Source organism: Pongo abelii, chromosome 13, assembly GCF_028885655.2.
Source record: "Pongo abelii isolate AG06213 chromosome 13, NHGRI_mPonAbe1-v2.0_pri, whole genome shotgun sequence".
Lineage (NCBI taxonomy): Eukaryota > Metazoa > Chordata > Mammalia > Primates > Hominidae > Pongo > Pongo abelii.
In genome coordinates this window covers 107,070,123-107,142,211 of record NC_071998.2, presented here as the reverse complement: position 1 = coordinate 107,142,211, position 72,089 = coordinate 107,070,123, and the positions used below count along the sequence as shown (strand labels likewise).

Here is a 72,089-nt window from a genome sequence, read left to right as displayed (position 1 = left end):
GGAAACAAGTAACGAGGCTAGTGAGGCTATGTTGGTGATGGGGGAGTGAAACAGGGTGAGGGACTGGAGTGATGGACTAGGGGGAAGTGAAACTGGGTGATGGACTAGAGTGATGGACAAAGGAGAAATGGACAAAAGAAAGGCTCACTAGGGGAGGTGGACTAGGATGATAGTCTGGGGGAGGTAGACTAGGGGAAAATGAAACAGGGTGAGGGACTAGGGTGATGATGAAGTGGAAATGGACTAAAGAAAAGTGGGCTAGGAAAGATGGGCTGGGATGATAGACTTGGGTGATAGACAATGGTGAAATGGACCATAGGAAGTGGACCAGAGAGAGGTGGACTAGGAGATGGTGGACTAGTGAGAGGAGTGGATTGGGAGGAGTGGGCTAGGGTAGTGAATGTGGGTGATGGAGTAAGGGGAGATGCAGTGGGGTAGTGAAGGGGAAAATAATGAGTGGTACTGGGATTTGGGATACACTATTTATTTTTTATTTTTTTATTTTTTAAAATTGTTTTATTTTATTTATTTATTTTTTTGAGACGGAGTCTTGCTCTGTCGCCCACTCTGGAGTGCAGTGGCGTGATCTCAGCTCACTGCAAGCTCCACCTCCCAGGTTCACGCCATTCTCCTGCCTCAGCCTCCCAAGTACCTGGGACTAAAGTTGCCCGCCACCACGCCAGGCTAATTTTTTGTATTTTTAGTTGAGACAGGGTTTCACCATGTTAGCCATGATGGTCTCGATCTCCTGACTTCGTGATCCACCTGTCTCGGCCTCCCAAAGTGCTGGGATTACAGGCGTGAACCACCATGCCTGGCCTAGGATACACTTTTTAAATGAAGGTGGCAAAAATTGCCAAATGATTGGCTGTGGGGTTGTATGGCACTGATTCCACTTCTAAAAATTTATTCTAAGTTGATAATCATGAATCTCCTTCAACGTATAAGAATGTTTATGGTTTAAAACAGCACAATGTTAGAAATGTTTTATTAAAAAAAATAGAAGCTAGTTAAGTATGTTGTGGAAAATTCTGGAATGATACAATCCAAAATTGAGCAGACGTCTTGTCTGGATTGTGAGTTTTTCCGCAGCTTGCTTGCTTGCTTGCTTCCTTCCTTCCTTCCATCCTTCCTTTTCTTTCTCGCTCTCTTTCTTTTGATCTTTCCTTTTTTTGTTGATCTGAAACTTTAAAAATGTTTAAAATCAGATTATTTTATTCTGTTAAAAAAAGTCAGTTATGTTTGAAAAGTAAACCTATCCTTATTTGACTGCACTTCTGCACAGCAGGATCAACCGATTTTCCATATAAAATGTATCCCCTAAACACAGTTCAGTTGGCCATCCTGTGAAGGACTTCACGAATACTCCTGATAGATTTACTATGTAGTAATATGAGCCGATACTGTGGCTAACACTGGGATTCATACATGTTTGAAAACTGTCTGGGTACATGTTTATTTATATGCGTAGTTTTACACTGGTTGGAGGTGATGGAATGGGGAAGGTTTTACAGAAGGAGGAAAGCGGAATGGTGAGAACAACCACATGCCTATGATATGTCTGGCATGACCCAGAGACTGAGGTTATAGGTAATTACACAGGGTCTCTGTGGGGCACAGAAGTACAAAGATGGCATCTTTGGTATTCAGGAAGAGAAACATGGCACTGAATGGATGCAAATAAACTTCTGCTCACTGTTGGGGAGCACGCAGTCAAATTTTGGCATTTTGAGGGTGCCTGGAAATGCGGAACATCTAGAAATACCAGTTCTGGGAGCATCCTGACAAGTTCATGTCCTTGGAAGTCCTGAGGCTTCCTCTCCAAATGGATTCATCATCTAACATGAAAGAGGGGGAAATGGGGAAGTAAATGTAAATGTAAAACACAGTGACTGTCATAAAGTACCTGGAGTGAATGGGCTTCATTTGAACCTATGTATGGCATCTATAGTCTTCAAAGAGTTAACAAATTGAGGTTTGGAGTTAAAATCCTTTGTTATGCAAAAGAAAATATAGATTATCATTTTTAATGTAACCCTATTTATATACAAAGTGTAGTATAATGTGGTGGGTTTGAGGCTACAATAGAATATAGAGTCTTAGTTCTCAAATCCTAGAGATGAGAAGACACTAGAAGTTCTCTAATGCCTTCAGTCAATTCCAGTCACCCAAATAGACGGTTCTTAGTTTCTGAATGGCTCCTTTGATGGTACCTATTAACTCCCCTTTTGGTGTATCAGATAGTCTAATTTCTCTCTTCTCCCAATAATGCTGCTTGAAACCATGGACAGGGAGGGGCTGTCATGGCTGAGAGGATGAGTAGGGGCTCAAAACCAATCTGTGCTGTATTCACCAACCTATGTGCCCAGGCTTGGTGAAATGATGGCTTTATTATTATTATTATTATTATTATTATTATTATCTGAGGAATAAATTTAAACAACTAATACTCCCCAAAAGGTGCCTTTTTCTTTTTTTAAAGAATTATTCACTCAAAGTCACCGCACGTGCTCAAGGGCAATGTAGAACATGAGCCAGATCCAGTAACTCTGGCCACAACAAAGGCTCATGATGTTCACTAGGAATTCCCATAATTCTATACTCCCTAGGCTGAAAGGACCCAAGTGCAGAAAACAAACTGAAATTATCAGCAAGCTGTCTCAACCAGGACCTATGTGACACATGTTTTGTTTAGCATCTTGTTCAACCCATACCACACCCCTTAAGAACAAATTCTATTCTACTTTTATAACTTAGAATTCTGGAGCTCATAAAACTGGAGTTCTTGTACCTAGAAGGCAACAGAATCAGGACACCAACTTGTATTCATTCCATATGACTTCATGAATTTGCTACCGACAGTTCTTTCAGTCTTTACAATCATTGGCTTCTTCTTGTTGGATTTTCCTTTGGTCACTTCACTGGGGTCCAATCTCTGTTTACTGATTCTTCATCAATTAAGTAGAACATTACCACTCATCTCTGTCTGATTTGGGCACACAATATGCTGCCAAACACTTTCAGCTCTAACAGTATTGGAAAAGATATTATCTCTGAATCACAGCCATCTTTCTCATTGTATCCAATTCATCCTTGTGGCATCTGGCTCTGGCTCCAGCTTTAAGTTTTTGACTCCTTCGCTCAATCTCTTCACCTATTCTTTTTTTTTGTTTTCTGATGGAGTCTCACTTTTTCACCCAGACTGGAGTTCAGTGGCCTGATCTCAGCTCACTGCAACCTTCACCTCCTGGGTTCGAGTGATTCTCCTGCCTCAGCCTCCCAAGTAGCTGCGATCACAGGCACTCACCACCAGACTTGGGTAATTTTTGTATTTTTAGTAAAGACGGCAGGGCTTCACCATGTTGGCCAGGCTGGTCTCGAACTCCTGACCTCAGGTGATCTGCCCACCTTGGCCTCCCAAATTGCTGGGATTACAGGTGTAAGCCACCGCGGCCGGCCTCTTCACATATTCTAAGCCATTTTATCAATTGCCCAACATAATTATTATTTTTTTAAATGTTTTATTTAATAATTCTATTTTTTTTAAACTCTCTTTTATTCCCTCTATTAGGACATGGCCTTAGATCGAAGCAATATTAATTTACAGTCTCATTTCTCTCCAGAAGTGGAATCCTACAAGCATTTTTATTCTACATCTCTTTGGCAGACATGCAAACAAACCATTCTACATGACTACACAGAAATTTTGCTTGTTTCTCTCTCTACAGCTGGTCTCCAATTGTTTCATGTGCATTTGTTTTCTTCCCCTGACTTGACTCTTTGATGGCAATGTTGTGTACACAGAAGTTACGTCATACATGTGAGTTAGTTGATCTAATTCTTTATTTACTCAATGCTCCTAGCTCACTCTTTGCCCTTCCGCTTCCTGGTCACCTGATTAAATAGGCTCTGATAAATACTTACTGAATGAAATAATGAACCAGCACCAACTAAATATAAGGTGCTATTGTAATAATTGGCTGGGTCAGTCAGATACTTGGGCACCATGTGGAATTCTGTGGCAGCATTGGAATCCCACTGGATATATGGAGGTCTGGCAGAGAGCAAACTGTGGTTGAATTTGGGCACAAGAGGGTGAGGGTGGAAATGGGAAAAATTGAGCAGGAGTCATTATGTCTGGGGATGAAATGGAAGGTCTGAACAGGAAAAATAGCGGCTGAATAGCAGACTGGCTGTTAGGATTGAAAAATCAGGTGTGAAAATCAACTACAATAGTAATAATAATGATAATATTAATGAAGTTACAATATTAAAAGTAGACTGTCCCATGGTTTGTTGTTAATTTACCAATTTCTGAGTATTTTCTTACTAAGAAATACTAATTTCTTAGTATTTTCTGAGATTTACAAATCCTCATTGCAGATATGAAACTTAAAATTCATTTTGGAAAAGAACAAAATGGTTCATAAAGTAGATTAAATTCTAATTAATGACATTCATACTGGAGAATTGGGTGAAACATAGTGATGCCTTCCAACTTAGTTTTAAATATGTCACAAATAAGATGGATTGATGGAGAGAGATGGGGGAGATCTAGAGAGAGATATGTGATAAGACAATTATATTAATAGTGAAATGTTAGTTACAGAATCTGAGTGGTAGGTATATGTATGTTTACTATACAAATACTTCAACTATACTGTTTATTTGAAAATTTTTATAATAGAATCCTGAGAAAAAATAAATTATAGAGAAATTGATTCAGATCTCTTAAAAATAACCATATTGGAGCCTACAATGATTAGATCAAAATACTAGTTTTTTAGGTAGAATTTTCCAGCACAGTAATAAATCTTCATATTTATGCAAGGTTTTATTGTCCACCAAGTACAAAGTGTGATGATTGAGGGAAAAGACTCTGGAGCCAGACTAGCTGATTTCTGATTACTATCTATGAATAAACCATTTAACTTCTTGGTCTCTTAATTCCTTTGTTAGTCGAATCTGTGCAATAATTCTCCTAGGGTAGTTGTGAAGAGTAAATAAATCAGTAAATGTAAAATGCTTAGAAAGTGCTAAGAAACAAATAAGCTCTATATTAATGCCATCTATTATAATTGTAATAATAATAATTATTATGCCTTCCTCATTGGTTCTTAGGACAGAAATGGTTACTCTGCTTTTCAGCTGAAGTAACTGAGGTCTAGAGAAATATCTCTTGCCCAAAGCCATATGGTTTCGATACTGGGTCTAAAGTCAAGTCTTCATTGCCTCTTTCAAATATGCTTCTCCTTGTGTTCCAACTCCCACTGCAATGTCCAATCAAATCGAGGTGCAAAGAAATGCTAAGTGCCTGGCTGGGTGCCTGGTACATGGTAGGCACTTAAAAAGTAGGTGAATGATAAAAGTTCATTTATAGCACTTACTGTGTCTGTTACCCTGCTAATCACTATACATTATCTCAAAGAATCCTTGTAAAAGCTCTAAGAGTTTAGTTTTACTGCCCTGACTTTCCAGATGAGAGCAGAGGCTTTAGAAAGGGTATGTTGCCCAAGATCCCACAGCTAGCAAGTCTGAACCACAGATCCATCTGGTTCCAAAGCCCATGCATTTTTAACAACCCTGCAACACTTTCATGAATGAAGGGAGGCTGCTTCAAAGCTTAGCCGAATGGTAGAAATTAGGGGACATGAACCATTTTACCCTTAATCCACAGTGCTTTCCCCTAAGTCCTTCTCATCATAGATGCATTGTATTACTAGCAAATGTGAATGTTTTGATGAATTAGGCAAAACACTCCAACTGCCTGTACATTGCAACATCTTCCCTTCAAAGGCCAGGGAATGTAGACTGTACGTTCTTTGTCCAGCTTGTCTGAATGCGTCAACGCTGTCTGGGAGGCACAGAGGTGGATGCTTTCCTAGCAGGGGTGAGGCCCCTCCTGAATGTCCAGCTCCCGTATTTGTAACATTGCCATGTGCTGCCCCTGGGCCAAGGAATGAAGGGGCCTATGGTCCCAGTCTCCTCAGATTACGCAAGCCAAGAAAAATGTGCAAATCGCATGAGAAAAGCAGGCAGTCCCCAAACATCTTTATTTGTTCATTTCTGTGCCTTGATGCTTTGATTGCAGCCCTGCACTTAGAAATTTCAAGATAAGTATCAGCAGCTGGACACCGGGTAAATCAGAGGCACAGATTCCGTGTAAATACTGAAATTTCGAAAGCACAAACTTATGTCCAACAGCTTGGAGCACAGGACCCAGTGGAAAGGGGGGAGTGGTGTTCTGGCTTTGGCAGAGTCAACCTTCTGAGAAACTCATGGACATGTCTGTACATGCCTGAACTTGTCTGACAAAGCCAAGCAGAGATTTCAGGATCGGCCAGATTCAGACACAAGCGGCCTGCTTGCTCGGAACCAAAATGGAACAGTCAGAGGAAGTGCAGGATTAGAAAGGAGAAACAAAAGATTACAGTCTGAAATCTGTTAACAGCAGAGGTTGCATGGTGAATGACCATGCTGGTGACAATAAACTAAGCTGTCATCTGTTGAATGGCTATCACTGACAAGATCCCATATTAGGCTTTTTGTGTCCATTCACATAGTTAATTCTCCTAACAATCCTCAAGTTTTGATGGACTTTACCAGATTTTATAAATTAAAGAAAAAAGAATAAAAAAGGAAAGAAAGAAAGTGAGATGGAATGGTAAAACCACTATCTCAAAGTCAGGAACTAGCCAGTAAGAGGAAACAGGTTAGCAACACATGCTTGTCAGAGCCAAGGACCAATTTGTATCTTAAACTGCCCCCATGATCAATGAACATGAATTTAGACAAATGATAATCCCAGAACCTAAATCTACCTCCCTGCAGTTAGAATAAATAATAACCAATGTGTGCCATTTTACAGTTCTCAAAGGGGTTATGTAATCTACATATACTGGATACAGAAAAGAGAAAAGTGTCCAATTGGGTTTTGCTCCTAGGACAATAACAGTTCATATACTAGTTGTAAATAGTAAACACACCATTTTTTTTTCTTCCTGACAGAAGGGGGATTTTGTCTGAGAAAAAAAAATGAGAGAGAGACAGCAACTTTCTATTCGGAGACTAAATTAATGGGTAGGGCTGATCTCTTGGCATAATATGAGCTGTGAGGAGAGAGTTTGCTGATGAGATCTGTCAAGAACATAACAAGAAGATAGGCTGGAAGAGTCTGGACCACACTGGGTGTGACAGCAGCCTCATCAGCTCAGCTAAGAGTAGATATATTGGTGAGAAAAATTAGAACAATTGGTAAAGCAAGATAACTAATGCTGTAGTTATGCTGTGAAGCTTATTTTGTTATTTAGGATTGATTCTTTGGTTGCAAGCAACAGAATCCAACTCAAGGCAGCATAAGCAAAAATATGTGAGATCTAATATAAGCACATGGAGATTTCTATCAGGACAGCAAATACTAAAGATAAGGTAAATATGAAAATGAAAATTCAAGGTGGCTGGCAGAGTACAAAAACATGATCCTGGAGAGCATGACAGAATCCAAATATTGAAGTTCTTTGTAGATTTCATGAAAGCACTTTAATTCCCTTGTAAATGTAGCAAGTGGCCAAGAAATGGGAAGTAATGTTATCAAAATGCAGGAAAATGGGATTATCAGATACAATACCACTTGAGCTGCTGTATGGGATAGAGAAAGGAAGTATGAAGGGTTGCTGTTGGTTGATTTTTTTGACTATGTATATAATAGTGCCATTAATTGTGATAAGGAACATCAAAATGCAGATATGGGGTCAGAGGAAAAAGTTTGTGATGCATTTAGTTTTGAACAGATTGGATTTAAGATGCCTGTGAGTCTTTCAAGAGATATCTACAGATACTTAGATAAAACAGTGTGGAGTTCAGAAGAAGCACATGTGCTGGAATTACAAATGAGAAGTCACCTTCACAAAGATGCTACCAGAAGCCATAGCAGTGAATCAGGATATCCAAGGACTTGATTAAAGGTGAGAGAGCAGGGGAGAGCCTCGAACATAGAACTCTAACAACAACAACAAAAACCAGTTATGGGCCATAAGCATTAAGAAGAAAATCCTTTAAACCTTCCAAGAGTAGCCAGAGAGAGATAATTAGGAGAAGGAACACTTTCTGAAAGCTAGAATAAAGACTTCTGAAAATCTACTTCATAACAGCAAAAAGAACACTAAAAACATTGACAAAATAAACTTTTACAGAGCTGTAAAACTTAATCAAAAGCTTGTAACAATCTGAAGAATGTTTGTTGAAGAAAAATAGCTGAATTTCTGTAAGAATAGCAAAGAGCTTTGTAGCATTTTAACACACACTATTCCTATTTCTGTTTTCCTGCACAGTAGCAGTGAAAACCAACAGCCTCACAAGCATGGTAATTGTGAAAACCAGCAATCTTACAGCTACTGGATGGGATAGAAAGTGTTTAGAGATCTCCCAAAAGTCCATTCCTAGAGAACTATCACTATTTGACCTGCCTGACAACTCCCTGGAAAGCCTCATTCATGGAGACTGGCTTTATTTTAACTGACTCAGAGCTCATTCACTGGGGAAATGCTGTATCCCCAGGGCGTTTGTGAAAAATGAACAGTGTCCATCATTTAAATTGAAGCTGCCTGAGATAGTGATACCAGTTGTATCAATTAGGGCAAATAAGAGGCTAGCTAAGACTCTTAAAGGAAAAAGCTGAAAAATGAAACATTTACAGGGGGCTTTAAAAGACTCCAACATATTCAAGGGTATCTAGAAAATGATGTACATGTGCAGGGCTGTGAGAATGCACAGGAAAGACTTGAGAAGATCCCAATATCTTATGCTGGCTGACACTGAGGATCTGCATAAGCAGGAACTGGAAGCTAAGGCAGAGTTGAAAACTGGCAGAGTGTTGAAATGGTGCCTCAACATATCCACTCAGGGCTCCATGGTAAAGTGTGAGAGACCTATGGGTTCAAGTCATTCATGGAAATTTTTATCCAATCATTCCCTGACCACTAAGCTAACTCAGCAGGGACTTCAGTGGCCACACACAACACAGTCCAGACTTTAAATAATAAGTAGAGAAAAGTCACCAAACAAACTTCAAACAGCAGGAACAACAAACAGTAACAATAGAAAACCCTGGGAAGTGAGGAATCTTATTTCCAGAGTTGCCATATTAGATTATGAAAGATGTCCAGTTTTCAACACGAAGCTGTGAAACACACTAAGAAACAGGAAGGTATGGCCCAAACACATAATTATAAACTAAATAATATTGTACATGGATTAAAAGAGTTTCCTATGTTAAAGAAATAAAATAAAAACAAAGAAAGATTCTTCATTGGGAGTATATTCAGGTAACTTATTATAATTATTAGGTAGTTTAAATTCTGCTGTACCAAAGTTTGTTAATTAATTTTTTAAAAATACATAGTCCACGAGGCTTAGAAATGCAAGCTGTGTACACTGAAACTACAAGACATTGCTGAAGGAAATTAAAGAAGACCTAAATAAATTGAAATTTAACCACATTTACAGATTGAAAAATGTAATATTGTTAAGATAGCAGTACTTCCCAAATTGAACTATAAATTCAATGCAGTCCCTATCAAAATCCTAGTGCCACTTTCTGCAGAAATTGACAAACTGATTTTAAAACTTATAGGAAAATGTAAGGGACCAAGAAGGACCAAAATGATTTTTAAAAAGGAAAATAAAGTTAAAAATTCACACTTTTTAATTTCATAACTTAAACAAAAGTATGGTATTTAAGAAAATGTTGTACTTGCATAAAGATAGGCTACAAACTAATGCAGTGGAAATGAAAATTCAGAAATAAATCCTTACAATATAGTTGATTGACTTTTGACAAGGTTGCCTAGACAAATCGATATGAAAAGAATAGTCTTTTCAACAAGTGGTGCTGAAACAACTGGCTATCTACCTGGAAAAAAATGAAGGTGGACCCTTCCTTACACTGTACAGAAAAGCTAACATAAAATGGATCATAGATCTAAATATCAGACATAAAAGTACGAAACTCTTGTAAGTAAATGTATATAGTAGTATATATTCATGACTTTGGGTTAGGCAAAAGTTTCTTAGATATGATACTGGAAGCATAAGTGAAGACAGAATAAGTAGGCAAACTGGATAAGATCAAGTTTAAAAAGTTTTTGCTTCAAAGGTCACCACCAAGAAAGTGAAAAGGCAACCCAGATAATGAGAGAAAATGTTTGCAAGCCATATATTTCATAAGAGTCTCTGTAAGAGTTTCGTACTTTTATCTCTGTGATCATTCCTTATATATTCTAAATGCTAAATATATAAGGAATGATCACAACTCAACAATAAAGAGAAATAATGCAATTAAAAATGAGCACATATCTGAGTAGACATTCCTCTTCAAACAAAGATATAGAAATGGCCAATAAACCCATGAAAAGATGTTCAAGATAATATGACATGAGGAAAATTCAAAACAGAACTACAGTGAGACACTACTTCACACTGACTAGGATGGCTAAAATTTTAACAGATAGTAAAAAGTTTGACAAGGATGAAAATGGTGGAGAAAATGATACCCTCACATATTGCTGGCAGAAAAGTTAAATGGTGCACCTCCTTTGGAAATAAACTTGACAGTTCTTCAAAATGTTAAACACAGAGTTACCATGTGACCTAGCAATTCCAGTCCTAGGTATATAACTAAGAAAAATAAAAATGCACTTTCATACAAAAACTTGTACACACATTTCCGTAACAGCATTATTCATAGTAACAAATTAGAAGCAACCCAATTGTTCATCAACAGGTGAATGGATAAACAAAATGTGATATATATATGCAATGGAATATTACTCAGCCATTTAAAAATGACATACTGATACATGCTACAACATGAATAAATCTTGAAAATATTATGCTAAGTGAAGTAAGCCAATCACAAAAGACCACACTTTAAATGACTTCACTTACATAAAATGTCCTGAGTAGTTAAATCCAAAGAGACGGAAAGTAGATTAGTGGTTGCCAGGGAATGGGTGGAAGAAGAGAATTGGGAGTGACTGCTATAGGGTATGGGGTTTCTTTGGAGTGATGTAAATGTTCTGGAATTAGATAGTGGTTAAGATTGCGCAACTCTGTGAATATACTACAAATCACTCAATTGTACATTTCAAAAAAGGTGAATTTTAAGGCATGTGAATTATAGCTTGATAGAGCTGTTATAGGAAAAAAAAAGAGGAATCCAGGAGACATGATGACAGCAGTGTCATATGCTGTGAATAAGCCCATTTGATAAGAAATGAGCAACATTTATTGGATATAGCAACAGTAAGGTCTTTGATAAACTTGGCTAAAGATAGTGGAGAGGTGGGGCAAAACAAGTTTGATTCATTCACCAAATATTTATGAATTACATATTGCACAATGGCATGTGCCATTGGGATGAGATATGAATGAAGGGAAGAAAGCCAGATGATAATGGGTTGATTTGAAAACAGGGGATGAGAAATGAGAGACTAGGAGTATGCACAATTCTTATAGAAGTTAGGTCACAAAGGGCTGAAAACAAAAATGTTAGTAACTGGAAGAGGACACATACTCAGCTTGTTTTGTGGTTTGTTATCTGGGAGAAACTTCAGCATCTTAACATGGGTGAACATATTCTCTGTGTAGTGCTGATGGAAAGGATTCATAGGAGAAAGAAGGATGAGGTTGATGACACACAATGGCATGGGGATAGCTCAAAGGGACAAGTTCTGGAGAAGTTCACCAGAGCACAGATGGAGGGATTGTCCTTAGATAGCAAGGGACACAGCCATATATTGTGATAGAAGGAAGAGAGGAAAATGGATGGAAATGAAGCTTATCTTGAAGACCTGTGGGAGAACACTGAAGAAATTTCCTGTCCTGGATTCTATTACTAATAAAGGGAGGTTTTATCTGTGGAGAGCCAAGAATTGGTAGAGCTTCCAGACCCACTTGGGATCAGTGAAATAGTGGCCAGGGAGGAAGCTTGAGAGGAATGTGTAGGAGAAGCATGAATGATTGCTCTGTGTTGAATAGACAAATCCATAGAGTGTTGAGAGCTCAAGTAAGGTCTGAGACTATCAATTTGTTGTATCCCCAATTCACAGGGTTGGACATTTTTTTAAATTCTCCCAGTTTTCAGCATCAGTGTTCAGATTGTAACATTAATAAAGCAAATCAGTGAATATTGCATAGTAGAGGAAGTAAAAATACTTTATTGATAAAGGAATTCTTTAAAGTGGGCACTGGAAGTTCTGGCCAGGGCAATTAGGCAGGAGAAGGAAATAAAGGGTATTCAATTAGGAAAAGAGGAAGTCAAATTGTCCCTGTTTGCAGATGACATGATTGTATATCTAGAAAACCCCACTGTCTCAGCCCAAAATCTCCTTAAGCTGATAAGCAACTTCAGCAAAGTCTCAGGATACAAAATCAATGTACAAAAATGACAAGCATTCTTATACATCAATAACAGACAAACAGAGAGCCAAATCATGAGTGAACTCCCATTCACAATTGCTTCAAAGAGAATAAAATACCTAGGAATCCAACTTACAAGGGATGTGAAGGACCTCTTCAAGGAGAACTACAAACCACTGCTCAATGAAATAAAAGAGGATACAAACAAATGGAAGAACATTCCATGCTCATGGGTAGGAAGAATCAATATCGTGAAAATGGCCATCCTTCCCAAGGTACTTTACAGATTCAATGCCATCCCCATCAAGCTACCAATGACTTTCTTCACAGAATTGGAAAAAAACTACTTTAAAGTTCATATGGAACCAAAAAAGAGCCCGCATCGCCAAGTCAATCCTAAGCCAAAAGAACAAAGCTGGAGGCATCACGCTACCTGACTTCAAACTATACTACAAGGCTACAGTAACCAAAACAGCATGGTACTGGTACCAAAACAGAGATATAGATCAATGGAACAGAACAGAGCCGTCAGAAATAATGCCACATATCTACAACTATCTGATCTTTGACAAACCTGAGAAAAACAAGAAATGGGGAAAGGATTCCCTATTTAATAAATGGTGCTGGGAAAACTGGCTAGCCATATGTAGAAAGCTGAAACTGGATCCCTTCCTTACACCTTATACAAAAATCAATTCAAGATGGATTAAAGACTTAAACGTTAGACCTAAAACTATAAAAACCCTAGAAGAAAACCTAGGCATTACCATTCAGGACATAGGCATGGGCAAGGACTTCATGTCTAAAACACCAAAAGCAATGGCAACAAAAGCCAAAATTGACAAATGGGATCTAATTAAACTCAAGAGCTTCTGCACAGCAAAAGAAACTACCATCAGAGTGAACAGGCAACCTACAAAATGGGAGAAAATTTTCGCAACCTACTCATCTGACAAAGGGCTAATATCCAGAATCTACAAGGAACTCAGACAAATTTACAAGAAAAAATCAAACAACCCCATTAAAAACTGGGTGAAGGATATGAACAGACACTTCTCAAAAGAAGACATTTATGCAGCCAAAAAACACATGAAAAAAATGCTCATCATCACTGGCCATCAGAGAAATGCAAATCAAAACCACAGTGAGATACCATCTCACACCAGTTAGAATGGCGATCATTAAAAAGTCAGGAATCAACAGGTTCTGGAGAGGATGTGGAGAAATAGGAACACTTTTACACTGTTGGTGGGACTGTAAACTAGTTCAACCCTTGTGGAAGTCAGTGTGGCTATTCCTCAGGGATCTAGAACTAGAAATTCCATTCAACCCAGCCATCCCATTACTGGGTATATACCCAAAGGACTATAAATCATGCTGCTATAAAGACACATGCACACGTATATTTATTGTGGCATTATTCACAATAGCAAAGACTTGGAACCAACCCAAATGTCCAACAATGATAGACTGGATTAAGAAAATGTGGCACATATACACCATGGAATACTATGCAGCCATAAAAAATGATGAGTTCATGTCCTTTGTAGAGACATGGATGAAATTGGAAATCATCATTCTCGGTAAACTATTGCAAGAACAAAAAACCAAACACCGCATATTCTCACTCATAGGTGGGAATTGAACAATGAGAACACATGGACACAGGAAGGGGAACATCACACTTCGGGGACTGATGTGGGGTGGGTGGAGGGGGGAGGGATAGCATTGGGAGATATACCTAATTCTAGATGACGAGTTAGTGGGTGCAGTGCACCAGCATGGCACATGTACACATATGTAACTTACCTGCACATTGTGCACATGTACCATAAAACTTAAAGTATAATAATAATAATAATTAAAAAAAAAGAAAACAACAACAACAACAAAAATAAAATAAAGTGGGCACCCAGGATCTAAGCTGTGGAAAGAAAGGGAAGTCTAGGCATGACTGGTAGGGAGAAATTAGAGGGGTCAAATGATTGAAGGTATTTTTTCTCTTCTCTCTAATCTGTTTTGGATATCCCTTCCTCCTTTCCATCATCTTTCTTCTTCTATTTCTTCTTCTTTTTAAAGAAGCTGCTCATTTAAGATTACTTTTCTGCCTAGTTGGTATGTTCTTGATGATGAGCTCATCAGTTCTTGGAGAACTGTTGACTGGCAGGTGCCTGTGTGAAGGTTAGGCAGGTTTAGGATGCTATTTACCCCATGGTTCAGTTTTCACAGAGGGGTTTTTATTTGAATTTCACAGCAATCCTGCCCTCTAAGTGAAGTGAAGAAACAGAATCCACTTCAATGGGCTAGGGGCTATTTGAACAATGTTCCAAGAGGTTTAGGGACAACTCTATGAAGTCCAGTACAGGGTTGAAATTCAGATTTGTTTCACTTTTTTCCATTCCATGCTGACAGATCATTTAATTTATACATGGAAATGCATGCATTTCATTCAGTGAAGGGAGTCCTATTTATTTGGAGGGATGTTATTAATAACAGAGAACCCTTTAAAAATAATAATCCACCACACATTTTAAATATAATTATTACTCCATCAATGTAATCCTTCCTTGGTTTTCTAGATGATCTTTTCAATATATTTATGCTTTGCCCTCCTCCCCTCCCCAAACATTTTCTTTAAATTAGGAACCAAATATGAGCCAAGCACCATCTTAATCATGGTATGAGAAAGAGTCACTATTTACAAGGGACTTAAAATCCATTTGGGAATATAACACATATTTGTATATATGTATGTTGGAGTACATAACATATGTTATGTTGGAAAGAGTTCATTATTTATGTTAACTTTTTAATTAAATTTCATGTGATTACTCAGTTTTCCTAGAACATTTATTTGAACACCTGTTCACCCTAGTAATTTAGAAATCAACTTTTCCTTAACATCATTATATTCATGCAATATTCAGATTAGAAATTTATCCTAGTCTCTGAAAATTTGATGGCAGGAATTGTGTCATTAGGTATGACAAACTTAGTGTTAATACCTAACTAATTCTTGCGGATTTTAACTGAAATGTTGAATCAAAACAAATACTAAATCTCAGCATCAATGCCCATTTGCATCAGCTTCTATATAGCTATTAAATTCTGATGTCCAGACACATACAAAAAATCCTTCACTACTTAATAGCTTTGTGACTTCAGTCAAGTCATGCGGCCTCTGGACATTGATTTTCTTACTTGTTAAATGGGGGTAATACTTTCTGCTCTATTTACCTTACAGGGGTGCTCTGTTTCATAGGTAAAAGCAGAAAGCACTCAAAGAACATGTTGAACACACATACACATGTATGTGTTCACACAGAAACACATTCTTTTGAAAGGCCATTAGATCAAAGAATCATAATATCTTCTCCCATGATATGGGTGAATCTGAAAAAACCAGGATTATCCATTCTGTCATAAATGGCAGGATTTCTTTTTTAAAGGCTGAATGATATTCTATTGTGTATACATACCACATTTTCTTTATCTATTCATTCACACATGGATATTTTGGTAGAAAATATCTTGTCAATTGCAAATAATGCTGTAATGAACATAGGACTGTTGATACCTCAACATATTTATTTTGTTTCTTCTAGATATATACCCAGGAGTAGGATTGCTGGATTGTATGGGAATTTTAGTTTTAATGTTTTGAGGAACGTACATACTGTTTTCCATAATGGTTATACCAATTTACCTTCCCACCAACAATGTGCAGAGGACCTCTCTTCTAGATATTGTCACCAACACTTAGGTTTTTTTTTTTTTTTTTAATAATAGCATTCTAACAGCTATGAAGTAATATCTCATTGTAGTTTCAATTTGCATTTCTCTGATGATTAGTGATGTATACAATTCTTTTATATTCCTGTTGACCATTTGTATGTCCTCTTTGGTAATTGTCTAGTCAGGTCCTTTGCCCATTTTTAAATTGGGTTATTTGTTTTCTTCCTATTGAGTTATTTGGGTTCCTTATGCATTTTGGATATTAACACCTTACATGATGTACAGTTTGGAAATACTTTCTCTCATTCCATAGGCTGTATTTTCACTCTATTGATTATTTCCTTTGCTGTTCAGAAGCTTTTTAGTTTCTTGCAATACCATTTGTCTGTTTTTCTTTTGTTGCCTGTTTTTTGGGGTGTTATCATTGCCCTGGCTAATATGAAAACAATTTTTCCTATATTTTTCTGCAGTGATTTTTACAGTTTCAAATCTTATGTTTAAGTCTAATCCCTTTTGAGTTAATTTTTGTATATGATGTGAGATAAAAATCTAATTTCTTTCAACATGTGGATATCCAGTTTTCCCATTACTATTTAATAGAGAGACTATAATTTCATTGTTGTGTGTTTTTTAACCTAAAAATATCAAATTCAGAGAAGCAAAGAGTAGAATGGTGGTTGCCAGGAGCTGTGTGGGGGTGGGGAAAATGGGAAGATGTTGATCAAAGAGTACAAACTTCCAGTTACTCAGGATGAAATATGTTCTAGAGATCTAGTGTACAGTATGGTGACTATAGTTAAAATACTGTATTGAATACTGGAAATTTGCTGAAAGTAGATCTTAAATGTTCTCAACACACACACAAGGTAACTATGTGAGTTGATGGATATTTTAATTAGTTTGATGATTGTATTAGTCCGTTCTCACACTGCTAATAAAGACATACCTAAGACTGGGGTAATTTATAAAGAAAAGAGGTTTAATTGACTCATAGCTCAGCATGGCTGGGAGGCATCAGGAAATGTACAATCATGGCAGAAGGGGAAGCAGACATGTCCTTCTTCACATGGCAGCAGGAAAGAGAAGTGCAGAGTGAAGAGTGAAGTGCAGAGTGAAGCGCAGCAGCAAGAAGTGCCAAGAAAAAAGGGGAAAACTCCCTTATAAAACGATTAGATCTCGTGAAAACTCACTATTATGAGAATAGCATGAGGGTAACTTCCTCCACGATTAAATTACCTCCTCCCCACTGGGTTCTACCAATGACATATGGGGAATTATGGGAACTACAATTCAAGATGAGATTTGGGTGGGAGCACAGCCAAATCATATGAATGATGTTAATCATTTCACAATATACGAGTATATCAAAACAATGTTGAACACCTAACATACATATTACTTGTATTTGTCTATGATACTCCAATAAAGCTGGAGAAGAAAAAATACACCATGAGATGCTGATCATGCTGGCTCTCATTAATTGGTCATTTAAGAAATAAACAAATGTTCTTGAATGTTGTTATTAAGAGATCACCTTTAAATTTTCACTATATCAACATTTAAATCAGGGTTTCTCAACTCCATACTACTGAAATTTGGGGCCAGATTATTCTTTGCTGAGGAGTGAAAAGAGACTGCCCTGTGCATTGCAGGATGTTGAGCAGCATCCCTGGCCTCTACCTCCTAGGTGCCAGTAGCACTCCCCTTTCCTACAGTGTAAAAACATGCCCCCTAGACATTGCCAAATATCCCTAGGGGGTGTTTGTGTAAAATTTCCCCCAGTTGAGAACCCCTGCTTTAAATAATATGAACCAAGGCTTTCATGCAGTATTTTGCAAAACCCACTGAAATACATTATATATTAAATTCCCATAACACTAAGGCTTTGAGAAAGTGGATGATTTGCCTGAGGTTACACAGAAGGGAATTCAGGGAAACCAGGATTGAAGTTCAGTCTTCTGGTGTCTCAAATCCATGCTAATTCCCCTCCTCATCCTGCCTCCTGCCTCCATGTACTATGTAATCTCAGGCAGGGAATATATATATAATATATATTATATATTATATATTATATATATTATATATAATATATAATTATAATTAATTATAAATAATATATATATTATATATATAGAGAGAGAGAGACAGAGAGAGAGAGAGAAAATGAGTGAGAGAAAGAGAGAATGGGTGAGAGTGAGAGAGAGAGTAGTGAGTTTACCACACCACTCGTAAGGCAATTCTGGAGACTAATAAGTCCAAATACATTGACATGGCAATATATTGCATGACTTGTATGGATTGATAAGCAATTTCTTTAATATATATTCTAATTTAGAGTTAAAACACACATATGTTTTACTCTCACAATAAACTTAAAATCTCCAAAAAACAAGTATCAATATTTCCAGTTTAAAGACAAGCAAATCGAGGCTCATTTGAGTAAGCTGTCTGAGGATGCACAGCTATGTAATGGTACGGTTGGGATTTGAACTGACCTCTGTTTAATTGTAACCTGTCTTTCTCCTCTCACCTCTTTCCCCTTCTCTCCATGGCTGATGCCTAGAAATTTCCATTATCTTAGGGCAATAAGCAGGTGTTACAGCTCCTTAAATTTTTCTGAGGATAAAATTGAGTCATTCATAGGTGTTCTGCTTAATTCAATTCACATTCAATTCAATTAATATTTATTGAGAGTCTTCAGAGGACTTGAAACTGTACAGTATTTTTAATGAGGTAGAGTTTGCGAATTTCAATCTCTTTGTTATAAGAAACTTTGAGGATTATTTTTCCCCTTGCTTTTGAGAGATTCTTACCACCTCAGTGAACATCAAAGTGCATTCAAGGGCGAAAAGCCTTCTTTTCTGTTATCTAAACTACTTATGGTATTTTACAGAGGGGCTATTGATGAAGCATTAATTCATCCGGCTTCACTGTCTTTGGGAAGCAAATGTCCAATAAGGAAAAGTACTAATAATATTAGTGACTTCAACACAAGTTGTAATCCCCTCTGTGTGTTTGCCGCTTTTATATTTTGAATTGTCAAGAACCTTTGGAGCACAAAGGAAACAATGGTACGGGGTTTTAATTTTCATGATTTCCAACTTAAATTTCTCTCATCTATTCCTTTGTTTATTACTTTACTTATTCATCAAATGCAATGAAGGCAGGGACAGGGGACACGGTGATAAAAAAGAGACAGTCCTTCCTGTAATGGAGCAGACAAGTGGGTGAAGCACACAAAGGGATGTAAATATGGATGCAGGAGAGATGGTATGACAAAGGCCTGTGTGGTATGAAGTGGAAGCACATGGAAAGGGCATCTAACCTGGATATGGAGCACACAGGGATGCCCTCCATGAACACCAATTCACAGCTGAAGGATAAGAAAGAATTATCAGAGGTGGGTGGAATTGGGACCAGCATATGCTCAATTAAAGAGTCAAGAAAAAATTATGACACTTAATGGAGGCAAGAGAAACTTATTGTGAGTGGAGAATAAAGTGTAAAACACACACACAGAGAAAGAGATAGAGAGACTAGCAATAAGTAAGGCTGAAGGGGTACACAAATTGGAATGTGAAAGCCTTGTTTTACATGTTAAAGGGGCCATGTCTAATAGAGCCATTGAAGAGTTAAAGTAAGGGTCAGACCTATGGCCGATGTTGGTTTTGGGAAAGATCCCATATGCTACATGATGGAAGGTGAATCGGCAAGAGACAGGCCCAGAGTGTCCAGTTCAGATGAGAGGTGAAAATGCCTTGAACCAGGGTGATGTCAAGGAAGTGGAGATAAGGGGCAGACGTAAGTGGGATGAAAGTGGTAATGCCCTGGACCAGAGAAATGTCAGTATGATGGCGATAAGAAGGCAGATAGAAAAGGAAAAGAGCCAATTTTCAGGCAAGGAAACAGGAGAAAAATCGTCCTGTCATACACGGATCTTGTAGAAGGGATGCCATAGTAGACGTTTTGGAGACAGACAAATATTCCGTCCCAGCTTGGTGACCTTGGGCAAGTTACTACAATACTGTGTGCCTCAGTTTCCTCATGTATAAGATTATGACAATAATAGAACTACCTCATAATATTACAATAACTTAATGGGACAATATATAAAGCACTTAGCCCAGTACCTGGCACATAGAATCTATTCAATAAAGAGTAGTTATCATCATCATAGTATTTTTTTGTTCTCTTACATTAATGTGGCCTCTGATATGAGGGGTGGGAATGAGAGTGAGTGTCATTTATTTCTATTTTGCATTTACTGGGGAGAGGGGTTGGCTGGATTCCCTGATGTCTTAGCACTGAGCTCTTAGGATACTGAACTAAATAGTTCCTCTCTTTTGAATCCAGTTTTTGCTCCCTTCATCCCATCGTTTTCCCCCTCTCCCACTGAAACATATGGAACTGCAAACCTCACCCCAAGTGGGACTTCTTCTGTCTGTTTTGGAAAGCCTTTGCTTGTAGACAAATGGAGCTAAAATTTGGTGTTGCCCCATTATGGTTTATGTAGGCAAGACCAGGGACAGATCTTGTTACCTTTGAAACTGGTTTCAGTTTTGGCTAAAGACAAAGTGCAGACAGTACTCAGGAGGATGGGAGTGGTGGCATGTCTTCAGGAAGGTGCATGAATCTCTTTGGGTGACGCCTTGGGGGAAAATGAAATTCTGCAGAGGTAGGGTGGGCCCTGGGAGTCAGGGATCTTCCTCACCCTGCCTCCTGGTCCCAACAAGGAACCTTAAACCTGCATTTCTGATTTCTGTCTTTACAATACCCTGAGCTATAGAAGAGAATGGAGCAGAGCATGTCAGCCCAGGGAAGATCTTAATAGACCATGCCATTCAATAGCCTTCCTCTATTTTCAGATGCAGAACCAGAGGCCTAAAAAAGGGTTGAAGCTTATTCATATCAATTTCATGATAAAAATAAAATAAAATAAAACAAATTGCTTCCTCACTGAATAAAAACAGTAGTACCTGCTATGTGCTAACCTTCATAGCAGTTCATCTGACTCTTTCTTGTATTGTATTTCTTTTCTACCTCTTTGTATAAACATGTATACATTTTTCTTTTTCTCATCTCTAGCCTGATAAATTCCGAGAAGTGAGGTTGACTCCGTTTTCTTTTTATTTTAATTTTTTTACCTCTACATTGTACACAGTCTGATATACAGAACCTTGTACCAGACAAATATTAATAATTAGTTATTAACTGTTAATAATGGGAAGCAGGTGCATCAATTAGAATGACACATAAAATTTACATTAGAAGGAAGAGAATCTGAAAGTATGCCTCCAAATAGCACCAGGAGCATTGTATTAATCACTTGATCTACAACTTGTTGGGATTTTAGGGAGCTTCTCAAGTTCTGAATTTGTATAACCAAGTTACACAAATGAGTTGAGTGGATAGAAAGCCAAATGTTGACTTTATTACTGAAAGAGCTGTACAAAATGTGCAGTGGATTTCTTCTGGAATTAGTCAGACGTGCCCACTTGGTCACAGCAATCATGGATGTCCCCAGGTCTCTCTGGCATGGCAGGGCCTTTACTGCCTGGTTCATTGCATGGCAGAGGGCACACCCAGGCAAAGGTTCTGTGAAGACAGAAAGATTCCAAGGAAGAAAGGGATGATGCTTAGCTATGAATATAGCTCCTTGTTCCAATAAGTTATGTGAGAGGTGGAGAGGACCTAGAAGTGTTTGTTTATAGGCATCTTCCACATGAAAACACAGCCCCCCACCCTTGCTGGCAATAGTACTCTCAATTACCATAGGAAACAGTGCAATTAATTTTCCCTTATTACAAAGAAGAAAACAAAAACAAAAACCCAAGACTCATCCAGTAAGGGACTTGCTCTAGGTCATAGGGCTGGTAAAGAGCAGGGCCCTGATTTGAAGCTGGGCTGTCCTCAGGTCTAAACAATCTGCTATATTTTATCACTTCCTCTTCCTCTAAGGTGGTCATTCCAATTCCCTGTGTCAGTTAAAAGAAAATTCTTTAAAAGGATGCTGATTTATTAAGTCCCCACCTTTATTCATAGGGTCATGTTGCTGGCATTTAAATGAAGATTGATGAGGGTGGAGTATTTGGCAGAGCTCTGCTGTTTGAAGTGCAGGGGGGATTTTCTTTGTAGCCAAAGAGAGACAGAGAATATAAATTGCGAGAGCTAAGGGAAAATGATTCAAGACAGCAATGGCTGGTGTTGCTCCCCTGGAGAGAAAGTGCCGTTATTTTGTGTTGCTGAACCGGATGGGCTGGGTGAAGACTCCTCCACTCAGTCTTCTCTCATTGGCCATTGACTCATCTTAAAAGTAAAACTGGGCCGGGCACGTTGGCTCACACCTGTAATCCCAGCACTTTGGGAAGCTGAGGCCAGCAGATCACAAAGTCAAGATATCAAGACCATCCTGGCCAACATGCTGAAACCCATCTCTACCAAAAATACAAAAATTAGTTGGGTGCAGTGGCGCATGCCTGTAGTACCAAATTCTGGGGAAGCTAAGGCAGGAGAATTGCTTGAACTCGGGAGGCAGAGGTTGCAGTGAGCAGAAACTGTGCCACTCCACTCCAGCCTGGCAACAGGGTGAGACTCTGTCTCAAAAAAAAAAAAAAAAAAAAAAAAGTAAAACTAGGACTTTGTTCAGAAAGAAAACTAGAAAGTAGTATCTTTTTTTTTTTTTGATAGCATAGGGGTCAGGAGTTACGACTAAATCATCTGCTTGACATTTTCCATACTTTTCTGAACATATCCTCTGTCCATAAGAAGGCTGGAACATAAGAACCTATGTTCTGTGTTCATGTCAACCAACATTATATCTGACAGGGCAGAATGCAATAAAATGGCAGCTGGAAGGGGCTCAGCATATGGTACCCGCTGTCAAAAAACTCATGGGATCCTAGAGCTTCCAACCTCTCAGAGCCTCTTTTTCCTTATCAGTAAAATCAGTAGATTTCTGCCTCAACCACTCTCATTAAAAACAATATTTACAAGGCTTGGCGTGGTGGCTCTAGCCTGTAATCCCAGCACTTTGGGAGGCCGAGGCAGGTGGATCTTAAGGTCAGGAGGTCCAGGAGGAGATCAGCCTGACCAACGTGGTGAAACCCCATCTCTACTAAAGAAAAAAAATTAGCCAGACGTGGTGGCATGCACCTGTAATCTCAGCTACTCGGGAGGCTGAGGCAGGATAATCGCTTGAACCTGGGAGGCAGAGGTTGCAGTGAGCCAAGATCACACCACTGCACTCCAGCCTGGGTGACAGGGTGAGACTCCTTCTCAAAAAACAAACAAACAAACAAAAAAAACCATGTTTACAAAACAGTAGGTTAAATGTTACAGCAGAGCAGCATCAAAAGCACAGGCCCTGAAGGTGAGTAGATTTGGTTTTAAATCTTGGCCATACTACTTACTGGTGGTTTAAGCTTGAGCAGTCATTTAGTCTCATGGAACCTCAGATTTTCCATATGGAAAACATGGATAACACTTGCTCTCTCTCTTCTTCTGGTAGTGCATAAGAACAATGTAAATAAGATACTTTGCACAGTGTTTGACACATAATAAATGCTCGCTAAATGGTAGCTTATTTCATCATTATGGTATTATTAAACAATATTATCATTTGGTCCCTAGTAAATATGCATTTATGGGGTAGCGTTAAACAGAGAGACTTTATGAGTAGCAGCCTCATAAAGATCATTTTTAAAAGCTTTTAAGAGATAGTGAAGAGGGTATGCGCCATTATATTGCACATTTTTCCTTCAATTAGGACCTAGGAACAAAACTGATTTCCAGCTTCAAAACAGGCAAATAACTGTTTCTTCTTGGGAAGTAGTATTTTAATCATGTAACTAATTGCATTTCCCTCTTTGTTTTCTGTGCTAGGAAGCTCATATTTAAAGTTGAACTATAAATTAATACTTATCTAAATACCCCTTAATTCAAGGGATCATAATACCAAAGGTATACCAAGTCCCAAAATTATTTATTTTGTATATTTAACATGAAAGATCATTCCCCCAAGTCTCAAACTCTTATTCCTTGACAACTACTTTTCTGAAAATTGTTTCCCTTTCTTCTCATCTGGCTTCTTGCACTCTGGATGCCTCATATTTTTAATGTTTTTTTACCTGCCTCATCACATTTAATTACCACACAAATGCTGTAAAACATGATACTATTATCTTCACTCTATAGCAAAGACACCTGAGGCTTAGAACAATTAGAACTAACTGATATACTAGTCTTTCACCTTCTCATCTCACTATACCCTTTCCCTGAATGATATATTTATGTGATTTAAACAATATCACTGAACTACACTGATTTTGTACCTCTAGCATTGAACTCCCTTTTGAGCACCAAGTATTATTTCCAAACAACTACTAGATATCCTATAGACACTGTAAAATCAACATGTTGAGAACCAAACTTAATATCACTCATCTGAAAAACACTTTTTTCTGTAGACTTGTTCTTGCCTACCATAATTAAATAATTTATACAATAAAAATTTTGAGCACTCATGTTTCTGGCACCATGCTATGTGTTTTATGTGCATTATCTCATTTAATCCTCACAGTAATTCTATACAGTGAGTTTACTATTATTTCTAGGCAAGAAGTATGTCATTTGCCCAAGGCTACCATCAAGCACCTGTTGTAGCCACTCTGATTCCGGAGACAAGACCTTAAACCAATACCATTTCCCCAGATCATCTGAGCTAGAAAATCTATCTTTATGCCCTCCTTCCTTCCCAGTCATAGCCAACTAGTCAACCAGACCCGGTAATTCATAAACCAGTGATTCTAAAACTTAGCTACACATTAGAATTACCTGTGGGGCCTTACAAGCTATTGATACTCAGCCCCATGCCCAAAATTTCTGATGTAATTGGTTTGGGCTGTGTGCGAGGTCCCAGAGTTGTTTAAAGCTCCCTAGGTCATTCAATGGACATCCAAATTTGAGAATAACTGATTAATTCTCTAAGCATGGATATCTGAGTCATCATTCTCACTTCTTCTGACTTAGCACTTCTATTAGTCCATTTTCACACTGCTATAAAGAACTGCTGAGACTGGGTAATTTATAAAGGAAAGAGGTCTAATTGACTCACGGTTCTGCATGGCTGAGAAGGCCTCAGGAAACTTACAGTCATAGTGGAAGGCAAAGGGAAAGCAAGGCACCTTCCTCACAAGGTGGCAGGAAGGAGAATGAATGCAGGAAGAACTATCAAACACTTATAAAACCATCAGATCTCATGATAACTCACTCATTATCATGAAAACAGCATGGGGGAAACTGCCCCCGCAATTCAATTACCTCCACCTGGTCTCTCCCTTGATGTGTGGGGATTATGGGGACTACAATTAAAGATGAGATTTGAGTGGGGACACAAAGCCTAATCATATCAACTCTGTTTTCACCATTTTCTCCCAGATGTCACAAGGCCCCTAACCCAGCATCCTGTCTCCCTTTTTATCCCTTGCCATCCATCTTCCCTGATGGCTGTCAGAGTGACCTCAATGAAGCACAGATCTGACCAACCCACAACCTAGATTAAACGTGGCAATGGCTTCCTACCACCCTTAAGGCACCTTCATCTCCTTATTTTTACCTGCTAAGCTCTTTTCCTTGAGTAGATCTCATACTTTTGCTACAGCCTCTGCCTGAAGACCACTTTCTGCATTTAGCAATGGTTTAATCCATTCTGTAGGCTTATGTTTAGATGCCATCTGTCTTTGAGATATTCTTTGTATAACTACATCCCTAAGGAAATCAATTGCTCCCTCCTCTGTGCTCTTAAAGCACAAAGCTGTTAAAATACTGATAATTTTACACTAACTAGGCTGTGATAGATTATAAGCTCACTGAGAGCAGGCAATGTTTCATTCATTTTTCCATCCTATGGGTACAGCACACAGTATAATAGAATTGCTATAAGGAACTAATAATAACAGTTATTGAATAAGCAAAGAAATACATTAATAAACACTTAGTTGTTGTTTTCAAATGTAACTCTCTTTGATTTTTTTTTTCTCTTTAATTCAAGTAGGGTAGTTTCATCTCTAAAAGAGATTTCTAAAATGGTACCCCATGGTTGGCAACCAGAGAGATAAAGGTCTGGCTCCTGGCCTCTTATATAAATTGTTGCACTGATTTTGAGAAAGTGAGCTAGCCTTTTGACACAACAGTTTTCTAATCTGTAAAATGGACACAATCATTTTATGTACTTATTTCACAGAGTCATTAAGAGGGTTTAATGAGGTAATAGCTGTAAGACACTTAGGATAGTATCTGGCACACAGTAAGTACTCAAAAATTATTTTTATTTTCTTCTCCACAAAGCTTTCCTTGCTTATGCCAAGCCTCAGTGATGCCTCTCTTTTTCTTTCTTGTTTGGATTTATTTACTCAATCAATATTAATTGAAGGTTCCATACTCATGACATATGCTTCTCTAAAGTGCTGTGAGATATATGTCTCACAATTATTCACTGTCAATTAATATTTATTATTTATGTATTATTAGATTAGTTACATATATGTCAGTGGAGAGGACCAGTGTTGCCCTTAGGAGCTTACTTTCTAGTGTGGGAAATGAGATAAAATACACAAAATAAATAAGGTATATAGAATACATGATGGAGGTAAGTGCTATGGAGAAAAATAAAACAAGAGAGGGAAACAGAAAATAAATGTTGGGATAGGATTTTAATTTTAAGAAAAGGGGTCAGGTACGTCTTTGCTGAGAAAGTCTCATCTGAGTGAAGACATGAAGGAGATGTGGAAATCAGCTGTGTAGGTTTCTGGGGGACAGAATTTCAGACAGAGGGGACAGCAGGCAGGCTAGTGTGGCCAGAGCAGAGTGGCAGGGATGGGGGTGGGGTATAAGTGGTGAGCTCAGGGAGGGAACAGGGAGTATGGTCCTGTCAGTTGTTTTAAGGTCTTTGGGTTTTACTCTGAATAAAACGAGAGGCCTTTGGAGAGCTGTCATTTCCGGAACCACAAGTCTAACAGGTTTATTAGGATCACACTGGTGACTGAGTTAAGACCAGACTGTATGGGGCAAATACAAAGGAAGAGCCTCCAAGAAGTAATCTGGGTGAAAGAAGACTGAGAGTTGCAGCAGGCTGGTCACAGGGCAGATGATGAGAAATCACTGGATCCAGGATGTATTTGGGGGTTAACACAAACCAGTTTGCCATCAGATTGGGTGTGGGGTGTAATCAAAAGAGGCTTTTTGTTCTGAGCAACGGGAAAGATGAAGTTGCCATGAACTGAGATTGGGGAGTCCATCAGAGGAGTAGGTTTAATGGAGAAAAATTGGGACTTTAATTTTGAAAATGATAAGTTTGAGACACCCAAGAAGAGATATGCTGTTGTATATATCAAGCTGAAGTTTAAATAAGTGGTACAGAATAGAGGAAATTAGAGCTATTGGTATGCAGGTGGGATTTGAAGCATGAGACGGAATGAGGGCACCAAGAGAGTGAATGTATATAAAGCAAAGAGGGTGTCCAAGGGCTGAGTTCTGAGATACTTCAATAGCAGAAGATGATGCTGAGAAGCAGAAGCCAGCTAAAGAGAATGAGAAAGTGCTGGTGGTGAAGCACCAGGAAAACCAACAGATCATGTAAGATGTCTCAGATGCCAAGTGAAGAAAGTGTTTCAAGGACAAGGAGGCAGTCAACTGTATTATATGTTGCTAATCAGTGAACCAAGATGAGAATTGATGTTTGACTTTTGTGTTTAGCAATGTGGGTGTCAATCATTATTATAATAATTAGGTTTATATATAATAACCTTGATAACAACAATTTTGGTGGAGAGTGGAGGTGAAAGTGTCATTTAAGAGTGATGAAGAGAAAATGAGTAGAAAGCTTATTCATCAGCTATGGGTTTTACACAAGTTACAGAACCTCAAATCCTCCCTCCCTCTGTTCCTCCCTCCTTCCATTTCTCCCTCTCCCACTCCCTTCCCTTCCCTTCCCTTCCCTTCCCTTCCCTTCCCTTCCATCCTCTTCCCTTCCATCCCCTTCCTTCTTTCCTCCTTTCCCCAATCTGTAAAGCGGAATGATAATATCTTTTTTATGTATGTAAATCATGACAATATAAGATATGTCATCAATAAAAGATAGCCTCTTCCTGCTCTTTTAGGATCCTATATCTTGTGTTCTCAGTAGCCGTGATAGGATTTGCACAAGTAGGTGTCCATTAAATGTCCATGGATGGAGACGAATTAGGTCCTTAATTCTGCTTCTGACCCAGGTGTCTGGTTATTTGTCTGGTGCAAACAACAAAGAGTTCCTGTTAAAGGTGATAGTTGAATGTTGGAGGCCACTACCAGCTTTTCAGGAAAGAAGACTTTTGGCTCAGAATTTCATGGAGCTTCTGACTGTAAATAAAAATTGCATTGACTTCTGCTTGGAAGTGGGGATGGGAGGTCTGAGAGTAAGTGCACTCTGTCCAGGGCAGCCTCCTGCGGAAATGATTTCCAGAGCAGAGTGCCAAAGTGCTTTCGTAAATGACTCTGGCTCACCCCTTTCTCTATCTTCTGCCCTGTGTATACAACATTTATAAAAATAAACATTTGCTGGAGGCATTTGGGAGGAAGCCAAGGTGAAGCACCCAGCAAAAGAAACAGATACACCAGACAACTCAGAACTCCCAAGAAGAATATAAGTTTTCAGAGGAGGAAACAGGGGGACTAGCGGATGTTTGGGAGGATGGTGATAGGAGAGGAATGTATGAGTTTTAGAGTTTCCATTCTGTCCACTCTTGGCTTCTCCTTTCATGCACCATATTGTTATGAGTGAATGAGAGTGAATGAACTTCTCCATTGGACTGCATGATCCTTGAGGGAAGGGACCCTCAAATGAGTACTCATCTTTGGATTTGGGTTATTGATCCAAATATGATACATTTATCAAGTACCTACTTCATGCCGGGAACTCTGCTCCTACAACCACATTCATCATGCGTTAGATGCTCCATAGTTAAATAAGCATTCCTTCACCCTTAAGAGTTAGTACTACATTTGCTCTACTGGGCGCAGTGAACATGTCATCTCCTCATAAAAGCCAGATCTAAACTCCCACCACAGGCAGAATAAGGCTTTTCCTCTTGTAAACTTCATGGCTTTTCAGATTTCCCTCACTGAAAGCTCTGTAATAGAAGCTCACTGAGTGTGAAGCTTGGCTTTGCTTACCTGTACACCCCACTGCCTAGAACAGTGCCTGGCATACAGTAGTTGCTATGGTCTGAATGTTTGTGACCCCCTAAACTGCAAAATTCATATGTTAGAATCCAACATGATATAATAGCATTAGGAGGTGAGGTCTTTTGGGAAGTTATTAAGTCCTTAGGGCTCTGCCCTCATGAATGGGATTAGTGCCCTTATAAAAAAGGTTCAAGAAAGGTATCTTGCCTCTTCCACCATGTGAGGATACAGAAAGTGCCATCTAAGAGGAACAGGCCCTCACCAGACACCGAATCTGCTAGTGCCTTGACCTTGGACTTCCCAGCCTCCAGAAATATAAGCAGCAAAATCTGTTGATTATTAATTATCCAGTTTAAGCTATTAATATTTTGTCATAGCAGCCTGAAAAGATGAAGTCTGTAGGTATTCCATTAATATGAACAAATGATTAGTACCCAATTCCTCATTATTTTTTTTCAAATATTATGATAGTATATTTATTCAAATGATTTCCATGATTCCATAAGTTTATATGGCAATTACACAGTTTCTGAATTTAGTATATAAAAATGATGCTAGAAAAATGGGTATCTACCATTTTTAAACATCTCTTTGAAATGTTAAAATCTCATTATTTTAAAGTCAAATATTTTGAGTCTGTCTCTATTGCTAGGCTGTGAACACTTTGATGGGAGAGGTGGTGCTATTTTCTTCTTAATTTTTCCATTTCATGGCATAGAGAAGTGACTTAGTAAATGGTAATGGGATAAATGTATAACCAAACCTTCATTGTTTTTTATGAGTTTCTTTTAAATTATTCTTTTCTCTATAAAATCTAACATGTAATTTTATTACATAAAATGTGTATTACAAAAGAGATACAGTCAAAGGCTCTTGCAGAGATAAGGGTACTACAGGGAGTGGTGGAAGAATGTGGTATGTGTGGTATGACCCAGACTGATGCCACTAATGAGAACGTCAGAGGATGGGCCATGAAAGCTAAAGAATGAATTTCAGTACATTTTGTAGTCAAGTGATAAGTAGTCCTGAATTTGGCAAGGGGTGAAGAAAGAGGTGAGAATAGGGAGATGTTTATTCAGACGAAGAAAACAGCATCTATTATAGCATATAAGTGACAAAGTGAAAGGAAAATAATAGAAGTTCAGGAAAATGATAGTAGTTCAAAATGGCCAAAAGGTAGATTGCAGGTGGGCAGGGGCATCCAGTGGAGAGAAGGCACAGAAGTGAGGAAGTCAGGGACCATGTCAAACAAAGCCCTGTTATTCATGAGCAGGTTAGCCTTTGCCAGCTTTCTTTCCTCAATGCTGAATCACCTATTTTCTGCCCTGATCTTCATAAACACATAGGGGCATTAGTTAGATAGGTAATCTACTAGAAAGACTAATGAGCTGATATCAAGAGAAACTAAGTCAGTTGAAAATATCTGGAAATATCCGGTTGGTAGAACTGGACCTAAATTCAAAATCTCCATACTTTGTTTTTTTTTTTTTTTTTTAAGACAGAATTTTATTCTTGTTGCCCAGGCTGGAGTGCAATGGCACGATCTTGGCTCACTGGAACCTCCATCTACCGGGTTCAAGCAATTCTCCTGCCTCAGCCTCCCAAGTAGCTGGGAATACAGGTGCTTGCCACCAGGCCTGGCTAATTTTTTGTGTTTAGTAGAGACGGGGTTTCACTATTGTGATCAGGCTGGTCTTGAACTCCTGACCTTGGGTGATCCACCCACCTCGGCCTCCCAAAGAGCTGGGATTACAGGCACGAGCCACTGCACCTGGCCAATCTCCACACTCTTAAATCGAAATGGCAGCAGTAGGAATGGAAACTAGATAACATCTTTTATGCCAATTCTAATTAACTGGTAGTGGATGTCTGTAGTCTGTTTTCAGTCTGTGATCCAACTGTGCTCTAAAGAAATGAGAACTCAGATTGATTCACCCTGATGCCTTGGGAGGGCGAGGGGGAAGAGCAGGCAGCCCCACCTGTCATGCATCCCGCATGCCCTGCAACAGCATTGTGCAATTCTCAGTTACACCACGCAGACCTCTATTTCTCAGTGAATTCTTTCTAAATGATTATGATTCTTCATTTATCCCCTTTCTTTGTTGGAACACTTCTTCACTATGACGCATACCAGAGATTTTCCTAGAAATCCAGAAAACTGCTAGTGTGGGCCAGTCAGGCTAGTGATTACGAGATTCTCCAAATTCAAAAATGGTTCATTTGAATCAGCCAAACCAAAGAAAACTCTTACCACCAATTCCCTCCCACAGATTTTTCAAGCTAAAGTGAATTAGGGTTATCCAATTACACATATATTAACAGTGATTACTACCTTAAGATGACTGCATTTCATTGCCACAGGAAGTATTTTAGTTATTCAAGACTTAGATGTTGAAAAATGTACGCAAGCTAAGCTGTCAACCCTCCCATAGTACGATATTGGTGATATTGGTACTTTTCTGTAGGTACTCACCATATATTTTCCTGCCATTATCATAGCACATTTCACTTAGCAGCTATTTTGTAAATATTTATTAAATGCATAAAGGAATGAATTAACTGATGCAACAAATAGGTCAAATAGGTAAATGAGTGAAGGCAGAAATTAATTATTCTTATCTAACGCTAATGAAATTTTTTGATGAGAAGAACCACGTATTTTCACCTTTGTGCTGCCTTGGAGGCTAGCATGTTATCTAATATGTAATGGTTTTTTATAAAACAGGTATAGATTTATTGGAATATTATCACTCTTAGTAGATTATATGTCTTTATATACCTTGGACTATAGTCCATGGATATGGACTACATTCCACATGCTTTTTAAAATTCTTCACAGATTCTAGCACAGTATCTGGTGCTTAGTAAGGTTAGACCTAGCAATGTATGTTTTATGTCATCTTTGGGATTTGAATTTCTCCACAAGTGGTTCATGAATACCTTGTATCACAATATTAATACTAGAACCCAGCAGAAATCATTCTTAGTTCCAATTCCAAGACAAAGCATGAGAATTTTTAACAAGCTTGTTGGGTGGTTCTGGTGAACAAAAGTTAGAGAATAATCTTCTAAACTAAGAGCTACTTGAGGATAGAACTAGGTTTATGAATCTTTGACTTTCTTGTAATGCAGCATAATTCCCAGCTCACAGTTGGTCTTATTTATTGAATGTAGGAGCTTTCAGAGTAAGTTACCTGCTGGCTGTGATGACTGTTGATGTGGTTTGGATCTGTGTCCACCTCCCCTCCTGCCTCCCATCAAGTCTCCTGTTGTATTGTAATCCCCAATGTTGGAGGTGGGACATGGTGGGAGGTGGTTGGATCTTGGGGGTAGATTTCTTATGAATGGGTTAGCACCATTCCCTTGGTGCTGTTCTCATGGTAATGAGTGAGTTCTTGTGAGTTCTGGTTGTTTAAAAGTATGCATCCCCCCCTTCACTCTCATGCTCCTGCTCCTGCCGTGTAAGGTGCCTGCTCCCTCTTTGCCTGCTGCCATGATTGGAAGCTTCCTGAGGCCCCCCCTAAAGCAGAAGCTGCTATGCTTCCTGTACAGCCTGCAGAATCATGAGCCAATTAAACCTCTTTACCTTATAGATTACCCAGTCTCAGGTATTTTTTTATCACAATGTGAGAATGGACAAATACAACTGTCAAACTGGTGATGTACTACCAAGGTAGTCAAGTTAACAGGTGATCTCAAAAGGGTGAAATTGTGTGTCATAGTTGTTTTTGCCAAAGTGCTTCTTGGAGTTAGGAGAAAGTGCCTCAAATTTTGTGAAACTAGGCATTCCCAACACTGCGCATGGTCTGGGACCTTATCTAAGGAATATGCTACTAGTATTGTTGAGTTCACTAATCTCTGAACTCCACAATACCACCTACTATATTGACATTGATCAGGCTCCCTGTAAACAGACTCCAAGGCTGAGATTTGTGTGTCAGAAGTTCATCAAGGGGTGCTTTTGGGAGATACACCTGTGGGAGTGTGAAGGCACTAGGGCTGGGCAAAGGGAGGAGTTGGGTCTCATGCAGTCACAACAGAGGCTTCCATCAGTCCCACTGGAATCACTGGAGCTGGGATGGCCTTCAGAGTTGTTCCACATGAGGCAAGGGGGCCATGTTTTTGTACCCCACATTGAAGAGTACTGGATATGGGCTGGCCCTGGGAAGAGGTGTGACCTAGGGTAAGGAGGCTCCCTGAAGTAGAGGGCAGTTGGTAGCTGGAGAGCTGATAGTGAACAGCAATCCCAACATCAGGGAAAAGGAGCCCCTTAGTCCTGAAGAAAGGTATCTGCATGGCACACCACTGCATCCAACATGTAAATTATCTACAATAACCATTTCTGAAGAATTTACAGTTTGAAGATAGTACACTATGTTGCAGTAAACCATAGGATTTGGAGTCAGGAATAATGAATCTAAATCATACTGCTTCTTTTTATTAGCTGTGTAACCTCCATAAGTCACTTAAATTTTCAGAATCTCAGGCTTTTATTTGTAATAGTGGTGTTTGCCAATGCCTGGCTCCTAGAAGATGATATATACAAGCACCTCTGCCTCCTCACCATTTCCCCTTAAAGGTTATTTAGCATTGTCTTAACATTCATTCATCTGTCAGACATGCCTTTTTTGATTTGACTAATTATATCTTTGTAAAACTAAAATGACTTGGGCGTAGGTACAGTTGTATCCTTTGAGCATGTTTACTAAATTGGTACCTTTTGAAAAAAATAACTTAATTTCATTTTATTTTATTTTATTTTTTTTGAGACAGGGTCTCACTCTGTAGTCCAGGCTGAGGTGTAGTGGCATGATCTTGGCTCACTACAACCTCCGCCTTCCGGGTTCAAGCAATTCTCCTGTCTCAGCCACCCGAATAGCTGGAATTACAGGTGTGTGCCACCAGGTCTGGCTAATTTTTGTATTTTTCTGTAGAGACAGGGTTTTGCTATGTTGGCAGGCTGGTCTTGAACTCCTGATCTCCAAGTGATAGGCCCACCTTGGCCTCCCAAATTGCTAGGATTACAGACATGAACCATCGCACCCAGCAGAAAAAAATAACTTTAAAAGGAAGTATATCGACAGGCTTTACATCATGATGTGATAAAAAAGTAATTAAAGGAAACAATATGAAAAAAATTAACCACTTATTTAAAAAATACGTGAGTGCCTATATCCTACACTAGCCCTATTCTGTGTGCTTGGGATTTATCAGTGAACAAAGTAGATGGAAATCCTCTCTTTTTCAGAGCATACCTTCTAAAAGAGAACTAAAAACAAATTTAAATAAATACACAAGTTTGTTAGAAAGTAGTAAGTATGGGGAAAACAAGGCTTTAGGGAGGATGCAAATTGCAGTTTGAAATAGGGTGATCAGAGTGAGCCTCATAGAAAAAAATTGCATTTGAATGAGCATTGTAGGTGTTATGGGAGTCAGCTTTGAAGAAGAGTATTCCGAGTAGAGATCACAGCTCGTGCAAGGATCCTGAGGCAGGAGGATGCCTGTCATATTTGAGGAATAGCAGGGAGACAGGTAGAGAAGGTAATCAAAGTGTGATGCTTTGACTATCCTAGCCTCTCCGCCAACACACAATTCAGGGCCTACCCTCCCAAAGCCATTCCTAAGCTCCTCCCTAAGCCCCTGCTCTGCTGGAGTAGTCCACACTATGTTACCTTCGTTCATCTTCACTTTCTAACTCCACACATGGAGCAGGAAACTACATACACCATGGAGTATTATTATTCCAGATTTCCTCTTTTTCTGTAGAAACCACAATAGTGGATTCAGTCTGGAAAACATCACCAGGATAGAATAAAAAACATACACACAAAAAAATCTAAGTTACATAAAAGCCTGGAACTGACGTTCCCAAATTCTGTTTCAAACACAAGCCTGGAATTGATATCCCAAATGAGCTTCCACAAGATGACTCAAGTCATCTTGCTTCAGTATGTGCGTGATAGCCACTAAGAGAAACTGATCTTGTATGTTTCCACAACTTGAATGTTTCATCCTGGAGTGGAATTTATAAAATGGAAATAAAAAAATAATGATTTGTGGTATAAGTAACAATGCTGCCTCTCAGACGTATTCTGCCCCTGTGATCTGGATTCCATTTGGATCGAATATTTTCATAGATGTACACACATAGGGTGGTTCCCATTGCTTAAATTCATACTCATAACTCAGCCTTAGTATCCCAAAAGGATCTAGTGATGGATCTCACAATCTTGTAGAGAAAACTTCAAGATTTTAATTGAAGTCCTTGACCTCCAAATCTTCTGTGATTTTATTCCTGAGTATTTGTGAAGAAGGAAAATTCTGGATCCTTTTCCCTATGTTCAGTAGAAGCTACATAATTTCAGTCCTTGAAAGCCAGAAAACCTACATATTTTCTGGTCATGATTTGGTGCATTTAATAGTGTGCAGCTCCTTCTGAAAGACCTAAATGTTGTTATAATATTTCTGATTAATTATCCAAAACACATTTTTGCTCTTTCTGATTTTTCCCCAGTGTCTCTAGAAACCATTTTGACAATGCTACCAAATAACTGTACTTTTTGACAAGATGTTAAAATTCATCAAACTCTTTATCTGTAAGAAAGAATCCTGTAACTGGAACAGAATGACAAAGATTTGACACCTGGCACTTCCATGTATTAACTTTGTGATCTGAAGCCAAACTTAGGCATTCTGCACTACAGTGTCCAAGTCTGACTAAGCTACTCACAAGAAACTATGCAACTATACTGTGGATTAAGCTTTGATGGATAACTATAAAGTGATATTCAAGTGAAAGAGGCATTAAGGTCTGCTGCTCGTGGTCATGGAGGTCTCCTTGTCCCTGACGTAAAATTCTAGGACACAGAGCAGTTGCTTAAATTTTTCTAATCCTTTAAAAAAATCAAAAGCACTCGCATGTGTATTTTCTTATTCTACTCATATTATGTCTGTTTCCTTTGGGAGTTAACCCCTCTGAGTCCCAAATCTGTATCTTACAGCTCTTGAAGCATCATCCTGTTTCTCACTAGGAGAATCAGTTTATGTTAATAATTAAGAACTCAGAATCCAGGGCCAGAAAGATTGCAAATTCTTTCACTCACTAGCTGCCGTGGGTAAATTTCTTCACTTCTCTAAGGCCAAGTTTTACAAAGTAAACATAATAATGGTAATTACTATATAGGATGTTGATTGTATTTAATGAAATAATGCATATAATTATTTTAGCATAGTGCCTGCTACATAGCAAGTGATTAAAATTGATTATTATTGTTGTTGTTGCTGTTATTAATATTATTATCTAACCATAAATGTTATATAACTCTGCTTTTTAAGTTAGGCATTGCAATTTTGTCTGCCAAGAAAAATGACTCTGGGTCATTAAGGTTAAAATGAATATAATGTTATTAATATACTTTTCTCACAGATCATCATTTCTTTAAAAAAGAAAGCCATTCTGATGCATTATTCTGATCTCTGTGTTAAAAGGGGTTTGGGGTGGAGGATGGTGGGGAACTGAACCATCAGTTTTAACTGAGAATCCATTGTAATTAAGGTGCTGGGCTAAGAATAGAATTGAGATATTTGGACTCTAATCAATATGTACTTAAAAGAGAGAGGCCTTTCAAGTGGAAGGGAAAAGGGTATTTGACCAGCAATTCTTCTGCTACCATGTACACTGCTCCCTCCAATTTCTCTAACAAAACACACATGTAGAAACTTCGATGTCCAGGTTGCTTTTACTAGCTATTCCCAGTTTGTCCAGCTCCAGCTCTCATTACAACCTGATGCCTTTTTCCCTGAGAGATTATAAAAAAAAAAAGCTTGAAGTTTATGCAGGCACTTTTTTGCAATACAAATCCTGATGAAATTTATGATCTTGCAGACTTCTGTTTCAATCTTAGCTCTGACATTTACACTAGCTGTGTGACCTTGAGAAGATTCTGAGCATCTCTTGACATATTTTCCTCCAATCCAATGTGATGATTAAATGAGATAACTGAATCTGTCGTTTCTTGAGTACCTATCATTCTTCTTGTCCTAGGCAACGTGAGAGATACCAAAAAATCTTTACATAGAGTCCAACTTTAGGAGAGATGAGATATGTATGTAAATCACACTGCACTATTATGTACACGATGATGACTTATTAAATGATAGCTGTTTTATTATTGTTATTATTATTAGCAGTAATAGTATGATCATGATTATCTGCTATTGAAGAGCTTTGGGCAAGAGAAGACACATAGGTTTTCTAGGCAATGGGAGCAACCAGAGCAAACGTGTTTGGGCTGGAACCCAAGATGTTATTGGGACACCGAATGCATGTGTAAAGCTGACAACACTTAATAACTGCAAAACTCAGGAAGTAAATATTGAGTCTTAACCCTACCGCCACTCCCCAATACACACAGGTAAGTGCAAAACCAAAAGTAGAAGGTGAAGATTTTGCTTCACCTCAAGGCAGCTCATTTTCCTGCATCCTTATAGCTAGGACTATGCCTTAATCTTTTCTCCTGAGCAAGGGGACTATGGGAGAGAAGTTCAAACTTCGAGCCTTTCTGAGGTGAGAGGGTCTAAAGAGAGCATCTCTCATTGCCCCTTGGAAGTTTTCACAGGTTTCTTTTTCTCTAGATGTGGCAGCTGATGGGGTATAGGATACAGCCTTGCTGTCCGATATAAAACAAAGGAGTACAGTGAACTAGGATGCCAGAATATCAAAATGGAGCTTGGCGTGTTTGCTCAGTTCCTTCTTTGTTTTATATTTGGGGAAACTGAAGCTCAGGGAGGGGAAAACTTGGGTAAAATCATGTAGCCAGAAGGTAGTAAAAACTACAGTCGATAGGAACCCAGGATGTGTGGCTCAAGATTGAGCGCTGTTTTTTTTTTTTTTTTTGCCATATAACACAGTTGTTTGACTCCACAGAGCATATTACAAAAGAGTATAACTACAAAGCAAAATGCCTTAGATACCTGAGGCCTCTCATTTTAGAGATGGGAATACTGAGTGAGGCCTGCAGAGAAAAATGGACTTGTCCAAGGTAATAGTGAATAAATTGTTGCATTTCAATTAGAATATAAATCTATGTACTGAAACAATATACTTTCTAGTGCCCACTCTCACACTGTTGCAAAAAGGTCATGGGCTGGAGAATTTTGGGAGCAGTCTCCACTCCTTGAGGTTTTCTGCATATAGACCAGGAGTCAGCCTTTGAAAGCCTTAAGCTTGTGGTTGGCCATGCTCCAGATAGGCTGCATGCACCTCCCAAGTGGCAATTCCCATGAAATATCTCACAAAAACATGGTGGAAAGGAATGAGATCTTTTATTAAATCTGTTTTAGGCTTGTTGCCTGCTGGACTATCTTGGTCAGTTCAACTTCTTCCTCAATTTCTTGGCTCTTAAACATAAAGTACAGGTGCTGATCTTGGGAGTCCAGAGGACTCCAGAATGCTGACCTCAGGGTGAATGATCCTGCGGGTGCTCTTTGTACATAGAGCACCTATTGGCTGAGTGTTGCTGGCCAGAGCTACTTACAGAGATAAGCCATTCAGCTCCTTGGCCAGGTACTAGTGAAAGAACCACAACAAACAAGGGCATCTGGAAACATGTAATCAGAATTGGCACACTTGCAGGGGAAATGCAGTGCAGTATATTAAATTATTTCTGCAACCACAGCTCTGTATTTAAAAGCGAAAAATAATCACACATAATGTTTCATATTTCAATTTTAAAAGAGAGAGGCTTGGTTTTTAACGTCAAACACAGAGTTCAGGGCAAGACACACAGTTGGATTTGTAATTTATTTTCATGTGCTTATTTATTTATTTATGGCTAACCAAGTTCCACAAAAAATTTGAAGCAAAGGATTTGTAGATTTTTTTCTTTTCCAAGTTTGTTTAGGCCAATAGTTGTCATTGAGTGGCTTATCATTGCACTAGAAATTTGGGGGACAGATAAAAGAAGACACGTCATTCTTGGCCTCAAGGTCTCAATCACAGGAAACAAAGATAGAATTATGATGATGATGACGATGTACACAATGTTATGGTTTATCAAAGTATTATCACATGTGGTAACCTAATGATCTTCTTAGGTGATACTGCAAGCAAACATAATTTCCTCTAGCTTACACAAAGTACTAAATTGATATGATGTAAAGAAAGGAAGAATGGTCTACTCAGATTCACTTGGCTGATAATTGGTAGAATCAAACCTGGATTCCCAGAATTTTAAAATTGAAAATAAAATCCTTGATTGACCAGTTAGGGCACTGAGACAGAAAAGAGGAAGAAAGGCTGAAATTGTTTAGAAAGGCTTTATGAAACACATGATATATGAATAAGCAAGAAAGACAACTAAGAGTTTGTTTTGGTGGAATTGAGAAAGAAAACAGCAATGCAACGAATGACTTCTCTTCCCTTCACAGAGGAAACTGACCAAGTTTAAGCACATTCCATATCTACTTGGTGTTAAATGCTTCCTGAAGCTCATCCACTTGCCTTGTTTGCTATCCAGAATAGCATCACAGGTGGTTCAAACTATCCTGACGGTTACAAAGCCCAGCTTTCACCTTTTCCTGGGTGAGGGACTAGTTTTGGTCATGGCCTCCATCAGGACCACTGCAGTTAGAGCCCGAGAAGCTCCAGTCTTGATGGGATCCATGGAGCCTCTGGCCGCATACACAGGCTGGGTGGTAAAATCCTTTTCACATTCACCTGGATGATACTTGGTAGAGTCAAACCAGGAATCTACCCACCAGGAAGACTTTTGTCAATGGAAAACAGGAACAGAGAAGGACGTTGATAGATATATTTATTTTTCGATTTTTCTATCCTATCTTTGTCAGGCTGTTTGAGATGCAGCAGCCTTAAAGGACCAAACAACCAACTATGTTTTCTTGAGAAGCTATAGCCACCTTATAATGGCTTTCCCTTAAAATATTATGCTCGCTTATTTCTAGAACATCAAACTCTCCTTGTTTTTCTTGTTCTTTCTGCTCACACCTTAGTCTCCTTTGGAATTCTTAATATTGAAATGCCCAGGTCTTCGTCTTTGGACACTTTCTTATCTAGGGTTAATATTTTTGAGTGAAAAAGCATTCTTATTGCAGATAAATATAAAACATTTTATTTTTTAGCCCTGATCTGTTTCTTGGACTTTCAGATTTGTTTAGTAAATGAACTGCCTGCTCAGTATTTCTTTGTGTATGTCTAATCAGCATCCCAAACTTAACATGACTACAACCCAACCTTTTATCTTCCACATATACAGCAAATAAACAAACTTGCTCTCTAGTAGTTTTCCCCACCTCATGAAGTGCCCGTTCTAACCTGCAGTCGCTAGAGTAACCTTTGACCTCTTTTATTCAACATCCCCCTACCATCTCCAATCCGTTAATGAATACAGAATCAATCCACTTATCCCCCTTCCACAGCAAGATGCCATTGTGTTTTGCTAGATTAGTGCAGGAGGCTCCTAACTAATAATGTCTTTGCTGCTACCCCATTCCCCTAGTTTCAAGGCAGAAGACTGAGCAGCTTTTTTAGAACATAAATCAGATAACAGCTCTCCTTAGCTTAAAACTCTCTTAAATTTTGCAACTTGCTCAGACTGGAAGTCTGTCCTTAAAATGGCCTACAAATCCCTCTCCAATGTGCCTCCCCATGATGTCAATAACCTTTTCCTTTCTGTCTCCACATCAACTATCATAGACTCTTTGTCCCTCCTCCAACATGCTACGCTTGCTCTCTCCTTGGGCCTCTGCACTCGCCATTCCTCTGACTAGAGATAAGGTACCATAAATATGTGACTGGATCACTTCGTCACCTCTTCAGGTCATTGCTCCAAAGACATCTTCTCAAGAAAGCCCCTTCTGACCACCTTATATAATATTACCACTGAACTGTTGTCTCCTTTTTCTGCTTTATTATTTATTTATTTATATTGATACATATTTGATGTACATATTTTGGGAGTACATGTAATAATTTCATACCTTCATATAATAGTAATCAGGGTAATTAGGATGGCCAACATCTTAAATATTTAGCTTTTCATTATGCTAGAAACATTCAACTTATTCTCTTCTAGCTATTTTGAAATGTACTATCAAATTAATGTTAACTATAGTCATCTTAGTTAATTTTTTTGTATATGATTTCTCCCATTAAACATGTGACTCGTTTCACTTATTTATTTGAGGTATTGTCTATATCTATCCTCCCGTTATAAGCACCATGAGTCTTGTGCCCTCCTCTAGCCTCCTATCCTCAGCCCCTGAGACAGTATCTGGCACATGGAAGATGCCCAATAGATATTTGTTGAATGAGTGAGCACTCTGTCTCTTTGCCCTGAGTGCTCTATGATTGTTTTTCCTTTGGGATCAGTGTTTCCGATTGCTGAGGTGATGAGAAGGGTGTGGCAAAATGCCTTTGTGGTCATCACTTGCTACTCAGAGCCTCAACAGAATCTGCATTCCCCCCCACGTGCAGGAAAACACAGCACATCCTCTGCAGCATATATGACTCTGGCCCTTAACAGAGAGCAAAAGCATTAACATGAACATAGTCCAGGCTTACAAAAGGCTGTCTCTGATCTATCAGTCCTTTCCCTCAAGCAACTTCCAGGCTCATAGGGCAGGTAAAGCATTCCCAAACAGGTGGTATAGTGTGCTGATGGCAATGAGTTACAGAGTGACATTTGCACATGCAAAAGGGAAGGAACAGTATTGGAAAAAGGCTTTAAGTTTTTATTTGAGCCAAATCTTAACATGGTATTTCAATAAGCAAAAATAAAATGAAAAGGGGACATTAAAAAAAAAGGTATTTACCATGGGACCATGGGACTTCAGAGAAATGGATTCTGGAAGTATCTGAATTTATTCAGGTTCTGAAGGGCAGCATTATGAGTGGACCCCAAGATCAACAAAGGCCTCACAGAGCCAGGCATTTGGTGACAGTTTGTGAGAATGTAACAATGCAAAATTTAGCCTGTATTGGCTGTCATTATCCTAGAAGTCTCTTTCAGACAATTTAAAGGACTCATGACAACTCTTAAGAAAAAAAAATACATATATCAAAATGTGTATTTGAGGGACGTTAAACGTTCTGTTTGGCTTCTGTACCAGAGCTGGTTAGTGAAGAATGAATAAAGCAAGTGTTATTATTGTTATCACAATGATAATTCATGTGGTTGCTTGTGTGGAGCAAAGAAATTCTTGTGTAAATGGCCTTTAATAGTAGTTGATGAACATCTGGACTCTCATGTATCAGGTCAGCTTGCAGAGAATTTTACTTTTAATTTCCTGGCTTTTGCGTTCATCCTTTCACTTTTTAAAAGTTGGGAAAGTAAATGCAATTTTAACAGGACAAGAAATTTACACTATAAAATGTATTTTGTGGTTCCGTTAGTGAATTGAAGCTCGAGCATAGGCAGCTTATATGCCAATTCATTAAAATATATCTGCCCTCAAATAACAGACAAAAGGATCTAGGACTAGAAGATAATAATTTTGAACCCCTGCCTTGCTAATTGTTAGCTGTACGAACTTAGTTAGACACTCCTCCAAACCTTGATTTCCCTCTTTGTGAAACAGAGAAAATATTAAGGCTATTTCTAGGAAGATCCAATGAGATAAGATCTAATAATATGAAGTGCTTTGCAAATTATAAATCTCAATTTGTCTAGAAAATTTGTGTTCTTATTGCAGTTATTGCTTATATATCAGTTCTTCTGTCCCTTCCTCAGTGTCCTCATTAAGAGATGCTGACAAAAATCAGTTGCATTTGTATATACTACCAAACTATTTGAAAAAAATTAACAAAATATTGTTATTTACCAATAGCATCAAAAAATAAAATAAAAGACTTTGGAAAAATTTTAACCAAGGAAATGAAAGATGTGTTCAGTGAATACTATAAGATATTGATGAAAGAATTTGAAAAAGATACAACTAAATGGAAAGATGTTTTATGTGCATGGACTGGAATAAGTAATATTGTTAAAATATCCATACTACTCAAAGCGAGCTGCAGATTCAATGCAATCCATATAAAACTTTTAATGGCTTTTTTCTTAATGAAAATAGATAAAACAGTCCTAAACTTCACCTGAAACCACAAAAGACCCTGAACAGACCAAACAATCTTGAGCAAGAACAAAGCTGGAGGAATCATACATTGTGATTTCAAACTATATTACAAACCTATAGTAATTTCAAAAATATGGCATTGGCAGTAAAACAACAGACATATGGACCAATGGTACAGAATACAGGACCCAGAAATAACCCCATGCCTATAAGGTCATATCTTTGACAAAAACTCCAATAATACACAATGATGAAAGTACAGTCTTTAAATAAATGGTGTTGGGAAACTGGATATCCACAAGTAAAAGAATAGAACTGAACTCTTAACTTACATCACAGGCAAAACTTAGCTAGAAATGAATTAAAGAATGTAAGACCTGAAATTGTAAAATGTCTACACAAAGACATAAGGGAAAAAAAAGCTCTTTGACTTAGGGAAAAATCTCTTTGGTCTTGGCAATGATTTTTTAAAATATGACACAAAAATCACAGACACCAAAAACAAACAAATGGGACTATATTAATCTAAAAAGTTTCTGCACAGCAAATAAAACAATCAACAAAATGAAAAGACAACCCACAGAATGGGAGAAAATATTTGCAAACTATACATTTGATAAGGAATTAATATCAAAAATATATTCAAAATTCATACAATTTAGCAAAACTCTAAGAAGAAAACAAAACAAAATAACAACATACAAGCCAATTAAAAATAGGTAAAAGATTTGCATAGATATTTCTCACAAATAGACATATGAGTGACCAATGGGTATGTTAAAAAGTGCTCAACAGCACTAATCACCAGGGAATTGCAAATAAAAATCACATTGGGATATTACCTCACACCTGCTAGGATGGCTATTATTGAAAAGACAAGAGATAGCAAGTGTTGGTGGGGGTATGAAGAAAAGGGAACCCTTACACTATTAGTAAGAGTGTAATTGGCATGGCCATTAAGGTGAACAGTTTGGAGGTTCCTCAAAAAATGAATAGTAGAACCACTAAAAAATGCTCCATAAATCCCACTTATGGCTATTAATTCCATTGCAAAGGAAATGCACTTAAGATGCCAAAGAAATATCTGCACACCCACATTAATTGCAGTATTATTTACAATAGCCAAGATATGGAAACACCCAAAGTGTCTGTCAATGGATGAATGGATTAAAGAAGTGTGGCATATATACACAATGAAATATATTCAGCCAGAAAAAAAGAAGGAAACCCTGCCTTGCGACAGCAGGGATGAACGTGAAGAATATTAGGCTAAGTGAAATAAACCAGACACGGAAGGACAAATTCTGCATGGTCTCACTTACATGTGGAATGTAAAAATGTCAAACTCACAGAAGCAGAGTAGAAAGGTGATTGCCAGAGGGTAGGAGGTGGGAGAAATAGGGAGATGTTCAAAATGTACACACTTTCAGCTATAAGATGAATAACTTCTGGGGATCTCAAACATAGCATAATAATGTTGGTGACTGTAGTTAACAAGGCTGTATTGTACACTTGAATTGTGCTAAGGCAGTAGATCTTATGTATCCTCACCACACGCACACATGAAAGAAGGTGACATATGTATAAATTAGCTTGATGTTCATGATCATTTCACAATGTACACATTTATCAAATTATCACATTGTGCACCTTAAATATATACTGAGCAATATTTATTGATTGTACTTCAACAAAAAATAAGACAAAATTATATTTAAAAAAAACAGACAAAAAACAAAGATATGCTGAATTTAATTAGTCTCTGGTTTTATTTCTCCTACTCCTCTTCCCAAAGGCTCAGTGTTAGTGGATTCACAAGCAACCTGTACTCCTCAAAGAAAGATGATAAGATAAAGGAGATTTCTAGAACCAGTGACTGGGGCTCTTCCTTCAGTGAAAAAAGTGGGTGTATGCAGACTCATCCATCCATGAATCTAGATTGCAGGGATGTGACCTATGTAATGAACTTGCTACTTATTGCTCATCATCATCTTCTTCAATGACAAAAAAGAAAATAGTAACAACGAATACATCTCTTGGGCAAAATAAATAACGGGATTGTTACAGGTAAGTCTTTTAAAAATCTTTTATTGTAAAGTATTTCATAGATAGATAAAAGATTGGTACCCATAATATATGAAGAACCTTAAAAATCAATAAAAATGTCAATTTAAATGAGCCAAGGTTATATACAGCCAATTGACAGAAGAGAAAACATAATGGCTTATAATGGCCTAAAAATATAAAAATATGATTTACCTCATCAGTAATAAGGGAAAAGTAAAAATGAACAATCCAAAACAGAAACAAACGTAACAACAGTGACAGACCACTTTACATCTAACAGCTTGATAAAAATTAAAAATCTAATGTGTTCTATTGATAATTCAATAAATTCCAATTGTCTTTAGTCCTGTATATTTTAGCCACTTTAATGAACTTCTGTGGGTTTTTTTGTGTGTGTTGAAAGAGGTCAAGGAACATTATAATTTTATTGATATAAAGTATTCCATTTACTTATGAAGTCTTGTGCATTGCTTTGTAAATTTTTCACTCAATGACCAGCTTAATGCACAGTTAAATTAAAAAAAAACTTTGCTGTTTCAGTCAATCTTTGTTTACCAAAGATTCCCTCTTTTTCCTTCTTGGCTCTGAGGTGTACTTATTCCATGTATCAGAAGAAACTAAACATTTCCTTAATAAACGTTGATTTTGTTCACATCATTTTAACCATCCAGGATTTAAGCCACTTCAAAGGGCTTTTTTTCTGCACTAAATGGGACATTGGACTCAGCAACCTTTTAGCTTCTTTCCAACTTTGAGATCATATAATTACATAGATTCCAAATGCATTTTTAGTATTTTAAACATATTATTCAAAGAAAAGTCAAAGGATTGGTAGAGAGGATTGTCAGGGTGGGCTGGGCGTATGTGGGACACAGTGAGGGGTGGAGTTGGGGAGATCAAGTGGTACCAATTGTGGGTTGGAATTCTGTAAGCAGCCATGTGTCACAGATGAATCTTACAGAGGGCTTAAAGAGTAGCATGTGCACAAAGTTACAGTCACACAGCATTCACTCTGGAAGGGTTGATGACATCTCTGTCTCTACATCATGCCCGCAGCCTCTGGAGGTGGGTCCTTGTAGCCATCCTCAGATTCATCTGTATGTTTTTTTCCACAGTTCCCTGGGAATCTTCCCCCAAAGGGCTCTCCCATCCTGTCCCAAGCTGAAACCTTCCCCCCAAGTTCTGTCTCCCTGATGTTAGAATGGGTACCACCTGCAAGCCATACCATGGGACTATTGCCTCCTGCTTAGAAGAGGCTTCTGGGAAACACATTTGCCTTCCTGCACATCTGGGGGATTATGTCAGGGCCTTGGGAGGAAAGATAAAGCTCTTTGAAAATGAGATTATATTTGCAGTTGTTTATCTGGCTTCCCAGAGAGTGAAGAGAGATGGGATGGGTACTGAGGAGAGGAAAGATTTGCTCAGAGCCAAGAACCCTGGCCTGAGAGTCAGAAGGATTATTTAATCTTAATGAAAAAATGGGTTTAACGAAAGTGGCCAATTAATAGAGGCCTTTTTAATGGAAATATTTATTGAGCTCTTACTACATGCCAGGAACAGTTCTAGGCTCTGAAAATACATCAATGAAACGAGATAAGACAGGTTGCCCATTCTTACAAGTTTAGAATCTAGTGGAAAGTAGGGAATGTGAGATAATTTTCATATTAAAATTAGGATAATTCTATTAAAGAATTCTATTATGTATTAAGATAATTCTATTAAAATTAAGATAATTTACTTAAACAGCTCATTACTATTTCTGGGACAATGTAAAAGCTCAATACGTGGTAGTTATTTTTAAACGCTCAGTGGTAGCTAAATCTAGAAGGTAGAACACTGTGGGTCTTGCAGTATCCTTATCATCATCAGCACTTAATAACTATTATATTTATTGAATGGCTGAATAAATGACTCTGCCAATTGACTAGATGTGAGACTTGGAGAAAGTCACTTTCTCTCTTTGGGATGCAGATTTCTCTTATGTACAATACAGAAAGGAGAACACTGCTGATCCATGGCTCCCAATAGCAATCCCAATTCACAATGACCCCATCCTCAGTCCAGAGAATTCATCCTGGGTCCCTCAGTCTCACTTAAAGGGCCTTACAGGAAAAACCTCCACTTACCATTTCACACTAGTCTTCGACAAGACCTCTAAGCTCAAGATGAACCAATCTAATCACCATCCTCTAAATTCTCCATGTGTTTCTCACCCCTAGGCCTCTGCTCACAGTACTTCCTCTGAGAGCTTTCTGTTCTCTTCTCCATCCAGTTGACTTTTTCTTGTTATTGACGTTTCAACATCAACTGTCTTCTCCAGAGAATCACCCTTGCCATCTCTTCATTCTCACCTTGCATATTTAGGCTCCCCTCTGCTATGCTGGCAAAGCTCCCGGGGCTTAACTTTAACTTGGCATGGGTACATTTAATTGTGATTCTCTGTTTTAGTGTATTTTTTTTTGAGATCAGAGATAGTTTTATTTATTTATTTATTTTTGTATCCTGAAAGACTCATGGTGCCTTTCACATAACAGATGCTCCATAATCTTTTTTAAGACAGGGTCTCTCTCTGTCACTCAGGCTGGAGTGCAGTGACATGAACGCAGCTCACAGGGCCTGGGCAAGTTACCCACGCTGATCTTGAAATCCTGGGCTCAAGCAATCCTTCTGCCTTGGCTTCTCAAACTGCTTGAATTACAGGTGTGAACCACTGCACCCAACCAATAAATGTTTCTTGAATTGAACTGAATTGTCCTCCATATGCCACTGGGACAAAAATTGCCAGCCATCATTTTATAATGAGTTCATATTAATGTTGACAATATTTTTTTTACAAAGTGTATATTCTTGGAAGGTATTTATCTACTATAACCTGCCTTCCTACATTGCCCAGCTGAAGAAACAAATAGAACCAATTTCAAAGTCTGGATGTCAAAAATAATATATAATTCCATGTTAAGCTGAAATAAGATTATAGAGCAGTATCAATGCACTAAAGTAGAAAGTCAATTATACTTGATATAAGTTGGTCTTAAACCTAGTTCTGTCACTTTATTTATCTCCCTTCAATCTCTTCGGGGCAATGCAATTACTAGTAGAAAGAGTACTTGTTTTGGCATGAGACAAATCTGGATTCAGTTGATATACATATATCTTTTTCTAACTCTATGAACTGTGAAACGTAGCATATTCTTGAAGTGCAGTTCTTTCATCTGTATCATGGTCTAACTAGATATAATATGTAGGGTGTTCTTAATATTTTATAAAATGATTTAAGTAAATAATTTAACATAGAATCTACCCTATGTGAAATACACAATGCACATTGGTTTTTCCATTTAGAAAATTAGGATGTTGGGGACAGAATGCCTCTGCGGATGTAGCTATGTCTATGAAAATGGTATGCCTAGTTATTGGCCATAGTTGATATTCAATATATGTCTGTTAAAATAATGAAAATGGTGACATTATAATAACTCTTTTGTTGAAAACCAGCACTACTTCCTGAAACGTATTTGAGTCAGTTAGAAGCTAGTTTTCTGATGAAGAAGAAAGTAATAAAAACAAGTAAGAAGACATAAAAAGAAGATGAAGAAAAGGGAGGAAGAGCAGGAAAAGGAGGAGAAGGATGAGGGAGATGAAGAGAAGGAAGAAGAAAAAGGTGAAAAAAGAGGAGGAGGAGAGGAAGGAGGGGAAGGAGGAGAAGATAAATTGTTACAGAAAGATGAGAAAAAATGTGATACGTGTATTATTAAGAAAAAGGAAATACCATCAGTTTGAAATAATTTTTAGAGTTTTCAGCCCAGAACAGTCCTGGTAGACTTTGTCTCTACCAAAGGATACCATAAGAGCTATTGGGATGAAGTTGCTTTCATCCTTATTTTACAAAGGTCTGCCAACATCTCTTAGGACCAAGTGCTCTATACTTGTGAATTTCTCCGAATTCCAGGATAGCTACAGCCTATGTTTTAGTGACCCAAGGCAGCAAAATTGCAAGGGTCTAAACTGGATTTCTTGATTTAGGATCAAAAGTCTGATCTTTTAAATAGCTTGTAGAGGTTAAAAATGGTCAAGCCTTGACATCAGGGAATTACCCTTTTAAAAAATTATTATTTCTTTAGAAAGCACCACATGTCTGGATTTTTCCATCTCATTATTGGCATGACCATTTTTGCAGGCTTAGTAATGATACTCTTTTTAAACTTTAGTCATAGTAATGAGGCCCTTTTAGGGGAGAACCAAAGGCTCCATATTTAGTCTTTCAACTAATGAGCTTGGGTAAAATGTTGAATTTGATATGTACTAGAGAAACAGTTAATAATGCAGCAAAAACTAGCTTTGAGAGGCAGTCAAGCTTGCCTGTGTATTGGTCTTATAATCAGGAGGTATGCATGTAAACAAGTTAGGCCTTTGCCTTTTCTTGACTATTTGGTTTAATAATTTCATCAGCCTTTTTCTTTGCTTGATATCTTTTTAATTCACTTTACATTTTTATATGTTATGACATTAAAAAGGAAAATGTCAAAATGAAATATAGATGCCTTTAGGCACTTTTTCTTTTCTTTTTTCCTTGTCTCTGATTGTAAGAAAAGAGCTTCAATGTGGTAATATACAAAATAAATAAAGTTCTAAAAACAGTATAAAACACCTATATACCACCAACTGGAAATGTATGTGTGAGTGTGCATGTACACACTCACACACACACACTCTCTCACACACACACACAAATATGATCTATATGTCTCTTTCTAGTTTTTAGTGTGAACTTTTTATTTTTCATCTTTATATACTACCTGCATAATTTTATATTCAACTGTTTTGTTGTTTGTATTGTTTTTGTTTTCAACCTTAGATGAAGCATATAATTGAGTCAATCTTACTCTATTTCATGGTAATTATCCTGATTCTTTCAAGGCCTCATACTTGTTTTATTTTACTTTGTATTTTATCTTCTATTCATTTTCTCTCCCTCCACTTTTCCCCTTTGTTCCTCAAAACATCCAGACTAGCATATTTGATGTTTCTTAGATATACAGTCAAGCTTAACACAAATTTTGTTGTTTTATGTAAATATACATTTTTTATTTTCACAAATAAAATTATACATTTGTTATTTTATTTCTTAATTTATTCAATAAATACTGTGTTTTTAACATTTAACCTTATTCCTCCAAGTGCATCTAGTTTTTGTCTTCTGACTATAATTCCGCTTTGTATTGATCACTCTCTTCTTTATAATTTACCCAACCTTTAGGTAATAGACATTTAGATTAATCTACTTTCTTACTGCCACACACATCTTATGAATAAATATGTCATGCATGTCTCTTGATAGACTTGTGCATGGCTTTCTCTGGAGTAGATACCCAAGAGTAGGATTCCTACATCCATGGCCATATACACATGCAATTTCACTTAGTATTACCAAGATTTGCCCTTGAAATTGGCCACACCAGTTCAGGCTCCCACCTGTAGGGCAGGGAGTGGGTTCCCATTTTCACTCCTGTATTAGTCCATTTTCATACCGCTATAAAGAACTGCCTGAGACTAGGTAATTTATAAAGGAAAGAGGTTTAACTGACTCACAGTTCAACATGGCTGGGGAGGTCTCAGGAAACTTGTAATCGTGGTGGAAAGCGAAGGGGAAGCAAGACGACTTCCTCACAGGTGGCAGGAAAGAGAGCTGTGGAGGGAAGTGGAAAGAGCTCCTTATAAAACCATCAGATCGTGTGAGAACTCATTATCATGAGAAGAGCATGAAGGAAACTGCCCCCCATTCAATTACCTTCACTTTGTCTCTCCCTTGACCTGTGGGTATCATGGGGATTCCAATTCAAGATGAGATATGGGTCAGGACACAAAGCCTAACCATATCAACTCACTCACCCCATATACAATGAGGCACAATTGTTAAGTATGAGCTAAATATAAAAGAGTATATGTTATCTCTGCCTGCAATATTCTTCCCGCAGACATTCACATGGATCACTCCCTCTCCTTCAAGTCTTTATTCAAATGTCAATTTATAAATGAAGACTTCACTGTAGCCCTTTAAAAAATTGCAACCCCAAACTTTTTATTCTCTTTTTGAAATTTCAACTCCCACACTTTATATTCCCTTTCCCTACTTTTTATTATCTAATAGCACTATGCAATCTCTTACATGTTAATATTTGTCACTGTTTTATATGTCCTTAAAAAATGTATATTCTTTGTTGGGTCTGTATGTATCTATTAGATAGTACCTACTAATCATATTTTTGTAATTTTTAAAAATACTTTTGCTTATTTTGAAACTCTACTTGATCTGTTAGAGGAACATGTAAAAATCTCACCCTGTAAGTTATTGCCACATTTATTTCTCTCTGATATTCTTATAGTGTTGTTTTATTAATTCTGTGTCTATTTCCTTAGGTGCATATATGTTTATGAATATTGTTTCTTTTTTGATCTATTGTTCTATTACATATGTTGTTATTTTACTATTTTTCTCACTTTACTTAAAATTATATTAATATGTTATAAAAATTGCTATCTCAGACATCTGTGGTACATATCTTCCTCATATATATGTTTCTATTTTTTTGTGTAAATCGTATCCTGTGTTTTTAATTTTTCTCTTAAAGATAACAAATTAGTGGATTTTGGCATTAAAAAGTACAATTTAAGAATCTGAGTCTTGAACAGTAAATCTAAACCATGAACATTTAATGTATCATGATTATATTTGTACTTATTTCTGTAACTTTATTTCATAGTTGTATTTGCCATGGTTATTTCCCTTTTCATTTTCCTTCCTGCCTCCAATTAATGGAGTAAATTTTATTGTGCAGTTTAGAAAAATTATATTGAATTATTTCTGATGATAAGAGAAAATTCATTAAGAATTTTATATTGTTTTATCATTTTCTCATCAATTTTTAAGACTTTTAATGTGTATGTCTTCCATGATCAACAAAAACACTTTAGCTCATTCTCTTCTTACTTGTCCTCTTCTCCTTCACCCTCTCATAGTATCACACTGAGTTTTAATTCGAATTCCTATACATTTCTCTTTTCTCACTTTTTTTTTATTGTGTGAGAGAACATTGATTAAGACAGTAACTTTTCTTAAGGTAATTAGTTAACTTTGTTAGCAAGATCTTCTATAATTCTCCTGAATTTAATAGTCTACTTGTAATATTTTTTATAAAAATGTCAGCAAAAATGGTATTTTTGTACTAAAACTTATGGGACTTTTTAAGCCTAAGACTATGATTACTTGGCTTTTTCATTTAGAGTTGATATACACATACTTTTTTTTTTTTTTAGCACTTTGGAAATATTTCTCTACTATCCTCTTGCATCTAGTGCTTCATACACAATGTTGGTTTCTACCTGATTTCCTCTTCCTCTATAGATCAGGTCTTTTTTTCTCTAGAATTGGGTAAAATTTTCTCCTTTACTGAAGTTTTTAATTTTACTGTACAGTCTTTTTTTGTTTACTTCTTTGTTTCTTGTTTGTTTTGATTTCTTTATTCACATGATTTAGCACTCTGGGAACTTCCTATCTGCAATTTTGCTTCTTTTTATTTTAGGACAGTCTCAATTGTTATTTCTTCAAGTATGCTTTTTATTCATCCTCCACTAACTTCTTTCCAATATTCCTATTATATAAAAATTGGCAACTCTGTTTTACTCCTTTACATTCCTTAAGTTAAAAGAACATTAATCAATATGTTTCTTTCCAATATCTTCCACATACATTAATTAGTCTGAATTTCCACTTGATTCTTTAACTCTTCATTGATTCCATGCTTTCATTTATTTGCCATAAGAACTTTATTTTAGCTGTTTTATTTTGCTAACCTGTTATCTCCATGATTTTTTAAATATTTCGTTTTCTTGCTTTGTATTTCTAATAGACTATCTTATTACTCTGAAGATGACTTTTTATGTTTACATCTATTTTCCTAAGCATATCTAGGCTTCATAAAGGCAAGGACCATGTCTTACTTATCAACTTTTATATCTCAGTTCTTGAAAAATATGACATTCTTAAAAATATTTGCCCAATTACTAAATGTGCTAAATTAGTGAAAGAAAAGATACATTTTATTCATTGTATATTTTTTGAAATGGTTTACTGAATGCTTAGCATTTTTTAAAGCACACTTATTGATTAGCAGAAGACTTTTTTTGAGGCTATTCTTTTAAAACTGTGGCTCTTCTGATATGTTAGCTTTGGACTTCCAGCCATTAGAACTATAAAAGAATACAATTCTGTTGTTTTAAACTACCAAGTTTGTGTTACTTTGTTACTACAGTCACAGGACTCTAATACACACAGTGAAAAGTTTTGGGATCCCTTTATACAATGATCTCCCTTTCACATTTTAGAGATTTATAATATACATTAATATATTAAAAGATCTATTAAGTCAGTGAATTTACTTAGGTCAATATTTTCAAAACTTATTTGAGACTGGGATTCATTCCTTCTCTACTCTCTTCATAACACTGATAGCCTGTGTGACTATGATTTACAAAGTACACTTCGAAGAATATTGAATTAAATATTCATAATCCTAAAATTAGGTCAAAAATAGTTACAAAATCATAGCATACTTTCTTTCATTCTTTAAACAATTGATGCACTGTTATTTACGCTTTAAATAGCAATCCTGTGGAATTCATATTTTCTTTTTTCTCCCTTTCTCCCTTTCTCTCTTTCCCTCTTTCTGTTTCTCTCTCTTTCTTCTTTTTTTTTTTTTTCTACTTTTGTTGCCCAGGCTGGAGTGCAATTGCATGATCTCGGCTCACTGCAACCTCTGTCTCCTGAATTTAAGCGATTCTCCTGTCTCAGCCTCCCAAGTAGCTGGGATTACAGGCGCCAGCCACTATGCCAGGCTAATTTTTGTATTTTTAGTAGAGACGGGGTTTCACCATGTTGGCCAGGCTGGGCTCAAACTCCTGACCTCAGGTGACCTCCCACCTTGGACTCCCAAAGTGCTGGGATTATGGGCATGAGCCACCATACCCAGCCCAGAATTCACACTTTCAACAGCAAAATGGACTTTGCAAGATATTATACATAGATAGGGGCCAAAGATAGTAATAATCTGAATTTTTTGCATTAATTCCATTATTGCCATTTTATATTTCACAGACATTAATAACATTTTGTATAACAGAAAAGCCAGCATGTTTTTATGTACTACTCCAGCAAATAAATACTGTCATTTACCTAATGATATCACACTATTACTTTAATAAACAGATGACTGAAAATTGTACTCTATTTCCATATCTAGAATACATTAGGAAAGGGCAAGTATTTAAGTAAGGATAAGAAATTCCAATTCCTTATCCTATTGGACTTAGTATATTGCACTTTGGAAAGAAGGCATATTTTAAAGATAGAAATGTAAAGGATGAAATCCAGCAGAGTACTGTCAAAGTCTCTCTTTTATTAATTTATTCAACATTTTTTACAAATATTTGTTGAAGTGCTCTTCTATATACAAAACATTGTGATGGGTGCTCTTTTCATAAATGATAGTAGAAATTAATTTAAGGAAACATTGTCCAGTTAAAACCAAACATTGATGCTTGAGAAAACTGAGGTTCAGGGATGCAAAAAAAAACTTGCCAAGTCACACAGAGTTAATAGAACAACAAACGTGAACCGTAATAATATTAATTTGGATACTTTAATGACAATGCAGCTATAATCAATTTATGTAATAAAATGAAATCAGATCTCAATACTTTGCTTTTATTTTTCCCCAATAAATGTATTGACCCTTTTATTATTGCCCAGTAAACAGTTTATTTTGGTGAACAGTCCATGTATACATGAAAATAATGTGTTTCCCGCCGAGTGGAGTGTTCCATAAATTCCAATTAGAACAAGTTCATATGAGAGTTGTCTCATCTACATTCTCACTGATTTTCTATGCATTATATTAATTATTAAAAGCAGAATGTTAAAATTTTCAACAAATATGTATATTTCTCCATTTATTTCTATTAGTTCTTATTCATTTTGAAACTCTTATTATGTTCATGCACATTTAGGATTATTCAGTCTTCCCAGTGAATTGACTTTACCATCTTTATTATTAAGAAATGTCTCTATTTTTCTCTGGAAATATTCATTTTTATGATGTTTATTTTGACTGATATTAACCTAGCACTCCTAGCATTCCAGTTTTCTTATAATCAATGACTGCTTTATAAATATTTTTTATTCTTATACTTGTAGCCTGTATGTGTCTTTTAACTTAAAACACATTGCCTGCAATAATTGGTTTACATACTTTTTAATTCTTCATATGTTATAAATCCAACCACAGATTGTTATTGCTTTTTGCACTGAACAGCCAATTATCTTTACAGGAATTATGGAATGAGAAAACACATATTTTAAAGTTTCATTTCTAGTGTGGTTCATTTGTATAGATTGTTTCCCACCTAGCATCACTTTCCTTTAGCCTGAAAAACTTCCTTTAACTTCCTTCTTATATATTATTTTAACATGTTTGCTGGTGACAAATTGTTTTAGTGTTTGACTGTCTTTTTCATTCATAAGGAATATTTTTTATTTAAAATATTTTATTGTTGGATGCAGAATTCCATGTTACTTTAGAACTTTGAAGATGTTGTTCTTTTATCTTCCAGATACTGTTTGGCCTGTTTCTAATGAAAAGTTACTGGTAATTGTTATCACTATTCCTGATGACTGCTTTTAAGATTTTCTCTTTGTCTTGAGTTTTCATCAGTGTGAACACGATGTGCTTAAATGTAGTTTTCTTTGTGTTAGTCTTTCTTAGTTTTATTGAGATTCTTGAATACATGGGTTTATTCATTTTTTTATTAAACTGGGGAATTTTTAGCCAGTATTTAAAGAAATATATTCTCTTCTTGATCTCTTTCTTCCCTCTTTCTAAAACTCCAATTACACATATATTAGACTGCTTGCTATTATCCCTCAGATCATTGAAGATATATTCATAATTTAAAGTCATTTTAATCTCTGCTTTTTAATTAGAATGATTATCGATATAACTTCTATGACTATGCATTCAAGGCTGCTTATCATGTTTTCTGCAGCATCCAGTCTGCTGTTAAATACATTCAGTTAATAGCCTTTATTTCAGATATTGGATTTATTACTCCATAATTTATTTTGTTTTTTTAACGTAATTTTTACTTCTACATTGAGATCCCTATCTGTTTTCTAGTTATGTTCACATTTTCCTTTAAGTCCTTGTATATATTTATAGTAATTGATTTAAAGTCTTTGTGTGGTAATTCCATTAGTTGTATTATTTGTCGGCATTTTTTGTTGACTAATCTTTCTACTGATTGTCAGTCAAAATTTTCTGCTTCTTTCCGTCTAGTAATTTTGAATTATGTACATGAACGTGTGGATACTTCATTACTGAATGTCTGGATTTTATTGCCTTTACTTAAATAGTTGACGTTTGTTTTGCCAGGAAGTTAATTTCTTCTGAGACTTTTATGTAAGTCTATTTCTTCATCTGAGGCTTCTTTGTAAGTGTTTTTAGGTTCATGTAGATTAGCCTATACTCTGTGAATTGATTAGTCCTATTCCTAAGGTGAAAGCTGTTTAGAATTTCATCTGAGATGGATAATATCTCTCCATTCTGGCTTGCTTTGTACAAACTTAAGAATCTCATAGCTCACAGATGTTTAGCTAATATCCCCCTAGTAGTTGTCTTCTTATTGCTTTATTTTATTTCTTGCCAAGACTTGCAGGCTATATAGTAGGTTCAACTAAGTATTCAGCCAAATACTCAAAGGGAGATCCACATTTCTGTTATGGAGATTTCCACATTTCCATACAACTCTTTCTCTAGAGCTTGGACCAGCAGTTTGGAACTATAAGTTCTATTCCTTCAGCTCCATATTGGAATACTTCCTGCCCTGTGGGCCAAAATGTATTCCCTGGTTGTAAGCCTGTTGATTTGAGGATTCACTACATTTGTTTCCCATTTCTTAGTGATCGTCATTATGCTTTACCTGTTGCTCAATATCTGAAAACAGTTGTTTACTATACAAGTGATGTTTCAGTTTTTTAATGGCAGGAGACCTAGTTAAGATGAGTGTCCTCGGTTTGTTTGTTTTTTTTTTTTGTAGTTAGATACTCCATCTGCTTAATAGTATTGTCTTTGGATTAGTAGAGAACCCAGGAATGTTTCCTAAGTTCATTGTCAACCATTTAGCCATTCCTCTGCAAACATATATCAATGTGTCATTGTGGTCTGGCACATGTGTTTTAGATTAAAATGTGCTAGATCATACTAAGTGATTGTTACTGGTTGAATAAATAAATTAATTATATGGTCTATGTTGCTAAACATACTCTCTATTACAGCAGTATCCTCTGTTATCTTATACATGTAGATTTTTATATAGCAAAAAAAAATCCTACACACAATTTGAGATCAGTGTGTATATTGATCTGATGGCTATGAAGATGACTAAAGATGCAGCCACTGTACTTAAGGGATTTAGATTAAAATTAAAAACATAAGATCCAAATGTATGGAAATTTGAAGTACTAAGACATCACTTTCACTTTGAATTTGAATTCATTAAGTCACCTAAGTACATGCCATTGTATATGGTATTATACTATTATTATTTTGAATGTGGTTGACTGATGAATTTGGAAGAAGCTGGAGATGGCTGCCAAATCTTTCTGAAGGAAGAAGCACCTTGCACTTTGTAAACTAGCAAAATGTCATTAGTTATAGATTTTTGAGGATATCACAGTGTTTCATCTGTCTATCACTTTCAATATTCTGTTCTCACTGACTAGAATATGACCTTCTGTAGTCTTTTTTTAACAAACTCCTACTCACACTTATAAACAATGTTTCTTTTATATCTTCTCCAAAAAAATAACTTTGATGTTATAAAAATAAATGTATTCTTCTGTGTATATCTGAACTTTGCACAAGGTTGAATAGAGCACTTATCAACATATATTTGAAATATTTTTATAAATTAATACTTTTACTGAAGTACTGAGGTCAAGGATTATTAATTTTTTGCTACCACCACAACTTTTGCTAATACCTAGTGTGAGTCATTGCATGGAAAATGTAAATGAAAAAGAATAGAATAGATTGGAAATGGATAAACTAGAAGAGAATAGGGTAGAATAGAATCAGGGAGTCTAGGATAGAATAGAATATAATGTAATACAATAGAATAACTTAAAAAATTGGTTAGACACCATGGAGGCATTTTAACTTTTGAAAATTGCCAAAATATCAAGTATTCAAATAATAATTGCTATCTGGTCATCACTTGTGAAGATCTCCACTGCGTGACTGATGCAGTAGCAATGATTCTACTCTTTGAAAGTGATAGAATGAAGCCTATTAAAACCAAGAAAAGTGCTAATAAAGTAAAAAAATAAATAAATAAACTTTTAAAAGCCTCCTCTAGCCTGTGCCTGTCATAGCTCAGTGTGTAAAGCTCAACCCAGTATTTCCAGGTGACTAAAGGCAGGTTCATCTCTTTCAAGCACTTCCTAAAAATTTTCGAGTGAGAGTTTTTTGCCATAGAATGGATCCTTAGAAACCCAGTGGCAGGTTAGCATAGGGAAGAAGGTAGAAATTTCAGAATTCCTTCAAATACCAGCAAATAGTGAGAGGTAATGGAGTCTGTGAGGACTCTAATACTTTAGTTTTATTGGCTGGTGTATCTGTACTCCATTCATTTCCTTATTTACTTATTCATTAGTTTGCTTCTTTATTTAAAGTAAATATAAACAAATATTTACTGATTGCCTACTATTGGCCATATAAACCTCCTTTCTTACCCTCTGTTTAGGCATAGGCAATAAGAATTAAGAAGTAAAGAAGACAAAAGAGAGCTATAATCATGGAGCTAAAAATAAGGACATGGACAATGCTAAGAACAGGCTTTATCATAGAGTACAATAGGCGCTATAATGGATAAATGCAGAGTGTACTTTGAAGTCATATAGCAGGGCCCCCTAAGTTAATATGGACAGTTAGGGCAGACTTGCTTCCTAGAGAAAGTGACATCTACATTGAGATCTGAATGTTGAGTGGGAAATAATGAGGGGAGGAGAAATAAAAGAGAGTATAGCTTCTTAGAAGGGGTAAAAAATGAAGCACAGTGTTCCTAGAGGGTAGACTAGGGGTAGGTTGGTGAAGAATGAGGCCAGATTGGTGAACAGGTACAGACACAAAAAGCTTTGTGAGTTGGATTAAATTGTTTAGAAAGTATCCTTTTTCATTTTTGTTGTAAGAAGAGTGACTATGTGTTACTGGAATAATTGTAATCTATCTATACTGTATGCCTGTACATCTATATGTATATTATCTATTTGTATGTCATATGTATTATGACATCATAATACATACAATATGTATATGTATACATGAAATGAATGCGAATGCATGCAGACGCATTATGCCAGGTATACACAGTTATGGTTTGACTCTTAATTCCTATCCATGGAGTGTACTCATCAGTACATCTTTGTTGATGTACATTCTTCTGCAGTGGGTTACCTGACACTTTCCTAAGCTCTTCAGACCACCCTACCTCTACTTGTTAATTAAAAATATCAATCTAAGATGGAAATCTGGTCATGCTGTCTCATTTGCTTAAAACACCCCACTGCCCTTAATAAATTGCATTAAAATAAAATTTAAGCTCTTTAGAAGTGTTTACCAAGACCCTTCATAATCTGAGATTCCCAAATTTGCCAACCAATCCTCAGCCATCATTGTTCTCCCACACAAATCCAATATTCCAATAAAAATAAATTTCCTCCAGTTGCTTGATGTGGCACAAGCGTTTCTAAGTTTGTATATGCTCTTCCTCAGTCTCTACCATTCTTTTTCCTTCTTTACCTGCCTAATTTCTATTTTTCCTTGAAAACCCAGTGCAAGCATCACTTTTTCCTTCTTCCTAGGATGCTACGGGTGTTTCCCCTTCTCTGATTACCAAAAGCACCAGTTGTACACATAGTCCCAGCTCCATTACTTGATGACCATAACTTTGGTTTGATACTTAACCTCCACAATCCTATTTCCTTTTACCTCTTTAAGATAATGACACATCTACCTCTTGGGGTCACTATAAGAATAATAGATTCCATTCAATATATGTTGACTGGTGTTATTATTTTAAATTATTGTAGTCATTGTTACATGCATCATTATTCTATTAACTGATCGGTTTTTCTAATCAGCCTGAAGGGCAGGTTCATGTGTTTGTTTTGTTATTTCTTTAGTGTCTCAAGGACCAGATATAGGATGGGAGTTCAGTGAATCTCTACTGTGTAATGGAAGAAAAAAGGTCTCTATAGGAGCCAAATGTCCAGCTTCACAATTGGCCTGTTGTGGGATATTAGGAAGATCATTTCCCTCCCTGGGCCTCTGTAATTTTATCTGAGACATAGAATGAAGGAATTAGAAGGTGACTAAGGTCTCTTCTAATTACATAATGTTATTGAACTTATCAAACTGTAGGATGAAATGCTTTGATGATTTTTATGTTATTCCTCAAAGAGTCCACTCTAACTCCAGGGTCTGGTGCAACCCAAGTCCAGGCTGTCAGAAGTTCACTGCCAAATCTGAAAACTGGTTTGTACTGGGTGGGATGAATATTACTTACACTGATACCTCTAATAATTTTGGTCCTGACTGCTTACCAGTGCAGCAATTGGACACTCATTGTTCCTGCTGTTTCAGCAAAGATGTGAGAGGCACATTTATGATGTAGTGTGTCAAAATCACAGATGGAGAAGCTGTTATCTGTAATTTTCACACGTCAAGTGACTACAAGTTGAGCTGACAGAATGAATCAGGCCTTCTTTCTCTTATTTTGTGTACCATCTCTAGCAACCTGATTTTTGAAAAGAAAAAAGGAACTTCCTTGAACTAAAGCAGTTAAGACCTCGACATTTGCTCACAGAAGAAGTCGTTGAGTCGTTTCTAGTTGTTAAGGGGCAAAAGATGCAGTTGTCCTCTATGGAAAATTCCAAGAACTTGTGCCTAATTTGAGTCATGCAAACCTGAGTTCTGCATGACTGAGCTCTGTCACTCAGTGGTTGGGAAATTTGTGATCATCTCTACGCCTTTCTTTCTGCATCTGTAAAGTGGAAATGATAATATCTACCTTGTGTGATTCCTGGAAGAATTAAATACATTATATTCAAAATCTTTTGGTCAATTGTAAATTACCAGCAAGCATAAGTTATTGTTAACTGAGAGAATCAAACTTTGATTAACATATTTAGCATCTTTAAAATCCACATAATTCCAGTTTTTACTCATGGGAGAGGATTATATTGAAAATAATGTAAATTTTGTTTAAACATTTTGTATCTTATATGGTTTGGGGTACATTTTTTGTGAATGAAAATTTTCACTGTCCTGGACTGAAGAGAAGCAGAGGAAATTGAGTTGCTTCTAATTTTGCCCCACTATGTTTTCTAGAACACAGGAAGGAGATTTGTGCTGATTAAACACACATACATACATATATGCACACACACACAAAATTCCATTCTTCAACTTTACGTAATTGTCCTATTTCTCCCAAACATAAAGTGAAGAAATTCAAGGAAAGCTAATGCACCTTGGTTGTAAAATAGGCACATCAACCCATATGGCTGTTGTGAGGCATAACTGAACTAGAATTATGTGTCAGGGGCTTTGCAGATGGTTACACACTATACACAAAGGTGAATGTTTTGGAGGCAGCCATAAAGTGTAAAAATTTACCAAGGGCTTTGAAGTCAAAAGCCCTGAGATCAAATTCAGCCTCTGCCCCTTTGCCTGGTTTTTCCTGCATGGTATATGACCTATCTCTTGCAATCTGAAAGTTTCAGTCTCTTTGGGTATAAATGGTGGTATTCTCACCTGCCTCACAGGGCAATGATGAAGAGGAAGTAAAATGATGGATATGACTTTGCTCTGTAACCAGTAGCATGGTCTACAAATGTGTGGCCAAGATGTGGGTTCTACACTAATTACAGGAAAAACAAAGGGATCTCTGAATTAGCTGGGGAATTATTCCTCCCTCCACCTATGCCTTGAACAGCCAAGAGCAGTGCTCAGTCAGCAAAGACACAAAGGTTGAGGCCATTAAGCTGCATTCACACCCAAAGCCTGATGATCTCACAAGTGCAATCAGCAACAAAAAAAGAGACAAACATTTACTGCAAAGATGAGTTTCTTTGCAAAGGAAATCTAGCACTTTGGTCCATTCTGGGTTGGGTGCAAACACCATTCTCTCGCTGAGTCTCAGCTGTGTCAATATTCAAAAAGAAAGGGATTAACGAAACAAAATGTCTACTCTGAGCACTGGGCTATCCCTGAATTAAAAAAAGAAAGGGGGGAAACAAAAGAAAGAATATAACCAGCCTTGCTCTCCACTGGGAATTTATTTCCCTTTAATATTCATGTGGGTAACATTCATTGCCAATAAATGTAGACATGCATTTTAATGGCATACTGTATTAGGAATAAAATGAGAACACCCAGAAACTTGACAACACAAATGAGTACTAAGATCCTTTTGTCTGCTATCTGTGCTAATTTCTGTCCCATCCGTGGAAAAACACCTTAAAACTTTTCCGTTTTGTTTCTGTTTCTGTGTTTACCTGCCACTTGATAGCTTTGTTTTGTAGAAGAGCTCCTCAAAAACACAGGCCATGTCTTCTACATCTCCTTATTGTTTTTGCTTAGCACAGAGATGGACACAAATAAATTGCATGGGGGAATTACATGGGGATTTTGCAGTTCTGGCCACCACTGTTCAAAAAGGACATTGGACAACTGGAGCAGATGGAAAGGGGCCTAGAAACAATGTTATATGAGAAACTAGTGAAAGAACAAAAAGAGCTCTAAGCTAGAATACTGGAACACTCAGAGCTGATGTGAGGATGGCAGGACAGCATGAGAACTGTCAGTTAAATTTCCTTGTGCCTTGGGAGACTAAATCCAGAGCTCAGTTACACAAAGGAAGGATTTTGCTAAAACTAAACCAAAAGAAGACACACAAATAGCCAACAAGTACATAAAAAATGTGCAACATCACTGATTATCAGAGAAATGCAATCAAAACCACAATGAGTTACCATCTCACCCCAGTTAGAATGGCTGTTATTAAAAAAAGACAAAATAAAATGCTAGCATGGATGCAGAGAAAGGGGGACTCTTATACATTATAGATGGAAATGTAAATTAGTACAGCCATTATAAAAAACTATATGGAGGTTCCTCAAAAAATTAAAAATAGAACTACTATATGACCCAGCAATCGCACTACTGGGTATTTATACAAAGTAAAGAAAACCAGTATATCGAAGTGATATCTGTACTCCCATTTTCACTGCAGCACCATTCACAGTAGCAAAGATAAGGAAACAACCCAAGTGTCCATCAACAGATGAATGAATAAAGAAAATGTGTTAAATACACACAATGAAATATGGCTCAGCCATAAAAAGAATGAAATCACATCATTTGCAGCGACATGGATGAAACGGGAGGACATTATGTTAAGTGAAATAAGCCAAGCAGAGAAAGACAAATATGGCATCTTCTTACTCACATGTGGGAGCCAAAGAAATTGATCTCGTGGAGGTAGATAGTAGAATAATAGTTACCAGAGACTGGGAAGAGTAGAGTAAGATGAAGAGATGTTGGTCAGTGGGTACAGACATACAGGTAGATAGAAGAAATACATTCCAGGGTTTGATAGCACAGTTGAGTGACTATAGTTAACAACAATGTATTATATATTTCAAATGGGTAGAAAAGAAGATTTAAAATGTTCCCAGAACAAATGAATAATAAATGGTAGAGGTGATGGATATCCTAAATACCCTGCTTCAGTGATTACACATTGTGTGAATGTATCACAAGCACTCCATAAACAGGTACGATTAGAATGTATCACTTTAAAAAATACCCACACTTGTAATGATTTAATTTTATTCCCCTCCTCAACATTGGTGGTTTTACTTGCTGTGGAGATTTTTACCCGTGGGAATTTTCAAATTTGGGATCAGAAAATCTATCTATTCTTGAATATCACTCTAACAAATTCAGTGTCCCAAGTGAGGTCACTTGGCTTATTTGAGCATTAAAATACAAAACAAAACTAAGTTTCATCTGGGCACATGATTTGTTTTTTTTTTTTTTTTTAACTTTTCCTACTGAGAATCATTGACTCTTCCTCTGATGGGAGAGCATTTTTCTAAAACAGCATTATGGCATTTCTTTTTCCCTGAAGTCCCATCCTCAGAGCTTTCCAAAAAACATTCCACATTCAGTCATTAGGGACTCCTCATTGCACAGCCAATGTTTTGCTATAAAGGAATCTGAACAGAAGCAGAAGCAGTAGGAGAGGCGATTCAATTGCTAAGAAACTTCATGACAGGAGGGTATTAGATGATCTAGAAAATTAGGATGTTTGGCTTTGAAAAACACAGGGAAACTGAGGCCCAAAGAAAAGTAACTTTTTTTAAGGCACCTCAGAGAGTGACAAACCTGGAATGAGAAGGAACCCTTGTGTATCAGTATTGCAGCAGAGCGATGTCAGGAAGCTCATCCAGAGGTCTGGATGCTACCAATGGACTTCAGAGACCACTTGACTTCTCCTAGAGTCAGAAACTAAGCTGGACCCTGATTTCTGTGGAGGAGCCGGAGAGTGAGAGTTAAAGTAAGGGTCAAGGCAGCCCAAACATGCCTGTTCCATCTCCATCATCTTGAAAAGTCAATGTGTGAGTTCACAGTGGACATATAAGAGCAGGGCAGGGTCCTCAATGTCCCTTTGTCATCCCCTGAGTACCAAAAATAGGGCCAGGGTCCCAGTAAGGGCACAACCCAGCCCCCAAATTCGTTAGCTTCTTGTTAATTGAGTGAGTGAGAGATAAGGAGGAAAGTAATTTGTGCTCCCATTAACTTCTAATTTAGAGCTGAAAAATCTAAATCTATACAAGTTAGGAAACATAAACCAATCCTCCAAAAACAAAAACAAACAGACAAAAATCTCCAGGATCTTCTATATGGCAAGCAAAATAGGCACAATCCCTGCCCTCATGGTGGATATATCTGAATTTCTTATACTGATAATTCTTTAAAATACACATTGACATATTTCATACTTTGTTAAATTGAGGGGCAAGTTCCATTACCTGGGTGCTTAATAATGGGTAATGCATTTCTCTTTCTGATTAGTTCTTGGGTGATTTATATTCTATACTACAACTCGCTCAGGCAGGTTATGCCTTGTTCCTGGCCTCAATATCATCATCTGTAAAATGAACAGATTGTGATAAATAGCCTCTTAACTCCCAGGTGTGGAATGAATACCACAGCCTCACCTGGGAACAGGGAAGCAAGTTTGTGGCATTTCACTTTAATCTGCGATGCCACCTTGTGGTTATCAACACGGACCGCACCAAGGACAGGGAAGAGGCTGTGCAACACAGCGACCCACATCAGAAGATGCCCGTTTATTCTTCCCTCCCCTGAGGCTGGATGCACTAAATGGGAAACAGGAGTTTCCTTTCAAGTCCACATCCCATAACCCTTGGAAGCCTCATCCTGCATAGAATCACCAAGAGTGAACTCTAGTAACACAGTTTGGGGCTTCCTGGAGTCTTGCAAAATGTGTCCGCCCCCATCACTTCACACTCACATGTCTCTCCTTAAGTCTGCTAGATGATGACAGATGGGACCAGGCTGGGGCAAGACACTGGAGACAGAGATGGAACGAAGACAAGCCAACTTTCCAGACCAAACTCCTCTCACTCAAGCCATGGGAAAAGTAAGTCATTTCCAGGGTCCAGGAGGTCTGAAGATTTTCAAGCTTCTGATTCCCCTTACTTTCTTCATATAACTACATCTTTTCTCATGAATACATTACAAAAAGTGGTTGTCATATCTTGGTGTGGCTGTGTACCAGGTCCCTGACCTCAGGTACATACCAGTCAGCCCTAAAACTGTGATGCCCTAGTTCCAAACACCACACTGCCAATTAGAACATACTGCATGTGAAGCTCTCAATATGGTGAACTCAAGTGTGTTTGCACTCTGGTGGCAGAGACACTAGGCTTGCTGGGGGAGAGAGAGCCAATTTGAAATTAGCTGGTTCTTAAAAAATCAGGAACTCTAAGAATGCATTACTTTGAAATAGGAAGCAACAAGGCACAACAAAACAACAATGACAAAGCATCAGCTCAGAAATCCTCATGCTGTACTTGGCACTGGGCTAAACAAATTTAACATGTGTTGTTTTATTTAACCCCCTACAACATTATGAAGTCACTACTTTTATTATTTTAAATTTCATAGTGGAAAAAGCCAAGGCTTGCTAAGGCAAATGTAACTTGGCCCCAGTCTCCCAGCTAGGAAGTGGTGTCACTATTATTTTGAATCTCTTTCTTTCCAACTTCAGGTTTCATGTTCTTCCAACACCCAGAAGAGCATGAAGCAGGAAATTCAAAGACTTCTCTTCTAGTTCTTACCCACTTGTCATGAGACATTGTACCTGTACTCAACATCTTCAGCCTCTGGTTTCCTTAGATCTAGAATGGAGATGATACAAAATCAGACTAAAGGCAAAATGCCAGATCACATCATACTGTGAAGTTCCTCCTAAATCTAGGACTGAAATTTGTAATATATCAATTGACATTGAAGTCAAAGTTTGCAAACCAGCAGCCTATAAGGGAATTCAGTTAATCAATTTGATTCCTTTACTCTGAAATCTGTTACAAATTGGAAGTTTAAAGATTTTGGATGGACACGACTCTCCATTTCACCTGGTTCCTATTTCTCTGTGCTATCCTATGCAGCTCAGTTGTTTGCTTGACCTCACTGGTGGACATGTGATTACATGATTCTTGGTTTATGTCAAATCCAAGGTTTTGTGTGTTGGTAATCAGAGTGCAGGCCATTATAGAAGCTAACTTGACTGCTAGCCTTCCTCTAGATTATTTCATTAAGCCATTGCTGTCCCAAACTCTGTTGTTTTCTCTGGGCAGCTTATGAGCAACTCAGACTAATGTTGTACTACCACAGGAAATATTATGACCTAAATTTCAGGAGACCTGAATTCTACTTCAAGTTGTGTATGGTTCTGGGTAAGCTCATGAATCTCTCTGAGCTTCAACTTTCCCATCTATGGGGGGCTTAGAGTAAACATTGAAAACTTCTGTGTCCCGGCTGGGCACGGTGGCTCACGCCTGTAATCCCAGCACTTTGGGAGGCTAAGGTGGGCGGATCACGAGGTAAGGAGATTAAGACTGTCGTGGCCAACATGGTGAAACCCCGTCTCTACTAAAAATACAAAAATTAGCTGGGTGTTGTGGTGTATACCTGTGGTCCCAGCTATTTGGGAGGCTGAGGCAGAAGAATCACTTGAACTCAGAAAGCAGAGCTTGCAGTGAGCTGAGATCCAGCCACTGCACTCCAGCCTGGCGACAGAGCGAGACTCTGTTTCAAAAAAAAAAAAAAAAAAAAGAGAGAGAGAGAGAAAACTTCTGTGACCCTGTAAAACTGAACCTTCCATTCTGATTGGCTAAGCAGTAGCTTATTAATTTAGATGCATGTAAGTGTTGTATCTTTAAATACCTTGGTCTCACACATAGGCTTTAATTGACTTGGGCATTTGTAGTTTTTAAAAGCTCCCCAAGTGATTCTAATATGCAGCCCAAATTGAGAACCACTGTGCTAAAGTATGAGCTCTGAAACAAAGTACCTTTTTCATAAAGGACACGGAGACATTTTTAAAAATTAAAAACAAGCCGATTAGAAAAAAACTGATATAAGTGATATGTTAAAAATCCTAGGATTCTTAACCCAAACCCAGGTTCTTTTCTGTTATACTGACCATGGGATACTATTTAAAGAACCCAATCCATCCTTTCTTAGAATACTTAAAATATCTCATAAACTCAACAAACTAAACAATGCATAGCTTGTAAAAAAAAAAAAAAAAAAAAGCAATACTGTGGCTTCTCCTGAGTTCCCCAATTCCTAGCAAAGGTATACAGGATATTCTCAGGTGAGTCTAATCCTTTAGGCCTTATGACCTTATTTTCAGAGTGCTAAATGGTTCTCAAAGTGAGGAGAGAAGCTAGAACTAGCTAGGAAGGGTGAAGAAAAAAAGCTTTCTGTATTCCAACAGTTAGCTGATGCTCATATACAAACTAAAAAATTTAAGCAGCACTTTTAAGATTTTCCAATCATTTAAAAAGCCCAGATTATCACCGTCCAAGGAAAGAAGAATGGCTCGGAAGTCAGTTTCTGCCGACACCTGCAGCTTTCAGCAACTCTGGTCCCTGCTTCAGGCTCCAAATCCATCTGTCAAGTCACAGCAGCCCATTTGCAAATGCTATCTGGCTTCACAAGGACTCTTTTATTCATCACATTTATTAAGTAATAGAAAGTGAGTTATAGTCATTAGAGAATATAAAAATTACTTTCATTCAGGTGTCCAAATGAGTCTCTTTGGCTACAATATGAAAAAAGAGCTCTGGCTGACTTCTCTCTGTGCCCAACAATTGTGCCAGGAAGTAGAAACTGGTCAGGCAGCACTTTCTAGAAGATTAGCTCAGCACTTAAGCTAATTAAGCTTCACTCCTTCAGACTGGTTTGCTGAGTGTCCAGTATGTGCCTGGCCCTGTGCTAGGACAGTGTGACTTTGGACCAGGTGCTTAGTGAGTCAAGCCTCTTTTTCTTCATCTTTGTGATGGACATAATAATGTCTACATCACAATCTTGCAAATGACATAAGACATATTCAGGCTCTGTCAAATGTAAAGCAACATGTTTGAAGTTTATTTTTCATATTATTTCCCTTTTTCCCTCAAATCAAATTCAAGATTGTGTCATTTCTGTGTAATGGACAGTTGGCTATCTTATGCAACTGGAAGTTCTTGACTCACTTGCCACATGGCTCAAATAATTACCCCCTCCCTTCTCGGTGCTATTTTGATTGACATTTTGTTATATATATGGCCCTTACAGAGGCAGTTAATCCTCGTTTTTTGACCCACATCCTCAGGATTTTGATCTTCTTTCAGTTAATCTCTTTATGTTAATTATTTTTTTTCTCTTTATGTTAATTCTTAATGCAACATCAATGAAACTTACAGTTATAAATCTTTTGGGAAAAGCGGTTTGCACTTCCAATGAATTACAGATCTGAGATATGGGTGAATCTTTAAAGTACTGGTTCAATATCCTACCTGATCTTGAAAGAACTTGGGGGTTTTAGCTGAAGAACAGAGCATCTGCTGTTCCAGAGAGGCTGCTGGAGCTATTTGCACATATTTCAAGTTATGACATGGAAGAGAAATCAGACCTACTCTCTGAGATTAAATAATAGAAAACGTAGTTGGCAGACTTCAATAATTTGAACTATACCACATTGATATAGGCTGTCTGGGAATTCGTTGAGTCCTCTGACTCTGCAAATATGCAAGTAAAAGTTGTATTAAATAATGTTGAACATGCTATATGCTGAGCTAAATTGATTCAGTTGTAACTCATAGCATTCAAAATATAGGTGTGCTGGATATCTTGGACTCGTCTCTCCAGATACACTTTCTAATCTTCTGCACCCTTCCCTGTGGCCCAGGTGTCTGATCTCCATGCCCCTCCTTGCCTTCTGGCTTCTGGTTAGACTCATCCTGAAGATTAGAGGGAGGACGGGGGAAGGAGCATGAGGTCAGGGGACTTAACCCATTGGCTCCTTGCCTCCAGGATTGCCAAGGGCTGGCTGTGTTCTTTGGGTGATTCTCACAGCCCCTTCCAGGAAGCTTTTTACCTGCTGCATGTGTGACTCTGGGGTTCCCACAGAACATCTTCCTCTCACCCCGTCATCACAGGCACCCTGCTCATACCAGACCTAGCAGGCTGCCCTCAAACCTTGAGTTTCCCTATGCCCAGCCCTCGCCATTGTCAATACTTCCTTTATTATATTCTCCTCAAATTACACATCGTTCTTTCTGATGAGAATCTGACTGATAAAAGTGGGATAAACAAAGTGAGAACATAAAATTTAAGAAATAAAGAAGAACTCAGGATGTTTCCTTTTTCCTTTTAATAATTCTCTAAACCCCGTAGAATACAGATGAGACGTGGAGGGGTGAAGTTCCACAGGAAGCTGGTAAGGCCAAAATAAGAACTTACATGTATTGACTTCAGATCACATACCTCAAACCTCTGTCCTGTTGCTTCTCTGAATGCTAAAAAAGAGTTGATTGAAAATTAATCCATTTCCAACCTGGCAAACACTATTAGTAGGGTCATCAAGGTTAACATCCTCAGTGATAAATCATGTTGCTAATATGTACCCTTGATATACTGTGATGAGAATTACACTTCATCTCTGAGATTTTCCCTCCATAAACTCATAACCCATAACCCCAGTTTCACTATGATGAAAACATCAAAGAAACCCAGACTAAGGCACATTCTATAAAATGCCTGACTTGTATTCCTCAATACTGTCAAGAGCATAAAAAAGTCTGAGAAACTGTCACAGTACAAAGTAATCTAAAGAGATTTGTCAACTAAATGTAATGTGGTATCCTGGATGAAATTCTGGAACACGAACAAGACATTAAGGAAAACTAATGAAATCCAAATAAAATTTGGGACCACAGCTGCTGCTGACATGAACCCATTGCTGAAGCAAAGAAGTGCTAGATGAAGTCTGAGGATCCTCAGCTCCCACTAGGAATGAGAGAGGCTGAGCAGCGATGTAGGGGTGGTGGGGTAGGAAGCCTGGAAGAGGCTGGAGAGAAACGTGGGGGAAAGCAGATTCTCACATGAAGTGGATGGGAAACATGACTAGATTGCAGCTCTGACTTGGACTGACTGAGCAGTGTTGGAAGGCTCACATTGTGAACTTTAGCTCCAGATGGACTGCAAGAACAAATCAACAATCCTGAGAGGACCCACAGACCCTATAAAGGAAGCGGACTGCTCCTGCAGGACCTGGGAGACACCCCAAATACTCAGCTGCAGCAAGACCCACCCAAAGAGAGCTTGAGCTCCAACACACCTAGCACTGCCCCTACTGGATAAGTCCTTCCCTACCCACCGTAGTAGCAGAAGACAAAGGACATATAATCTTGGGAGTTCTAGGGCCCCGCCCACCACTGGATCCTTTCATACTACCACAGCTGATGCTCTCTGGAAAGTGCCACCTCCCAGCAGGAGGCCAACTAGCACAAAAATAGATCATTAAACCACCAAAGCTAAAAACTCCCACGGAGTCCATTGCACAACCACCCTCCCCAACCCCGCCACCTCCACCCCAATAGGAGCTGATATCCATAGCTGAGAGACCCACAGACTGCTCACATCACAGGACTCTGTGCAGACAACCCACATTACCAGCCCAGAGTGGGGCAAACTTGCTGGGTGGCTACACCCAGAAGAAAAACAACTATCACTGTAGTTTGGCTCACAGAAAGCCACATCCATAGGAAAAGGGGGAGTGTACTACAGCAAGGAACACCCCATGGG

The 72,089-nt window shown here is 37.6% G+C and overlaps 1 long non-coding RNA gene across 1 annotated transcript; it reads left to right on the top strand.

The window, feature by feature from the left end:
- The first annotated feature begins 27,598 nt into the window (after positions 1–27,598).
- Positions 27,599–61,749, top strand: LOC112134939 (uncharacterized). Its single transcript, XR_002916276.2, has 3 exons — positions 27,599–27,783; positions 45,257–45,528; positions 61,431–61,749. It is a non-coding gene; the product is annotated as an uncharacterized LOC112134939 (long non-coding RNA).
- The last annotated feature ends 10,340 nt before the right edge of the window (positions 61,750–72,089 follow it).